The sequence below is a fragment of the Gallinula chloropus genome, assembly GCF_964237585.1.
Source record: "Gallinula chloropus genome assembly, chromosome: 8".
NCBI lineage: Eukaryota > Metazoa > Chordata > Aves > Gruiformes > Rallidae > Gallinula > Gallinula chloropus.
Window position 1 is genome coordinate 18,455,162 of NC_140093.1, and position 71,745 is coordinate 18,526,906.

At 47.4% G+C, this 71,745-nt stretch overlaps 3 protein-coding genes across 3 annotated transcripts; 1 reads left to right on the forward strand and 2 right to left on the reverse strand.

Moving 5' to 3' along the window:
• Positions 1-16,361: 16,361 nt before the first annotated feature.
• On the forward strand, positions 16,362-31,951 carry SLC7A14 (solute carrier family 7 member 14; the record flags this gene model as incomplete). Its single annotated transcript, XM_084267555.1, has 7 exons — positions 16,362-16,665; positions 22,303-22,539; positions 23,459-23,676; positions 26,189-26,335; positions 27,558-27,766; positions 28,333-29,210; positions 31,629-31,951. The coding sequence occupies 7 exons, from the start codon at positions 16,362-16,364 to the stop codon at positions 31,949-31,951; spliced, it is 2,316 nt and encodes a 771-aa protein (XP_084123681.1).
• A 7,552-nt stretch (positions 31,952-39,503) lies between these two features.
• Positions 39,504-49,024, reverse strand: CLDN11 (claudin 11; the record flags this gene model as incomplete). Its single annotated transcript, XM_084267566.1, has 3 exons — positions 39,504-39,736; positions 46,187-46,351; positions 48,799-49,024. The coding sequence occupies 3 exons, from the start codon at positions 49,022-49,024 to the stop codon at positions 39,504-39,506; spliced, it is 624 nt and encodes a 207-aa protein (XP_084123692.1).
• Positions 49,025-57,909: 8,885 nt separating this feature from the next.
• SKIL (SKI like proto-oncogene) lies at positions 57,910-71,458 on the reverse strand (the record flags this gene model as incomplete). The annotated part of the gene is made up of 6 exons (XM_084267117.1): positions 57,910-58,071; positions 61,476-61,700; positions 63,169-63,410; positions 63,637-63,875; positions 65,253-65,350; positions 70,352-71,458. 6 exons carry the CDS (start codon positions 71,456-71,458, stop codon positions 57,910-57,912), a joined length of 2,073 nt encoding a protein of 690 aa, XP_084123243.1.
• Positions 71,459-71,745: the final 287 nt, after the last annotated feature.

Sequence of the window (71,745 nt, forward strand, 5' to 3'; positions counted from 1 at the left end):
GTCGGCCAGGGCAAGAGGTCTGAGCAGCAGAGGGAGGGTGGAAGGCAGGGGTGGTATGGTGGTACCACACAACGATTTGTACAAACTCAGGTGCTACAAAGGGGACACAAAAGCCTCTCTCTGCTTATACCAATGGGCCAGATGTGCTGGTAGCACCAACCTGCAGGTCAGCCCTCGGAACATCAGCCCCAAGGAGTGACTAGGACTCGACTGACCCTGAACCCACACACAGATAAGTCCCATTAAAACTCAGCCACACTGACAACAGCTTCAGGAACACCCCAAACACCCCCTTGCCGCCTGATTTGCCCCCTGTCCCTTACTCACACGAACGGGTTGGATGTGAGTGCAAAGGGCTGGTGGTGCTGGCAGCCAGAGTCCACTGTGGCCTCAAAAGCACAGTGAAACAAGGTGTGATAGCAAATGGAGGACCTGTTCTCTTTTGCTGGGGTAAAGTCAAGGGAAGCTCCTGAGATGGGCCACCCGCAGCTGCATGTAGTGTCCATGGATGGAGAAGCAGCAGCTGGGGGAAGCCAATGAGAAGAGAAATTAAGACCAAATGGAAAGCGTGGGGACTACAGAGAGACAGGAGAGCAGCTGCAGCTCTGTGTTGCTTTCAGGCAATCAAAGAATAAAGAAGAGAATAAAAACAGGGTTTCAAAACTGCTGGTTGTGAGGAGGGTAATCAGCTGGCTGCACTTTGGCTCCAGCGAGGCTTTTTTATTGCTGTGCACTGCACGGTGTGATGTGTGCTGGCCACAGCGGCAGGAAGGGAACAGAACATCATGTCATCCTGCAATGACACCTTCTGCTGAGCAGCAGCAACCTGGGAGAGGTCTTTTCTGTTCTAGTTTTGGAAGAGAGGGGTTGCAAAGAGACTGCTGCGAGGGAGGGGAGCGAGGGAGGTTAAAGCTAAGCTGGAGAGAGGAAGGAGTCTGGTAAGAAGCTGGGAAAATGATGGCACTTGTCTGTAAAGCCTCAGAAACATACCTCAGAAACCAAGGCTGGAAAGGAAATCGGAGGTGACGTGTGCTCTGCTACCCTTCCCAGAGAGGGGCTTGTGGACATCCCAGCCAGGTTTATCTGTGCACTGGTGCTGTCGGAGGACCCCAGAAGGTCACCACCATTGATGCAGTTCCTTTCGGGGTCACTCACATTAGGCAAACATCAGTTTCCTGAGCTGAACCTGAGGGATCACACCTTCTTCATTGCTACCAGCAGGTATTTATTTCAGTGTTCAGAGAACAAATAGCTTCTCTCCACTCAGGACACAGGTCTGGGAATGGGTCTTGTTAGAAGTTACAGCGTGCAGAGGGAATGGAGAGTGAAATCCTTTCTTTGCCAGACATCGCTGGGGATAAAACCGTTCTGGAGTTGATGTCAAAATGGTAAGAACACAGAGGGAGAGGAGGAGCGCTTCTAGAAGGAACCAAGCAGCAGGAATTGAGACATGAAAACGCAATGAGGAAAATAAGGAATGATCCTGAACATAAATCCCAGCTATCTGCAAAGGCAGCTATGGATATAAAATATAAAATACATCCTGCACCTATCTAACTCCTCCCAGCCAGGCCACACGGAGGGCCGGGAGGCACGGCAAAGCTGCCATACATCAGGCATTATTTTAGTCCTAATTCTGCCTGTTCCGGGATTACAGTATTAGCACCCAAATCTCACGGCGTAGCTCAAGGAGGAAACAACGGGGGGGGTTTCCTCACCCTCTGTCCCCAGGCTGAGGAAAACTCTGGGGTCAGCCAGTAGAGTTGTTTTTCAGCTGCCAAACAATTTGGGGGAGGCTGCCCGCAGCCCTGGGGACACTTGGGCAGACAGAGAGGTTTCGATGGGTGGGGACGGGGGGACGTGGCCGCAGAGGTGGCAGCCCGGTGTAGGGAAGTCTCCCGGGACCGGCTCGGCTCGGCTCAGCTCAGCTCGGCTCGACCCGTGGGTATTGCCGGGCGGTCACATGCGGCAGGCGGGGAGAGCGCAGAGAGGGGGAAGCGCTGAATAATTGAGGAGCTGCAGCGCCCTCCTCCTTCCCTCCTCCCTCCATTCCTCCCTCCTCCCTCCGCCCTGCCTGCGCGACCGGGAGCCGGCGGTGCCCAGCGCAGCCCCCCCGCCGGCTGCAGCAGCGCAGCCGCCCCCGCCGGGGTGCGCGCCCGCGGCGGCTCCGCAGCATCGCCCGCCCGCTGCCCTCCGCGCCCGGCGGTGAGTGCCCGGGGCAAGGGACGGGAAGGGGGATGGGTGGTTGGGGAGGAAGGGGCTTCCCCAAGCTGCCACCCTCCTGCCCGGGTGGGGGGAGCGGCTCGGAGCCTCTCGGGGTGCGGAGGACACGGCGGCCCGGCTGCGAGCCCGGATAGCTCTGGCCCTGCGCCCCGCGGGGGAGGGGGAGGATGGCCGTGGTTCTCCCCCCCCACTTCCCCTCCCCGCTACCGCACACGGGGTCGGCTTCTGCCCCGCTGCCGGCCGGCGCGGCAAGAGGGGTACCCCGGCTCCTCCAGACCCCGGGGGACCGACCCCGGGGGACCCCATACCGCCTGAGCGTCCCCCTGCCCCGGCCAGGCTGCGGCCCCGTGTTTACAAAGTGCCGGGGCACTCCGCGGCGGGAAGGGAAGAGGTGGGAGCATCAAGGGCTGACGGCACGGGATTGATAGGAAACAGGGATGAAAACAGAGTGAGAGGAGAAGCACCGGGCGGCCTGACCGAAGCGACAGCTCTCGCCACAGGTTACCGCACGAAACACGTGAGGGGAAGGTTGGGACGCTGCGGGCTGGGGGGCGCAAAAGGCAGAAAAGAAATCCGAGCAGAAGAGAAACCGAGAGGGAGGAGGGCAAGGACGTGAGACCCTCCGGGGGCCGGCACGGGAGGGGGCCGGGGACCCGAGCTGGAGCCGGATCGCGCGTGGGGCCGTGCGGGACCAGGCAGCTCCGCGCGGACGCTGTCCGCGGTGCTGAAGCCCCGACGGGGCGGCCCCGGGCGCGGGCGGCCCCCGCCGAGTCCTCCCCCCAGGGAGGCGGCTGGCCCACGCACACGGACCCGAGATTGCCGGCTCCATCCTCCCGCCGGCGCCTGCAAAACTCCCTCTGACTGAGACCCTGGTGATGGAGTTGGCTTCCTTTTTACGTCACCCCGACTCGGTGCTGTTTATTGATTCCACACGGGTATTTTCCAGCTGCCTGGTACCAGCCGCCCGCCTCAGCCCCGGGTAGGTGTGCTTCAGCATCACCATGCTGAAAATCCTAATCCCTTTTCCCAGAATCGCTTTTCCAGCTCGGGTTTGGGGGCCTGTTAAACACTAGTATATACAGATCAACTTAGTGCCTTCCTGTCACAGGCTGTACCTAGAGAGCTCTAATATAGGGCTCCCTAAATCAATACAGACTCCGGGGAGGAGCAGGGACCACAATTACTCTAGTCAACCCCAGAGAAGACTTCCAGCTCAAAAGGGCCATGTCTGATTGAATCTAGCATATAAACTAACTAATCCTTCCAGTGTCCCTAAGTAATAGGCAAGTACATTTTAGCATGCCAAAGCTTTTATTTAATTGCCAAAAAAACCTGTCATGAGGCTGAAAGCCTGATTGCTAAACACATTTACATGTGTTCATTTTATTGGTAAACACATGTAAATGTGTTCATTTTACTGGTACACACTGCTAAGACATACCGTAGTTGAACAGCATACTGTAAACAAACAGAATAAAACCCCAAACAAGCCAAAAATAATACTAGAGTGAAAAGTTACCTAGAATAAACTGACTAATTATCTGTTCCTGAAACGTGCTGCTCCATGGGGAACCCTCGTTAGGTGAGAACAGAGGAGTAAGGGGTTCTTGTGTAGATCCAAGAGATGCTGAGTAAATGATGCTGACAGAGTAAATGGTGCTGACAGAGAATCATGATTCCTCTCAAAGTAAAGTGAAATGTGGAGTATGCATTTGAGAAGGCAGGACAGAGGCAATATCTGCAGTAGGACAAGGTATTGAGTAAGACCAAGGAAAAAAACCCCACAGCTTTGTTCAATTGCTGCTCAGTAAGGAGAGATGCAGGAAGGAAATTTTACCTCAGCCCTTGGAAACCAAGCCTGCTATAATACAGCAGACATCAACAAAAATGACAATAAAATTGGAAGTTAAAAATAAAAGAAGAAAGAGAAGCCAAAGCCTGTCACAAACCAAAGGCTCTTACAATGGAGGAACTGCAGCACCTGAGCAACTCACTTCATTGAAAAGAAGCAGGGTAGGAGACTCCATTCTGGAATCTAAGAGCCTCTACAGAAAAAAAAATAAATTACTAGGCACAGAGCTATTCCTCCACCTGCCAAAGAGAGGCACAACATGAACTAGTGCTGAGATGCTAAAGCCAAAACATTCTCATTTAAGTGAGGGATCACATTTTTTTTAAACAGTGGAGGGCTGATGACCTGATCAAGGAGCCATCAGAAAACCTGCTGGATTCTCCATCTGTTTATGTCAAGACTTGATATCCTCCCAAAAGATGCAGCTCCACCAAAGCAAGCCATTGGGCTCCCTGCAGGAGTAATTGCCTGGAAGCTAATGGCCTGCGATTCAGGCAAAATTAACTCGCTGGACTTAATGGTACCTTTGGTTCTTAATTCCCCGAGTTAGGCAGAGAGATTTACAACTTTGATTCCAGGTGCCCCAGCCTCCCCTCTGGACAAGAATAACATTCCCAGTAGGTGGGATCTTTGACTGCATACCACGAGCAGAGCAGATGACTGACCCAACTTATATTTTAAGCCCCCTAATTTCCTAACTTGTTTTATTAATTAACTCTCCCTTAAAGGAATCTCTTTGTGCATATTGCAGGGAAGTGAGGCAATTTAAAACAGAAATAATTTTCCTTAGCAAATCCTTAGCAAGACTCCTAAATTGAGCCTTATCTTACCCATCTCTAATTCTTTAGGATCATATGGAAACGATGAAAAATCATTCTTTATGGAACCTCAGAGGCTCAGATGGGATCCTAGCAGAATGGATCCCAGCCCAAAATATTTTAAAGGATATATTTATAGGCCAACTTGACACGGCTTCCTTTTTGAAGCACAAGACAGTCTGTTTTCTCAGTTCTGAAACCACATGCATATAGTAAGATATATCCACATGCATATAGTAAGATTTCATCCATCTTCCCTTGAAGGCAACAGGAGTTTTTCTAGAAAATTCAGTTACAACAGGAATACCTCTCAATAGTGGAATGGTTTTCCTTTGAAGCCCTGAAACATTCAAGCAAATAAGATGGCAGGAATTTACACAAACATAAATACAATCCTATCCTCTTCATTATAAATAAATAAATAAAGGGCATAAGAGTGGTCTGTAACAGAAAATACTCAATCCTTTGGGCTTTTCAGCCCCCAGGTAATTGAAAGCTTGCTTTCAGAGTAGTTGAGCTATTAAGATCACCATAATGTATATGTTTAACCAACATGTTTGGATTATTAAGACATTTAATATAAGAATGTAAAAAAGAATCAAATACTTCATCTGTGTGTGGTAGTGAGATCCCTATGTCATAGTAAAAAAAAAAAGTAGGTAGGTAGCATTTGTCTTTCACATTGATTAAAACCACTTAAAAAAATAATAATTCCCAGATTGGTGCTCCCTATAAAATATAAAGCCATGTTGGGCCAAAACTTGTTATTGTTGTGAGAGACAGTAAATTTAGGGATGCAGAAGGATCCAGAGTCAAGAAATATAGTAAGCCACTGCCTGTGGACATGTAAACCTGCCCGGAGTCTCACATGAGTCTGCTAAACTCATTAAGCCACCCACAGTACAAACAGGAGCAGATTCTAACAAGCCTCAGAGATGCCTAAACCATTTTTTGATTTACAAGTGATGAGATGTAGCAAATCTGTGGCTGTCAACTGGAAACCACTCTAGTATTGAGCAATGTCTCCTCTTGTCTATGTTTCCTTGGCTCATCGAAGAGCAGCCCCGTTTCCAAACTACGTGGTCATCAGCACAGGGCTCGGTGCTCCAGCTGGTGTTGACACTGACACCACAGCCCATCCCTTTCTGTCACCAGGCTGGAACAGCCCTAGGAGAAAACTACTTTTCCCTGTAATAAAACTGTCAGAGCAAAGCCCAGGCACGTACAAAGCAAAGCCGGCGAGGTGGAGCCACGCGGCACGTGACTCTATTGTTTCTGTTCCTCTGCACGGCGGCTGTATCAATAATTTACTGAAAACCATGATACCATAAATTAAATCTCTCTGGTGGGTGAGCGGAAGAAGAGCTTTTGTGACGCAGGTTTTCCAAGCACCACCTCCTAATTCTGCAAGAAGGGAGTTAGAGGAGCGAGTTGTCTGCTGCTTGTAGGGAAATAGGTTACACAAGTGTCCGTGGGGTGTCTGCCTGGGAGGTTTAGGTAAGCGTTTGAAAACACAAATGTGTGGCTGACCCACAAGTGAGCAGGGTCTGAGGGCAGCCACTGATCCTTGTGCTACACGTGCTGGTGTCTGTGACCTAGGTTGGTGGTTTGGTCCACCCCTCCTGCAGGTCCTCAGTCCCTGAGCACAGGCTGGGGCTCAACTACATTTTTAAAAGTGAGGATGGAGCCCCTCACACCCCCCGCCCCATGTTGCGATACCACTTGCACATTTTACCCACAGCAGCACAGTGAAAACTTAGCTTTAAGTACTTGCTTAAGAACAGCATTGAACCAGGTCTTGATGATGGACCTGTTGAGCAACATCCTTATGGTGCTCAGCAATGCCACAGTGGCCTCCATGTAGGATGTGGAATCCCTAGTCTGGTAGCAAAGGAAGCGTGTTCCTCCTGTCTGTCCTTCATCCTTGGCTGGGAACAGGCAGGAGGCATTGGCAACGGGTCTCACACCGCTCCAGCCCTGCAGCAAGACACTTGGGAAGCGTCTGGGTATGTAAGTGTCTTGTCTAAGGCACCTGGGCCACAGCAGGTGTGTTCCACTCATCAACTGGCTGTGGAAGCAACAGGGACCAGGAGATAAGCAATTAATAACTAGGGTCACCAGCTCTGCACAGAGGAAATTAAGACAGAAAGCAGGAATATGTCAAGTTCCTTTGGCTCAGAGCTCCCATGCAAGAACTAGAGCAATAATATTCTGCTTACTGTAGCTGGGAGGCAAAATGGGAAGGAATTTGGGGTTTGGGGTGCCACCAGTAAGAGGGACTAAGAACAAACACACCATTAGCTGCCAGGGCTTCAATGGCAAGCAGATTTTAAGCTAGAGGCATCGCTACTCACAGGCAGCGTGTGTGCATCAGTTACAACTATCGTAACACCCTAACTTTCCTGCTATTAGCATTTTTAATACCACAGCATCCTGCTTTGCTGGTCCCATCCTAGACACTGATTCGGCCTTAGGTGTGCGTTTGTAATGTGGGCGTCAGAAGTGTCTGAAATGTCAAGAAGGCCTCGCGCTACAGCGCCGGGTATTACTCACGCGACAGGCCGCTTCGGTGCCTTTGCCTGACTGATGGTGGTAAAAATGACTAAACACCCAAAAAAATCCATTCAAAATCGTCTTCTTTGATCAACTTGTGCTCACATTACTCATATAATCGGCTGTGTTGAAATGCAGGAAGATTACTCATGTATAAGGCAAGGGTTTGGGTTTTTTTTTTTTTTGGCCTAGTGAATAAGAAGAATAAGCAGCCAAACATGTAATAAAAGCAGCAGGAATGCCATTCACTTCCTTGGAAGCGCCTTGAATCCACCTCACACTTCTGTTGTGGCATTCAGTGACAGGGGGCTACAACCAGCCAAATTACACCAGGGCTCTAGGCTCCCTTTTTTATATGTAAATTACCCCACCCCACTGATTTGCATATACTATTGCTGCTTCTGGAGCTAAACGCTCAGGAATGAAAAAAATTGTGTCTTTCCAGCTTCTTCTGAGGAAAGCAGTTCTCTGAGAAGCTCTCCTGTGGTAATTAGCTGATAGCCAAAATCATGGAAACGGGGCAGCGAGGCATAATCAATTACACTTGTATAACTGCTGATGGAAAGCGATAACTAATTAATGAGACCGTGCACACATACAAAGGAGAAATGCATTTAAAACCCAGCAAGAACTGAACTGTGTTTGTAAGCCTGATGTGTTTACAGTGTAAAAGAGCAGTTTATTCTCCTACTACATCGTTAGAGAAAGACGCAGAGAGCGCTGTTAAGCAAGACTCAGCAACGAGAGGAAAACCCCCTATTTCTTAGTGAGGAATAAAGGAAACTCTTGTAAAACCAGCAATCTTTAAAAATAAAAGTAGAGGCTTAGAAATAGTGAATTTTCAGATCCTGTATTCAATACATGGGTCAATTCCTACCCCCACCCACCGGTTTGGATGACAAAGCCAGGGTGTTAAATCATACTTTATCAGGGAAAAAATAAATAAATCATGCTTTTGCCACTGAAATTCAACGTGCTACCCAGGAATGAAACAGGTTGTCATAATGATGCATCAGTCTGAGTCTCGCAACAGTAAAAATCCATTTTGTTTAGAGAGCCTCACACATTAATAAATAACCCAGTCAGTGAATTATGTCAAATGAAAAAAAGCTCTCCTGGCTGGCCCAGAGCAAACCATAACCACTTTCATGCTGTGGTGTAAGAGTGTGGATCTACAGAGGAAAGTAAAAGCCCAACCCAGTAATTTACGGAGGTTTCCTCCTGCATGTTGTTAGAGCAAAGGCAGTTTTTAAACAAATATAATTCTAGAAGAGGCTGTCTTGTGACCCAGGTCTAAATATTTCAGTGATACAAGGCAGCCCTTGTCCACTCTAACAGAGGGATTTGCTACAGAAACCGCGTTATTTCATCAAAACAGTAATTACCAAAAAGTACAACCCGTTACCCTGCAATAAGGAAAAACCCAGAGCTGCAAACACCAGACGAGCACCCTGCCGACGCCAGTCACACTGCTAGAACAGCGTCTGCCGACCATCGCTGGCAGACAACTCCCCGTCACGCGCAGAAGATGCTACACTAGCAAGGAGATGCCTCTTTCCCCTCCCGACAGTTCAGGGTCTGCAGCTGCTACTATCGAAACCAGAGGGAAGGTTGAGGAAGCATGTGAGACAGATCTTGGTTCCTGGGTATTTGAAATGCCTGAATTTCAGAGGTGGGGACGTTAGACCCTGGAACAGCCTGAGCTCCCAGAGCGCTGAGCACAGCTCCCTTTCAGAGTCCCATTTATTTGACCATTCTGTGGCTCCTGACTGCAGAGAGATGAGGGAGACCATAACTGATAGCTGTGAGGGTTGGGATCATGGGGGAGACTGTATCTGATAGCTGTGAGTGTTGGGATCAATATCTGCAGTTCGAGGGCAAAAAAAAAATTGCCACAAATCACAGAGTCACAAAATTGTAGGGGTTGGAAGGGACCTTGAGAGAGCACAAGCATGCGAAGGTGTAGAGCCAGAGGGTCCTTCTGCAGGTGACCATGGGCAGGTGCAAAAGTGATACTGTTTTCAACAAGGTATGGTCAGGGGAGCATTCACAGTTTTTAGCATGGGTTTCTCTTCTGCCTCCTCAGAGACCCTGAGTGAATTAACCACTTGCACACTCCTGTGAGGTCACTGCTTTATGGAGAAGCAAATTTACTAATTCCTTGTGGTTTCATCACTCTCATAGAGGGAGCCTGGTAGAGCAATTCTAAGAAGTTCTTGGTTCCCCATCTCCTGCTCAGCTCACCCAGCTATTGATTTGTCATTTCCCTGCATTAGAGGCATTATTATGTTTTTTAAGGCTTTTACTTTGCCATCTCAAGGCAACACACCAGGCCTTTTAGAAATGTGCAAATTGATTATACTTCTTTCTCCATAATGCTCTCCTCTTTTTTTTTTTTTTCCCTTTTCTCTTTTTGTTTTCCCTTCTGGTGATCAAATAGCTTTTTTGCAAACACAAATGGAGCATCTCATGCATATTGCATTATTTACAGGCTGTTGTATCTGTTGTAAGTACCCTGCACACAGTCCTATGCCATTCTACACCATGAAGAGTCACCTGTCTCTAGACAAAAAAAAACCCCAAAAACCAAAATGCCAGGCATGGGACCACTTTCTGTATGCACAAGGGAGAGGAACAGCAGAAAAGCCACATCTTGGGGTGGTGGATTTACTGTCTAAGGGGAGGGGACGCATCCTGCAAGGATACCCATGAGCAGCGTGGATAGGGTGAATGGGGCATTTGAGTTCACATCCCCTGCAAGATACAGGAGCTATAGGTGCTGCCTCCAAATGCATCCACCTCTAGGAAGGATGAAAACACAGATCCCTCCAGCCCCAGAGCTGTTTCTTACTCATCTGATGCTCCGGAGCATCCCAAGGGACCCTGGCAGGCTGGACTGACTGCTTGTGAGGCTGGCTTGTAATTAACCCCACCAATTTAGCACAACCCAATACCCAGGGATCTGCTGGCCTTTTGCCACCACCGGCTCCAGTTTCACCCCCTTGTGCATGCCACTTCAGCTCCCATTTATTCCTCAGGCAGGTGAGCACCCAGCCAGCTAAACCTCCTCATTGCTCACCCCCATGAGCATGGTACTTGAAGGACTGGCACTCAAACATAAAACCTATTTAGCTGTGGAAACAGGACCCACCAACTGGAGGTCCATCCTTATTTCCACCATTTCCGTAGTTATTCAGGCAGTCCAGTCTCTCCCCAGAGATGACAGTGGTTAAAACACCACACCATACCACCCCTCTGAAGGCTGGAGATGGGCAAGAAGAGTAATCTCTGTGTACATGCTAATTATCTTACTGGATTGCATGTCTGTGTTCTTTTGACTCCTGCACTAGAGACTGGAATACAAAGTGTGAGGACTCCTGGGGCAGGTTCTGGATGCACGAGCCCCTTGCCTTAATATATTAAAATTTCCTCTTTTATCTTGCTTATTTGTCAAAAGAGGACAACGATGTTTGGCCATCTCAGAGCAGCGCTAATGGTGGTAAAGCACTTAAACCCACACAGATGGAAGCAGCACAGAAACGTGCCATTCGACCCCTCCACTTCTGTTTTGCTCTGAAGACACAGAGGAAGAAAAAAAACCACTACCTGAACCCATTCCCTTTTAGTTGATGCAACACAGAAAGTTGGTCTCAAACCTGAAATACATCAGTAGTTTCATTTAGCAAGAATTTTAGCCTAAATTAACTCCAGCTCCACTTGAAGCGCTGAAGCAGGGGTAAAAATGGAAAGATCAAAAATAAAAGAGCCCAAAATTAACAGCAAAGGCACAAGGCCAGATCGCTGGAGCTGGACCCACGTGAGCGGCGCCGGGACCAGCAGGGACCAGCCCTCGCTCTCGGCTCCGTGCCTGGCTTTTAAATCCCTTTAAAGGAGGGCTGATGATGGGAGATGGAGCCAGCTTTTACAGTGGCAGCCCAGCTGGGGATCAACACTCTAAAAACAAGCCATAAAACTCCAAATCACATTACATTCGCTATGAAAACATTAACGTGAGGAGCAGCCCCGACAGAAGGCATCCCTCTGGTCGGCGGCCACCGAAGCTGCTGCCTGACTCCCGCCGCATCGCAGCACTGACGTCATTTCTTCGCCTGCTGTAGGAGCTGTAATGAAATTCAGCATCTTGTGCCTCTTCACACAGATCCGCCTCGCTGCTACTCAGCTAGTAATGGGGATCACTGTGGATTTGCTGCCAGGAGCTGCCTCTGGCATCCCCTGGAGCCTTTGGGGCTCTTTTTTGGCAGGGGTGATGCTGCAGCCCAGCTCAGTGTGCAGCCCTTACTCAGCGTGGGCAGGGGAACTGGGGGCTGTTGCTCCTGCACTGTAAACATCTGTGTGGCTGTTTCTGAGGTCTGCAGCAGGCACGGCCTCAGGCTTTGGTAGCAACTTGCTTCAACCCCAAATTTCTAGGGCACATCTCCCCCTAGGCAAGGAGGAAGGGGCTTTCCCCCTAAAAACCCCTGCAGCAAACTGGGCACTGCTGTCCCCAGTGGCAGGGCCATCCTGACCCAGCTGCTGCCAGGGCATCACCAAGTTTTTCCCTGTCATAATTGCTTTGGTGAGCCAGGAAAACCAGAGGAAATCCAACCTTTTCCTCTTAATGAATGCCCCTGCCTGGCTTTCCATCAGTATGCCAATGGGAGCTCTCTTTTTTGCATTTATCACCATCAGCATTCTGTTTCTTGTTGCATTCCCAGCATTTTTAAATAGAGGCGTTTCTTAAGGATACCCCTACAAACTCCTGGTCAGAGGGGAGTCATTAACAGAGGATAAAAATTCAAATTCTCCATCCCAGAGCACAGACAAAGCATGGGCAAGCTGGAGCTGTGAGGGCTGAGGAGAGTGGGCGATGCTGGGGGGCACCGCGCTGCGTCTTGGTGTCACGGGGCAGCCAGTTACACCAGGAATAACTCAGCACCGACCCAGATGCCAAGGGAGATCCATGCCTGTAAATACATAGGCCTCTCCTCCTGGCTTGATTGCTGTTTTAGTTAATTTACCCTAATGAAGAAGAGTGTTTTGGTACAAACAGGGGTTGCTAACAAGCACGCGGTGGCAGCAGCAAGCGCCAGCCAGGGAGGCAACAGCCAGGGAAAACCCACCCAGGCTGCTGGATGATGGAGAACCACACGGCTCCGAAACCCGCTGCAGCTCCCAGAGTTGAGCTTGCCCCCTCTGAGCTGCAGCTCCCTTGAGCTTCCCAGCTTTGTAATGAAGCTAACTGATAAAAAACAGAAATCCCCCCCCTGTGCTTCTGGCTAACAAAGGTTAGTGAGGCAGAGCAGAAACAAGCCATCACTGCCCCATGTATGTGGTTTCCATCCATGAGATTATTTTTTATGGCTTCCAGTGAAGTGAAAGGATGTTTTCCAAGCTACAGAGCAGCAATATGCTGATCTCACTCAAACATCTGGAATAGCTGCGAGTGATTGCCTTAATTGAACATAGAGGCAATTGTAGAGCTGTTTCATTTCAGATGTTCTGGAGGTTTCTTTCACTTGTGACTTAGGAGGGGTTGTATGGATCCCAGGGCTACGTTGAGCTGCCCCATGGCAGTGGGCAGCCATGCAAGAGGACTTGGTCCAAGCCTGGCCCTGAGCAAGTGGAACAGCTCAGCAACATAAATCTGAGCACATCACAAACCCATCAGCCAGTTTCTCCTTTAAATGTAAACCATTTATAAATATTTGAGTTAAAAAGAATATTTTAGCAGTTTAAAATTATTCCTGGACAAGGCTGCCCTGTCTTCCCTTGAGGTTCTTTGCAATGCTAGTGAGAAAGTAATTTCCATACCCTGACATGCCTCAGGAGCAAGCTGGGCTGCTGGGTCAGTCATGCTCTACTCTTCAGTTGGGGACACACACTAATTTTTCCAGGATGGATGATGGATCTTTCAGCAAGACCAGAGCACATGCCAACCTTCTCAAACCTTTCATCAGCCCCCCATGTACCCCACAGATACGAGAATGAAAAATTGCTGTTCTCAAACCACGTCAGTCCCAACTCCCTTAAAACATAGGGCAGATCTTCCCACACCACAGCACAAGGCTGAGGATGGGGCTAAGGACCAGCCTGCAGCATTGCCATCTCCATCACTTGCCACCCTATCTCTTCTGGTGGCCCAGCAGCTCCTCTGTGACAAGCACAACCTTCCCAAAACCATCCAGAAGTGGTATAAAGACATCAAGTGAGACAAACTGGGACTCCCCAGTGTTCGTCTCTTCCCATAGTCACATCACCCACTTCTATTTCTCCAGCCTCAACCTCCAGCCACCAATTCCCAGTATGCTTTTCCTTACAAGAGCCAAGAGCTAGCTCTTTAGCAGCTACTCTTTTTTTCACCTTGCAGTGGGTTGTGGGCATAAGGAAAACAAGGATGTGCTCACTTGGAAGTACGTTTCCTTACAGTACAAAGAGCATGAGAAAATCATGCAGAGATAAGAGTCCAGATTACCACAGCTAAAACACCAGACAGAATTCAGCTGAGCTTCTGGGCTAGTTTAAGTCAATTTGGTGCAAGCCTAAGAATAGCAACCTGAGTCTTTCAGACTCAATTAGGAACATCCATAAAGTCCCAGTAATGGTGGGAAGGGGTTGGGTGGAGTGCAGCAAGAGCAATTTGCCAGCCTGTGCTTCAGAAATGCTTTCTTCTGGATTAAAGGAGGCTAAATTTTGGATAGCAATCACTTTGATTAGAGAAGTTACATCCCCCCTGGCCAAAACTCAGCCCTGGTGAAGCAGAGCCACCCTGTAGGCTCTGGTACCTGGGCACGCTGCCCTGGGGGCTGTTCTGCCTCATCCCAGCTGGGGCAGACCCACTGAGCTCCAGCTCAGCTGCCCCCTTGCAAAGCAAACTTTCATTTAAAGTAAAACCTAACCTGAGACCCAGCCCACACCACAAACCAGATGACTCCATGAGCAACCCAAAAGCCAAAACAGATCACAGAATGACCAGGTTGGAAAAGACCTTTAAGATCATTGAGTCCAACCATTCCTGTCCTATGCTAAACCATATCCCTGAGCACCTCATCTACCCGTCTGTTAAACACATCTAGGGATGGGTGACTCAACCCCCTCCTTGGGCAGCCTGTTCCACATCCCAACAACTCTTTCAGTGAAGAATTTTTTCCTAACATCTGATCTGACCCCGTCCTGGCACAGTTTGAGGCCATTTCCCCTTGACCTATCTCCTGTCACCTGGCTGAAGAGACCATCACCCACCTCTCTACAGCCTCCTCCTCCTTCTCAGCCCAGAGATGCACACTTCCTCCAGAGCAGTACCAATTTTTCTTTATTATCCTCCTTAGCTGGAACAGCCAGTTTTGTGGCTCAGGGTAGGAAAAAAAACCCACCCAGCATTATTTGAACTGTGATCAACCAAAACATGGAATGAATGCTGTGCTTTATTAAATCAACTCCAGCAACACAAGGCTGCCTGGTAGACACAGTGTAATTTGTTTTGGATGTAAAGATGGAAAAATAATTGTTTTGTCTTCAAGGCAATTAAAAAAAAACCAAACCAGATTTCTGTATTAACAGGAAGGAAGCTGCCAGGCTAGAATTCACATTTAATAAACTATTTTTTCTATTCCCTTACATTAGCATTCAGAGACTGTCAATTCTTGTTATTATCCCCAAAGTCAAGAAGTCATCACGTGTCACTAGGAAGTCTGTACTACTGGTATTAGGAGCTCGCCTGAGAGCTACGTGGTTTGCTAAAAAGCAGTGGAAAGCTGCAGTGCTGAATAGTTCTTGAAAATATTACCTCAGATGAAAAAGTGCAGGGAAAGATAATTTAATTATTTTTAAGATAATCTCATGCTTTGGAATCATAAGACCATTTTAAGATGGTCTTAATGCTTCTGCTGAGCTCCTTTCTCAGCTTGCTTGAACTGCACAGAAGCTGGACCCCAAAAATCATTGCAATTACTCCAGAAAAATATCTCTTAATTCAAATACATATATATGTATACCTAAAACAGTATGTGAACAGCTACAAAAATGAAGTGATAAACTGAATGAAGAAGCCACACCAATGACTCTCTAATTGCACGATTCAGCAGGACCTGAACAAGAAGCACACAGAAAGAACAGCTACAATAGCCAGAGCACTCTAAGAGTCAACTTTATAGCCTCAAAGCCATCACCTGCCCCTGCAAGAGCCAACTCGTGGTGGCCAAGCCCCGTAGCCAGCCCGGCACAGGCAGGCAGCAGTCTCAGCACCACAGAGAGAGGAGCAGAGCTACAGTCCCAGACTTGGGGGTTTGCGGTGCAGATGGAGCACAGCAATGTCCCACAGGAGGTCCCCTGTGCATGGCCAGAGCGATGGTGGGCTGACACATGGTGCCCACAGGAGCATCCCCACACCCAGGACATTCTGTGGTGCTGCTGAGTTTGGGGCCGGGCTCGGTACCCCCAGCACCTGTAGCTAGACATGACCATCATCGCTTTTGGTAGCAACTGAGCCATGTAATGGGCACTTGGAGGGTATCAGGTTCCTGCTGCTTTAAGGGCTGTAAAACTGGGACTAAAACCATGGAGACAAACATAAAAGGGGGCAGGACGTCTCTGTTAGACAGTACAGTTGGGATGGAAAAAGGAAAGTTCTATGGAGGGGCCCTGTTGGCAAATGCAAAGCTCCTCTCGGCCCCAGGGCTCTCCCAGCACTGGAGCACAGGCTGGAGCCCAGCCAGAAGTCAGCACAGGGGCCCTCTCAATTCCTCCATGGGGAGCACATCCCTCTTTCTTTGCTATTCCACTTAAAAACCACTTTTCCTCTCTCTTGCAGCCAGGCTGCCAGCGCAGGAGAGAGCCAGGGCACGGGGATGCGGCCACAGCTCTGAGTGGGTACTGCCAAAGCTGTCCGTGACCTACCTCTGTGGAGCCCAACATCAGCCATGAGCGGCTTCTTCTCACGCCTGGACCCACGGCGGGTGCCATGGGGGGCAGCAGGCCACGCCCTGCGTACACGCGTCCTGCGCACCAAGCCCGTGGAGTCCATGCTGGAGGGCACAGGGACCACCACTGCCCAGGGTGCCAGGCTGGCCAAGGTCCTCACCACCCTTGACCTCATCTCCCTCGGCGTCGGGAGCTGCGTGGGCACCGGGATGTACGTGGTGTCTGGCCTGGTGGCCAAGGAGATGGCAGGGCCTGGCGTCATCGTTTCCTTCATCATTGCTGCTGTTGCCTCCATCCTCTCAGGTGAGTCGTGCGGGCGGGTTTTTGAGTAACATGCCATCTCCTGCATCCTCCGGTTCCACTCGGGTGGACACCTGGCAGGACCCACACTCCGCAGCACAAGCTGTGAGAGGGCAATAACTTCCCCGTAGATTAAAATACTCCTTCACCCTGACTTACCCAGCTCACAGGGTGCACCATCTCTCATTGCCCAAATATCAGACCAGACCTCAGAGCAAGAGCCAGCAGCTGAGCAGCTGGCTGAAGAGACCATTGCCCACCTCTCTACACCTTCATGTCAGGTCAGTGTAGGTAGTGATAAGGTCTCCCCTCAGCCTCCTCTTCTCCAGGCTGAACATCTCCAGCTCCCTCAGCCGCTCCTCATATGATTTGCCCTCCAGCCCCCTCCCCAGCCTGGCTTCCCTTCTCTGGACATACTCATGGACCTCAATGTCCTCCTTTTGTAGTATGGGACCCAGAACTGGACACAACACTCAAGGTGCGGCCTCACCAATGCCGAGTACAGGGGCACAATCACCTCCCCAGACCTACTGGCCGCACTATTTTTGATATAAAATCACTGTGTTTTGAAACACTGGAGAGTTTCTGCAGCACGTGTCACAGGCAGAGAGCACGGCCAAGCCGCAGCATCAGAGCAAGAGCACAGTGTGGGTTGTGGGCAGCCCCGTTTCAACAGGAAGGGTGTTGGTGGTTTGGGTAGCACCGGGGCCATCTGCTTTTGCCACAGACATTGCTAAGCTAAACAATTCCTTGATTAGTTTTAGAGGTGATTTTATCAACTCAGGATCACTCTTTGAGTTTCCAAACAAAATATCCCCAACAAACAAACACACAGAGAGGGGTGAATTACGGATTTTAGTGAGGGACTGGTGAATTCCATCTCCTCCCTAGGAACCCAGCTGAGCATATGGCTCGAGCTGCGGTTTCCACATGAAGCCAGTACTGCTGGCATTTGTCCTTTCCAGATCAGTGCTAACACGATGATGTGATGTTCCTGCTCTCCCTGCTCAGAGGACTTTGCATGCTGTGTCAGTCTGGTACTCAGCTTTTATCTGCAGGCTGGGTAAGGAGACTTGAGTAAATGGCAAAGGGCTTTGAGAGAAGGCAGGAACAGCAAACAGCAAAATGACCCGGCTCAGCTTTTCAAGTCTCTGGATTTTTGTAGGGGGAGAAGGAAGCACATCATATCCTTTCCCTGGAGGTTGCCACACTGCTCCATAGAGATCCCACCAAAGCCCACAGGGCTTTGTAGAACCCCCTACACCACTGCAGCTTAGAGGCACGACCCTGGCACAGCACAGGGACGAGCATCGCGCTCTCCCCAAAGCCATACCATGAAAAGATCCCAGTGATGCTGGCTCAGGACCGCCACACTGACAGTCCTGCCTCCCCCGCTTCCTGTCAGACCCCAGTGATGACAGCTCAGAGCGTTTACCACAGCTGAGAGCAGCAACGATGCTTATTTGAGATCCCAGCACAACAAATGAACCAAAACCACCCACTTTTTTTGCTAACCAACATGGTAGATAGCATCAGCATCTTTATCCTTTCCCACCACCCGCTTTGCTTCTCCTCTGCGAGGGTTTCACTGGCCACGATGCAAAGCGAAGAGCAAACAGAGCCTGGGTGGGTCTCATCTAAAGAAAAACAACACACTGTCCTCCAAAAGGGGCTTTTTCACCCCAGACCTGAGCCCTGCCCCGCAGCGGCTCCTCCCGCCTTCACCCACAGGAGCCCGCGCCGCTTCCTGCTCAGCTTTCATCTCTGCTTGCTTTTGTAGCCCTGGGAGAGTGTTTTGCGAAGGATGGGGTGTTTGGATAGTCTCCTTGGCCGCTTCTCCACCTCATCATCAGCGCTGCTGTTGTTTATAACAGCAACACGTTTTTGGCAAGTAAAACCCAGCACGGGTTCAGGAGCTGGACGGGCCGTTGGGCTCTCGGGGAAAGCGATTTCAGCTCTCACATCATAGTGTACCAGGCACAAACAGCTTTTGAGGAGTTTCTCAGCATTCTAAGGCTAAGGTCGACCACACCTGCTTTCCCTCGATGTACTGAAGGGCACAGTGTCAGATCCCACTGCCTGCACAGTGAGCTCAGGAGGGTTTTGCCTAGAAAAGTCCTTTCCAGAAAGCCACTCGGCTTCCCTGAGCAAGAGCTGCAGAGAAGCCCCACCAGGCAGGTCCCCCCAGAGGGAAATCCCTCAACCCCTCTGTGCCATTTAGCCTGGTTGCAGATTGGGATTTGCCCAGTTTCATCTACCTGACAGACTCCAGTTGTGCCTTCCCCAGGGTTAAAACAATGTGTGCCCTGGCTGGGTGCTTGCAGACATCATGGCATTGAATAAACATGTAACTTCAATCAATCCCTTTCATTCTGCCACTTTTATTCTGCTCTCAAGCAGAAACATTTGCCCAACTCCCCTCCACAAAGCCTCTAGCCTGGGAGACACCACAGGATCCCTCCAGCAGCCCCAACCACCAGGATTTCTATTGCTTCCTGGCAGAAATCAGCAGCTTACACCTTCCCCAGCCCCTTTACCCCCTCCACAACCTTTATCACCAGCCACTGCTTGCCCTGTTTGCAATCTCCTTTCCTGAAGTAACCCAGCAAACTCCTCACCGTGAGCCCAAGGCAGCCCACGGTGGAGATTCCCAGCACCACACCACATAATTTCAGACCACGTCACCACAGCCTTACCTGGTACCCATACAGGAGCAGGCTCAGCAACAACCAGGGTGCACAACAGAGCAGGGAAGAGCTGAGCATGTCCCTCAGGTGCTGCCTGGCTGAGGGCTGGGAGCTGGAGTGAGGGGCTGCAGCTGGTCATGAGCTGCTCAGGTGGTGCTGGGGCAATGAGGCAATGGAAGTTCTTTTGCTAAGGAAGTTTTATTTACAGAGCTGCACACAGGGGTTGTGTAACACAATGGGTGAGCTCAGGTGCTTGCTGGAAGTAGGATTTTTGCTGTATACCTGCCTTGATAAATTGGTTACTTTTGTTTAAGGAAGGGTGTTCCCTTTGGATTTCTTGCATGGTAGCATGAATTAATTGGTGGAAGCCTCTCCCTAAAGGCTTGTTTCACCTGAAACATCACTCCCACTGCGCCAGGAGGTCTTACAGTCCCTGCGTGTCCTCATGCCAGGTGGCAGTGAGGAGGTCAGCATCCACCCCATGGTCACCACCACCCCGGCACACCAAAAGCAGCCAAGAGGTTGGACTGACTGGGGCACTTTCACCAGTCCCTTGTACCACCATTTGTGCTGCCCAGTGCCTGCTGCAGTGCTGGAGTTTGAGGTTGAAGCCAGCGAGGACTTTGTGTCCTTCCTCCCACCCTGTTGAGGCACCGCTCACCAGTAAAAGACCCCACCAGGCAGGGCAGGATGCCCAGTAGGACCCTGAGCCACCGCTGACACAAAACCATCTAACACATATGCACACACTGAGTGGAAAGCTGCTGCCTGTCTCACCTCCTACCTCCAAACACGATGAACCAGAGAGTGGAGAGGTCAATGAAATCCAAAAATGGCATTCTGTAGATGTCATCTTGGAAGGGACAATGTAATGGAGCAAACCACCCAGCTGTGTTTATGTCCTTCTGAATAATGTCTGTAACTGTTTAATTACACCAGAGGAAGGACTGTCACACCAATTACACAGTGTAGCTGGTACTCAGGGAAAAGAAATGGTCTCCTGTTAAAAGACTGCTCTTCCAAACAACCACAGTGATGGTTTGTTTTTTGCAGAAACTTGCCATCACTCTTGGTTGGGGAGGGGAAAGAAATCTGTCTCCAAATTCAGAGAGTCGTGGTGCAGGAGTCTGCCTGCGCTCCCGGAGCTGGGCGGGCTGCACAGTGGCACTCAGGGGCTGCATCTTGCTGGGTGCCCAGGGATGAGGTGCCAAATAGCTGGTGCTGCTGAGGAGTAAACTGAGAAACAGCTTTACTGTGCAGTTGTGTTATAATATTAACAACAATAACAACAACAATAATATCACAACAATAACAATAGTAATATGATAGACTGATGATGCAGCAGAGATTAGTGAGGTAAAGTCTGCACCCTCATAGGCTATGATATTATTTGCACCCAGATGAACTCTGCACCCTGATAAATTATATTACCTTCCTTTCTAAGCAGAGAGGAAGGTGCTGTGAACCCTGTTTCTGATGAAGGTCCTGAAACACTGCAAAGCAAAGTGATTTTATTCATGCCATCCGACACAGCCGGTGGCAATCAGGGGATGGATGGCAGTTCTTGCATGTCATGTCCCCCAGACTGGATATTGTATGCTTTGATAAAAACCCAGTTTATTATCTTAATATATGCTGATACCTTGTGCAGATACCAAGGTGTTGCTGTATGCAATGCACAGTGAAAGATTACTCTTCTATTTTGGGATCCTAGTAATTGAAAACTCAAACATTGTATGCATCTTGTTATCTTTGCCTTGCTGTTATCATTCTGTATCAAAACCAATCCTCTTTAAACCTTCTCTTGTCATTGGCTAAAAGCAGAGCTGCCTCCAAGAAAGATTAGATGACTTTTAAGGCCATCAAAGAGAGAAACTCGATACTTGTCCCTATCAGAGCACCCGTTTCATAAATCATTCAGGCCTGTAGTTGTCTGTGGATGCCTTCCCTTTGCTGAGTGCATGCATTTTTCATCAGCTTTGAATAACAGCTGTCTGTAGGGCTGGATGATGGAGATGTCTTGTTGGGCCCACTCTACAGAAATCAAGTCCTGAAGAGTCCCACTGAAAAGCACTGCCAGTGTCACACACACAAGTTAAACAGTGAATGGAATATAAAAATCCTCCAAAAGCACCACTCAAAACCAGCACAAGGACTCAGTAATTCTGTGTGTGTACCATGCAAACACTGCACTTGAAGTAACAGCAGTGACTTTGTAACATTTTTATAAATTATTCAATGTTCTATACTGAGCCAATCACAATTTTGAAGCTATTATTATCTTCTAAGTAAAGCAGTTGATAAAGAACTCAGTAATTACTACGTGTTTACATGGTATTAATAACAACCCCAACCCCTACGAGCTGAACTGGGGTCTTCAAGGCAGGGGCTTAACCAGTGTTAAACATACAGGATAGAATCATGGACTGGTCTGGGTTGGAAGGGACCCCAAGGGTCACAGAGCTCCAACCCCCCTGCCACAGGCAGGGCCACCAACCTCCAGGCCTGGATCTACACAAGGTTGCCCAGGGCCCCATCCAACCTGGCCTGGAACACCCCCAGGGATGGGGCATCCACCACCTCTCTGGGCAGCCTGTTCCAGCCCCTCACCACTCTCTCTATAAAGAACTTCCCTCTACTATCTAATCTAAACCTTCCCTCCTTCACCTTCAATCCATTCCCCATTGTCCTGTCATTGTCTGCCCTTTTAAAAAGTTGAACTTTACAGGCTGTGAAGTTTGGGTATCCTCAAAAAACTTCCACTGCAGCTTGATTTTAATGGGGAACAGGCTGCAGATGGGGAGGGAGGCTCACTGTGGCCCCCCATGATGTCTCTGGGGTCCTCCTGATGCTGCCTACAGCCCTTCCCGGCACCTCCAGGCAGGTGGGACCAAGGCACTTTTTCCTTTTGCAAGCACATTTGTCTTACAGCGCTTTGTATTCCTCTCCACAGGCGTTTGCTACGCCGAGTTTGGCGTGCGGGTGCCCAAGACCACGGGCTCTGCCTACACCTACAGCTACGTGACGGTGGGGGAGTTTGTGGCGTTCTTCATCGGCTGGAACCTCATCCTGGAGTACCTGATCGGCACGGCCGCGGGCGCCAGCGCCCTCAGCAGCATGTTCGACTCGCTGGCCAACCACACCATCAGCCGCTGGATGATCAACAGCGTCGGGACATTGAATGGACTAGGTGTGTCGTGCTAACTGCATTAATTAGGGCCTGGAAAGTGATTGGAAGCTTGTCAGAAGCCAGACATGGGTACTGGGCTTCATCCATTATTTACCACCCGTCTTGCCTCTGGAACTTTGGCTTTGATGCCTGGTTCACTGGTGGGATTCAGGGGGGTGGGATACAGGATTCTTTGAGACCCTTTGGGATGAGCTGGCATTTAGCAGTCATAGAATCATAGACTGGTCTGGGTTGGAAGGGACCCCAACGATCACAGAGTTCCAACCTCTCTGCCACAGGCAGGGCCACCAACCTCCAGGCATGATCCAGACAAGGTTGCCCAGGGCCCCATCCAACCTGGCCTTGAACACCTCCAGGGGTGGGGCAATAAGCACCCATAAAATGTAGCTGAATGTCAGAGGCTAACAACAGCACCGGAACGCTCTCCCCAGTGCCAGCACTCTGCTGGGTCCCAGTAAGGCATGCATAGAGCCTTGTTAGTGCAAGCTGGTGTCTGCAGTCCTGCTGTGTAGAAACTCGGGTATGTGATGGTCCCGTATGACCAGCAGCTCCAGCAGCAGCCCACTGTTCCTACCAGGAAGTAAAACAGCTGTCTGGCCTGTACTTTTGTCATGAACACTTAGTGTTTGATTGATTTTTAATTAGTACTTGATGGATATGTTACTCAAAGTGGGACCTGCTCAATTGTTTGTGGCCCTCCCAAAGCTCCTAACAGTGTCTTGAGGCATCAGGATTTATCACCTTAATAAAATGGCTTTAGCTAGTGGAGGCAAGGGCATCAGGAGACCTTCTCTGCAATAAGGAGTTCTGCAAAGCCGCAGAGCCTGACAAGTATGTTTAGAAGCCCTGCTGGAGTTGCTGGGGAGATGCTGTCCACAGCTATGGACAGAGTGTTACATACCTCTTTTCTCTTACCCAGGGAAAGGAGAGGAGTCATACCCGGACCTTCTTGCTCTGGTCATTGCTGTCATTGTCACCATCATCGTGGCCATGGGGGTGAAGAACTCAGTGGGGCTGAACAACGTGCTGAATGTCATTAACCTGGCAGTCTGGATCTTCATCATGATAGCTGGTCTCTTCTATGTCAAAGGTGACAACTGGGCTGAAGGGCAATTCCTGCCATTTGGATGGCCAGGGGTAAGTCCTGGGCACAGGGAGGGACTCGGAGCACCTAAGTGGTGCCACGCACTCAGCTCTGCTCGTGTTATATGCACTCTACTTCCACTGCCCTCTCCAAATCTCAACCCCACCAAACCCACCTGCACTTTCCCAGGGACCTCCAACTTCCACCACTGCAGGTTTGGATCCAGACCTTGCTCCTCCAGACCCAAAGGGTACAGCAGTTCTTTGCACAGATCTCCTGCCAGCTCTTAGAATAAAATCAGAGCTTTCCCAAAATGTCCTCCAAACTCCAAGTAGAAAGTATAGAGCAGGAAATGTCACCAATTGCCAGGCAACGGAGCAAAATGCAGTGGCCATCCGAGACAGGGAGCTCAGGAGGAGCTGGCTCAGCCCCTGCAGAGGGGGAGATACTTGTGTTGGCTGATTTTCAACAACAATGTTCTCAAGCATTTGTTTTGAGCACTTCATAATGCCACCTGCCAGTACTTATTTTATGGATGTTCCCTCAAAGCTTACTGAGAATTTGGACATATTTGGCTTTTTTAGCTTGCTTGCACTGGTTTTTATCCAAGGATGAACAGCAACTGAAAATATCTCAGCTGGCCTAAACCCAAGATAATTTCTCAGATTTACACTGCTCGACTCCATCGGGGTTTTGTGCAGAAAAATAAGCAAGGAAGTAAAGTAAATCAAGAGTCTTGATTACTGACAGGGTCCCAAGCTGCCATGCAGTCCCTGCACCACCCTGCACTAGATCAATACCTCTCTGAGCAGCAGTGAGGAGAGGAGCACTGAGGCCCATTTATGAGCAGAGGTCTTACTTACCTTTGGATTGTGCTTGGCTTTTTTATGCCATACAACAGGAATGGAAGAGAGCAGGTAGAATATATTCAACCCACCAAATACCTCCTGGCAAAACTACCTGGTTTTAAAAGGCACATATCCAAAGCACATCAAAATCAAAGGGGCCTTCCCATCATTTCCAGCTGGTTGGTTGTCTCTCAAATTGTAAAAATAAATCTACCATAGCACAAGCATGAGACCCCCCTGGGAGCATAGAGGGTACTTTAAAAAGGTTAATCATAGACTGGTCTGGGTTGGAATGGACCCCAAGGGTCACAGAGTTCCAACCCCCCTGCCAAAGGCAGGGCCACCAACCTCCAGGCCTGGAGCTACACAAGGCTGCCCAGGGTCCCATCCAATCTGGACTTGAACACTTCCAGGGATGGGGCATCCACCACCTCTCTGGGCAGCCTGTTCCAGCCCCTCACCACTCTTTCTATAAAAAAACCTTCCCCTTAATATCTAATCTAAACCTTCCCTCCTTCAGCTTCCATCCATTCCCCCTTGTCCTGCCATTATCTACCCTTTTAGAAAGCTGATTCCCCTCCTCTTTCTCTGCTCCCTTCAGGGACTGGAAGGCTGCAATGAGGTCCCCCTGCAGCCTTCTCTTCTCCAGGCTGAACAAGCCCAGCTCCCTCAGCCTCTCTTTGTAGGGGAGGTGTTCCAGCCCCCTGATCATCTTCGTGGCTCCTCTGACCCCTCTCCAACAGTTCTACAGCTTTCTTGTATTGGGGACCCCAGCTCTGGACACAGGATTCCAGCTGGGGCCTCATGAGGGCAGAGTAGAAGGGACAATCACCTCCCTGTCCCTGCTGGCCACCCCTCTTCTGATGTATCCCAGCATACCATTGACCTTCTGTGCTGCAATTATGGGTAGTCCCCTGAAATAGGAGAATTTTACTGTCTGCTCCATCACTGGTGAGCTGAGATGACAGAGACATGGTGCACAGGTGGTACCCAGCTATCTACCTAGATGCACGGAAGGGTTTTCCAACTGCAAATCCAGTCACCCCTTACAGCCACCCAGCCTTTAGCCTGCTCCAGGATTTCTCCCTTGTGCATGTCCTTCCTAATATTGTCCATTTGAAAATAATCACATTAAAAAAAACAACTGAGGAGTACAAATAAGTCCTCATCCAAGTGCTCCAGCTTGTGCTCCTAACCTGTCTGCAGCTTCCAAGGAAAACAGAGGTTGTTTGGAAGGCGGTGCATATCTGGCTGCCTCTGCTCTCTTCTGCTTCCTCTGCTAGCTGAGAGACATCTTGCTAAGCTGGAATGTGTAAACATGCTCCAAAACTCTACTAATATAAACAGGTTTGGGGTGGAGTCTTGTGAAAGCAAACCTGAAGTTGGTTAATTGTCTCCTCTGGCACTACCAGGATCTCCTGGAGGATTCGGGCACCGCAGGTTTGTGGTGCCCTGTGAGTGAGCCACACATGCCCCCAGAGCTGCAGGCTGCACGCTGAAGTCTTTTCCCTCGACCAGGTCACTGAGCTGTGGGTGTTCCCAGGGTCAGTCCCCAGATGGGAACACCCAACTTGACGTGTGCACCCCCATGACCTACCCCAGTAATCCGTGAGCTCAGACAAGGCAGAACCAGGCTCCTTCGTTGTCGCTCGGTTCCCTCTCCTCAGCTGGGTGCCAGTCTCCCTCCTGGTGCTCAGGTTCTCGATCCTCCACACAGGTGCTCAAAGGGGCTGCAACCTGTTTCTATGCCTTCATCGGCTTCGACATCATCGCGACCACAGGAGAAGAAGCAAAGAGCCCCAACACCTCCATCCCCTATGCCATCACGGCCTCACTCGTCACGTGCTTGACAGCATATGTGTCTGTAAGTACTACCTATACATAAATCTATAGGTATGTGTATATATATATTTAATGATGAAGCACTGCAGCAACCTTTCATATCATAGAGTCATAGAATCATAGAATGGCATGGGTTGGAAGGGACCCCAAGGATCACAGAGTTCCAACCCCCCTGCCACAGGCAGGGCCACCAACCTCCAGGCCTGGATCTACACAAGGTTGCCCAGGGCCCCATCCAACCTGGCCTTGAACACTTCCAGGGACGGGGCATCCACCACCTCTCTGGGCAGCCTGTTCCAGCCCCTCACCACTCTCCCTGTAAAGAACTTCCCCCTAATATCTAATCTAAACCTTCCTTTAGTTTTAATCTATTCCCCCTTGTCCTGCCATTGTCTGTCCTTTTAAAAAGTTGATTCCCCTCCTGCTTATAAGCTCCCTTCAGGTACCGGAAGGCTGCAATGAGGTCCCCCCGTAGCCTTCTCTTCTCCAGGCTGAACAAGCCCAGCTCCCTCAGCCTCTCTTCGTAGGGCAGGTGCTCCAGCCCTCTGATCATCTTCTCCATGGTTTTTGTAAAAGCAGCACTGCCCTAGTGAAGGGGAAGGATGGGCGGGGATGACCATGCCAGGGATGTGGCAGCAGCAGTGTCCAGCCACTCTGCACCCCAATAAATGCGTGCCTGTACCCAGGGACTTTTCCCTGTAAAAGAGCAAAATTGAGCCATGAAAGAGAAAAAAATATCATCCTGATTGGTTCAAGAAAACTCACCCATGGGCTCTTGTGCAGCATGGTGGGTTTCTCCCAAAACCTATTTCTCTTTGGCTCAAGTAAGTTCAGAGCATTACCCCCTGCAATGGCATCTTGGGTTTTGCTCTGTCCCATGGGGAGTGTATGACTCCAGCAGCGCTGTCCCTGCACAGGAACATAACTGAAACAAACCCCATCAAGTCCCACCAGCATCCTGTATCACCACCACAGCAAGGTTCAAGGTGTCACCTTTCTGCCTTCAGATTGCAAAGACCAAGGCCCTGCAGTCCCCTGGGTTAGCCACCCCACAGCAAAGCACGTACAGGCCTCACCTCCAGCATTTTATGTCCCCTCCACAGGGGACACAGGAATTTGATCCCCATCAGACTTGAAATTTGTTGGCTTTCCACCCTTGAGGAGCAGCCCCTGCCCCCTGTGAATCCCCATCTGCCCCAGAGCTGCTGCTGACACCTGTGTCCTGCTCCTCTTGCCTTCCTCAGGTGAGCATCATCCTCACGCTGATGGTGCCGTATGACGCCATCGACACCGAGTCCCCGCTGATGGAAATGTTCGTGGTTCACGGCTTCTACGCAGCCAAGTTCATCGTTGCCATCGGGTCCGTGGCCGGCCTGACCGTCAGCTTGCTGGGCTCCCTCTTCCCCATGCCAAGAGTCATTTATGCCATGGCTGGTGATGGGCTGCTCTTCAGGTCAGTCATGCCCATGATGGCATTTACTTTTGCCCCCTTGGGACCCAGATAGAAAAAGTGGTGGGGAATGGGGGGGGCTAGGGACTGTCCTGCACCCCGACAGCCTGGTGCCATCACGGCAGGGAGCAGCAGAGGCTCAGTGCTTGCAGAACAGGGGTCACACAGAAGCAAAATCCTGGGGAGAAAATAAATCAGGACTGGTCCTAGCAAAAGCTTCTCACTGTGTCCTGGCACTGAGAGGTTCTGCGTGTGGGAGGATGAGCGCTGAATTCAAGAGTTCCTCGCAAAGAAGAGCTGTTTATTTGCATAAAATTCTGGCACTTACTTCCAAGTGTCCCAGTGCCCAATTCAGATTGCACAGAGCTGGTTAGACCTAGATCTAACTCCAGATCCAGCCGCAGAAGTATTTCCACTCTCCAGCTGTCTGGAGTCCAAGGTCCAAAAAGTGGTAAGAGCTGAAGAGTTCAGTGCTCTGAGCCTGGTCCCTCCGTCTGGGTAAGGTGATTGCAACAGGGAACTGCTGCAAGCTGCCATTTTAACCTTCTGCAACTGTTTCCCTTCTCCAGATTTTTGTCCCACGTCAGCTCTTACACAGAAACCCCCGTGGTGGCTTGTATCGTCTCTGGATTCCTCGCAGCACTGCTCTCCTTGCTGGTCAGCCTGCGGGACCTGATCGAAATGATGTCCATCGGCACGCTGCTCGCCTACACGCTGGTCTCCGTCTGCGTCCTGCTCCTCCGCTACCAGCCCGAGAGTGACATCGATGGCTTTGTTAAATTCCTCTCCGAGGAGCACACCAAGAAGAAGGAGGGCATCCTGGCTGACTGTGAGAAGGAAGCTTGCTCCCCAGGGAGCGAGGGAGAAGAGTTTGCTGGCCCACCAACCAACACGTGCGGGGCAAAAAACCTGCCCTCGCTGGGGGATAACGAGATGCTAATTGGGAAATCTGATAAATCCACCTACAACGTGAATCACCCCAATTATGGCACGGTTGACATGACCTCAGGGATAGAGGCAGATGAATCAGAGAACATCTACCTCATCAAGCTGAAGAAGTTGATCGGCCCTCGCTACTACACGATGCGGATCCACCTCGGACTGCCAGGAAAAATGGACCGTCCCACGGTGGCCACCGGCCACACGGTCACCACCTGCGTGCTCCTGCTTTTTGTCCTGATGTTCATCTTCTGCTCCTTCATCATTTTTGGGGCAGACTACATCTATGAGCAGAGCTGGTGGGCTGTCCTCCTTGTCGTGCTGATGATCCTGCTCATTGTCGTGCTGGTGTTTGTGATCTTGCAGCAGCCAGAAAACCCCAAGAAGCTGCCCTACATGGCACCTTGCCTGCCCTTCGTCCCTGCCTTTGCTATGCTGGTGAATATCTATCTCATGCTGAAGCTCTCCACAGTCACATGGATCCGATTTGCTGTCTGGTGTTTTGTGGGTGAGTCCAAGATTCATTTATTTTAATTTGTTAACTGACACCCTTTTGAAAGGATATTAATAACTTCCCTAATTAGAGTGCTTGGGCTGATGCTTCTTCAGCTGGGCCATACCCAGCCCTTTGCGTTTGCCCCTTGTCATCCTGAAGTTCTTAGACACCTCGGTTAACCAAGCCCCTGAACCACAGCCAGATGGAAAATCACACCTCCAGGAAATGTCATTTTGATGGAAGCAAACTGCTCCATGCAAAGGTGACGAGTCTTTTGATGCAAAGTAGGTGGGTTCTGGAAATTGCCTCGCAGGCAGGTTTCCTACAGAAATCTGCCTGGGTTTTTTTGCTGTTTCACTCACTTGAGCTCTTCAGCAGCCCACACCCAAATCTCAGTGCAGTGTTTCCAAAGCCCAGAGCTGCCCAGCTCCAACAGCCCTGGGAGAGGCAGAGATCTGTGAGGCAGAGATCTGTGATCTCCTTCTCTTGGTCTAAGTCCTTAACTTTATGGCAGGGGGATCTCAGGACTCACAGGTTCTGTTACGGATCTTTTTTAAAACCAAATTTAGGCTTCCCAGCAAATAGACAGGAGCCTAATATGTTTCCCTTGGTTGACACTGCAACCCACTTACTCCACAAACCCAAGAGAAAAGGGCAGTGCTCCTCCTGAAGGCTCCCAAGCTTTGGCTGTAGAGAATTGAAGCAACAAGACAATATCAAACTCAAGGACTCTTTACAGAGTAATACTATCCCTAATAATATGGGTAAACAGCCCACAGGAGACCCAGGTGCAAACAACAGACCCTGAGCATGGTGTCAGCACCTGAAAGGATCATTCCTGGCCAAGTATCCCACCAGCAGCCTTCCCCTCTGAGAGCAGGGTTGAGGGTCCTGGGTTGAGAGGGAGAAAGAGGTGGGGAAAGAGAATGACTATTGATGCAAAAGCCATAGCCAGGTGCCACCTCCTGTAAAGTCAGGAACCACCTTTCCTGGAGGAGGGGTAGGAAGGCACATGTCACCACACCAGGCTCACCAGACTTCATGCTTTTCTCACGTGCCTCCTGATCCTTCACCTCAGAGGGCCGAATGAGGCGATGATACAAACAGGCCTCAGATCTCCCTTTGGCATCTCAAAGAACACAGAGCAGTCTCACAGTTTCCATCCTTCAGGGGGAAGTTGCTGCCACATTTTTTTTTCTTTCCTACATTTTCCTATTCCCACTTTTGCTTCATGGTGAGGACAGCAGCTATCCTGTGTCTGTCCTGCAAGACTGAGGTTCCATAGCAAAGCTCCATCTCTGAGAGCCCCCTAACCCAAAGTCAAGCCATTGGGCAGTAATTACCACACGCACCCTTTGGACTGGCAAAGACACACTCAGGAATTTTTTGGCCCTCAAAGACAATAGGTGAAGCTGCAGACCCAGGATCTGGAAGCAAAGTGACTCCAAAGCATCCATTTAATCCCCTGTGGTTAAATACTTTCCCCTGTGGGTACATGTAGTACCTCTTCAGCTGCTATCTATGGCAGCAAGTCAATTAAGCCACTCCCGGGAGGTGTGATTGACTCCATCCACAGCTGCTCACCTGCTGGGAGAGGCACTGCCCATTTGTTTCCCTGGCAGAGGTGTGCAGCCCTGCCACACAAACCCTGGGTCTAACCTCACCAGCAGTGCACTGCAGCCAGTGCTTGGCACATGGGGAAGTCTGGGTTTGTCTGTGCACAGGCCTGGTGTAGGTCAGTCCCAGAATCCACGGGAAATTAGATCACCAGATACGTTTGCTTCTGAGGAAAACATTGGTGCAGGAAGGAAAGATCAGGTAGGGCCAGAGGGAGAAGGTGAAATAAAACTCCTGAAGAGAGGAAGATGGGTTTTCAGAGCTTTTAGTATCAAACACACTCATCCTGGAGCACACACGGCTGCAAGCACCATCTGAGGGCATAAGAAAGCCACAGAGAGAAAAGGGCATCTTGGAGGGTAAGAGGGTGGAGATGCAGGTTGTTGGCACTTGGGAGCCTCCAGACATCTGCTGGGAGCTGCTGTCCCACCGCAGAAGCTGTGGATGGCACAGCCAGCTGGCCAGCAGCCATCCCAGCTGATGTTAAAACACTGCAGCCCTCAGGTCACAGCTGGCAGCCCAAAACCACAAACTCAGTGGGCTTGGAGAGCAGGCATCAACTGCAAAGTACACTGTCTTAAAAAACAGAGGTGTATTTAGATACATTGAACCCTCACCAGCTGGCACCAGCCCAGTGCTGGATGGGAGGATGCTGGCGGTGAGCCGGACTGGATCCCCCACCCACCCCTGATACGGGTTTTGGGGTATGGGTGATATTTGGGGGCATGGCATGTTCATAGCAATGTTTTATCCAGGCTTGTGGGGCAGGTGCAGGCAGCTGGGGTCCAACCCTCTCCCTCTCACCCGCTGCAGGTCTGCTCATCTACTTTGGCTATGGGATGTGGAACAGCACGCTGGAGATCAGCGCCCGCGAGGAGGCCCTCCACCAGAGCACCTACCAGCGCTACGACGTGGACGTCGACCCCTTCTCCGTGGATGATGGCTTCTCCTACGCCACCGAGGGTGAGGGCTACCCGGGCTGGGGTCCCTCCGAGGACAAGGGCTTCTCGTACCAGCAAATGGCAGGAGCAAAGGACAGCCATCGGACGAGTAGCAGGTCGAAAAGCAAAGGCAGGCACAAACCGCCATCGGAGGCTCTCATTGCCAACGACGAGTTGGACTACTCACCTGAGTAGCGGGGCGGGCAGTGGGGCGCCACGCCGCCCAGCCGATGAGGAAGGGTCCCTGCAGCTCCCCCCGTCCTGTCCCATCCTCCCCGGGTCCTCCACCACCACCCTGCTCACCTCCGGTCCTTGGGACACGCTCTGCGATTGCCGTTGACCACAAAGCAAACACACCCGTGGTCTGTCTCAGCTCCATTGGTCAGGTCCCACTCTGGTGGATGCCGGCTGATCCCCCGGCACCAGCTGATCTCCTGGCACTTGTTGTGCTGGCAGAAGTGGTAGAGTGGGAGACGTGCCAAAGTGGTAGAAGGAGCTGCATGAGGGGATGAGACAAGCTGTCCCTGGGGAATGTCCACCCTACAGCCGCAGTGGCAAGATGCCACTCCTACATTTTTTTGGCTCTTTCTTAGCACGTGTGTTTTATTCTTTGAACCACCTTAGGAGTAAAAGCTGAGCCAGAGGGACAGATGGGCGGGTAGGTACAAAGTGCAGATGGACTAACCTCTTTAGAGGCTGTAACACAGAGGTGGATCTGGAGATGTTGGTCCCATCACGCAGCATTTCTGTGGCACAGGAGTGCCACCCCCGTGTCCATCCCCACAGTCTGAATCCAAGTGTCCCAACTACTGCGATTCAAAATTTGCCCATGTCTCAAACCTTGAAATCCCAGCACGGCTGAACATCCCAAACATCCAGGTTCAGAACCCAGTCCCATGCCGGGTCTCAGCAAGGTCTCTGACCTGCTCTTGGCTGAAATCATCTTGTGTGTAAATGGCCAACGAGGACCACATGCTGTTTCTCTGAGCATCACCAGTCTGAGGCTGGGTGCTGTTTCCACTGTGTGGTGTCTTTTACAGAAACGAGTATGTTGTAATTCTCCTGCTGTGGTGGGCCGTGGTACTTCAGGGACATGTCCATGCCCCTGCAAAATAGCAACATCCAGAGCTCAGCCATGTCTTGGCAGGACCAGGCCACACATGGCAAGCAGAGAGGACTCGGCTGCTGAAATCCCCCTCCCTGCTGCCATCTCCACCTTGTACCAACTTCTCTTGTTTCTGACCCTGGCTCAGTGGATGCTTTCTGAAAAACACTGAAATGCTGCTCGTCCTGTAAGTGTCCGTATCTCAGTCTGAAACCGACCGGAGCTGGTGGCTCGCAGGGCAGAGGTAGTCAGGAGGCAGGTGTTTCTCATGGTTATCCCCTCTGGTTTGGCTAGACCTGTAGCCGTGACCCCCAGCAGTACCATCAGGCTCCCCACAGCCAGTGTCCCTGCAGCACCACACTGTTGGCAGTGATGGGGTTCGGTCGCAGCCACTGTCTCCCGCAGCATCACGAGCGGCTGCACTGCGGGGCCGGCAATTAGCAGCAGGTTCAGTTCGGGAGCCCTTCGCCAACGGGCTTCATTTAAAACACTGCAAGGGAGGAGTATCTTTTTGAATAAATAATAACCAAGGAAGTGCCCCATCGTACAGCAACACCCATCCTTCTCCTGCTGCTGCCTAAGGTTGCGGCTGGATCCATCCCCAGGGCTCCCCCACAGCGGCACAGATCAACCCCAGTACCAGGGGCTGCTGCTGGCATCCCAGGGGACAGCTGGACATCGATGGGGCAGGATTTCCAACCCGTGATGCTGAGAACCACTAACACTGGTTCGCTGGGTGAGGCTCAGCCTCCCCCAACACACAGCGCAGAGGCAGCCTGGCACCCTTTGTGGGCAAGGGGGCTGCCAGGAGCAGAGGATGCCTGGACTCGCACCCATCCCCATCGGTCCCAGGGCTCAAGGGCTTGATGGAGAGGCTCTGGCCATGGCTGCAAGTTTCCCACCTGCAGCTCCAAACTACAGTCCTTTTCCCAGTGGAGAAGAGCATCTGAGTCTGCAAATTTTATCCCAGAGCACCCCTGGCAAGCCAAGGGAAGTTTGGCCTCCATGATGGCTTCAGGATGGGAGCAAGGGTTTGGCGAAAGGACCCGCAAGCTTCACTCTGGCATCCCCTCCTGCTGCCTGCCCCTGCCACGCTTCCACAAGTAGGCATCCCAAGTGTGACCCACTGAAAAGCTGTTTGCAGTGTGTGCACCACTCACAGGCTGGCTTGGGAAACCTTTCCAATGGTGCCAAGCGTCTCTTGCAAAGGTCACCTCTCACCTGCGCTTGGCTGCTCTCATCCTCGATGCCTTAGAAGTACCCAGGAGAGATGGCACCTCACAGGTCTGGCTTTACATTTTCAGGGAGAAAGATTGATGCTATTTTCCTACCAGCTCTTGTACTGTACCACATCCAAGGTAGTCATCTTCATCATGCTTCCGCACGGTATTTAGGCATCTGCTAAACCACAGACTCATGCCCGAGTTGAATCAAAGCCTGTTACTCCTTAAACTTGCAGCCTTAAACTCTTGCTACAGAGCAGCTACCAGTATCAGTGTCTGTTGTCATGTCCGCTCTAGTTATGCCGTATAATTTGGTGAGGGCTTCATCCCTTGCTCTTTGGCACCTGTAGGAACCTCTTCATTGGAGCCGTGCATTGAGTGAAGATCTTCAGCTGCTTTTCCTCCTGTTCACCTGTTGTCTTTCCCTGGGGAAGTGCCGGGGCAGGACAGCCATACCACGTCCCCAGGACCGCCTGGAAACAGCACTTGATGCCCCAGCACTGTCTGGTGTGGACAGGCTGCCATCAGCCCTCACCATGGCAGGGAGAGAGAGCTGTACGCTCCTCCTCAGTCCACCGCTGGAGCTTAAGGAGAAGGCAGCTGAGCCTGCCTGGGTCCCCCCACCCTGCTCTGGGGGGACATCCAGGTTCAGCCCTGGTTTGGGAGCTCAGGCGCTTTCCCTTGTAGTGGCTGTTGGGGCTTTCAGCGGGCACAAACGCAAGCTGCAAAGGCCAAAATGTTCAGGTGTGTCCATCACCACTTGGCCCAGGGGCAGTTTCGGACGCTGGGAGGAAGTGCAAGTGCTTGTTTTGCTGTCACCCCAAAAATCCAGTCTTTTCCCCCCTCAGGGAGGTTCTCACACCCCTGACCCATCAGGCAGAGCGGTACCACCGGGGAGAGGCCCACAGCCCCCCCACGCCTGACCTCCTTTCACAGAACACACACCCCCTGGGGCACCCAGTGCATGGTATGGATGGAGCATAAATACCTCAAACCTTCCAGACCGACTCTGTAGGATCTCAGTCCCTCCACAAATTCACTCCACACGGTTAACGAGCGCTGGGTGACGAGGCCCAGTGCGCCGAGGCCTAGCGTGCCAAGGCCCAGTGCGCCAGCGGCATCCTCCACGCAGCAGAGAAATTGCACCCAGAACGACATGGGATGCTGTAAATCCAGCTTCTAAATGACCTTCACTTCATTTCGTTGGGTCTTTCTGATGTGTATCTTGCTTTTTTTTTGCAGATGGTACTTTCTGGTGTAACAATTCTCTCTCTCTCTCTGCAGTTCTGGTATGAAATTGGTGTATTTGTTTAAAAAAACAGACAAACAAACAAAAAAAAGTTTGTTCTATTAATTATTTTTTATATTTATTTGGGGTTTTTTTTGTGGATTCCAAAGCCCATTGATGCATTGTACAATGGGCTCTTGTGGTGTGTCATGAGAAAGAAAAATAATATGCAGATACGTTATGGAGTGTTTTTTATTTTCAAATGATTGTGTTGTTGACAACTATACATATAACATATATATATATTATCAAGATACTAAGAAAAAAAGAAAAAAGTCTAAATTTACCAAAATCTGTATATTTTAATAAATGCATAAAGCTTTAGTGTGTGCCTTTACATTGAAAACTCAAACAAGAGCTAATGGATTTTTAAAGAAAGCCAGAGACAAATGTGTCTTGGTATCAGTTTCCATAGTAATGCAAATCTTTTTGATGAAAGCCTAAACTGAAAAATAAGACAAATTAAAAAAAAAAATCCCATGTAGATTTTGTTAAGTCAATTGATACCTGAAGGTCTGATGGAATTTCAATGCTAGAAATCCAATTTTTGAAGCTGAGAGATGAACAAATCTTGCCTTAAGTGCTTCAAGCTTTCCTCTGTAGAAGATCCATTCCAGTGAGCTGACTTTGGTGTTGACTTGTTGCACTGTTGTGAAAAACATGGTTATTGGTTTGCACAATAAAAAAAGAGAAAAAAAAAAGATAAAAAAGACGAAAAAAAAGGGGAAAAAAAAGAAACACCACACCCCTCCCCCTCTGCCCTGCCTGAAGCAAATGACTGCAGGTTGCATATTGCAGTGCAGAGTCCTGGAGGGCACCAATGTCTTCCAGTCTGCTCACAGTGCTGCCTGCACCCCCCTTTCCCAGGGTAACTGGGGTGTCATGGCACCATCGCCCCTCCTCTCTTGCATAGGGCTGCAGGGAGGCATCGCTTGTGGGGCCATGGTCACCTCTCCCTTTTGGGGTGCTCAGGGCTACCAATGTGTCCCCCCCCCCCCCCCATGGGCTCCCTCCTGATATTATTTGGAGAATAGGGGGGCTCTAGGTGCATTCCCCATGATGGGAGGCAATAGCTGGTCCTCGTGGAGCTGGGGAGGGTCCCATCACTGCCTCCTTGCCGGGACGGCCATCAGAGCTCACACTAACTCCACAGCTGGAATTAGACACAGCACGGAGCAGCCGCTCCACTCCGGAGAGCATCATTTGACTCCGTTTTGAGGCTTTGGATCAGTAAACAAGCACCAAAGGCCTCCAAGGGCCAGCAGTGTTGCAGCCAACCCGGCCCAGGAGAACCTTGCGGAGGAGTGGGGCGTTTTGCGAGGGTGCAAAGCAGGTATTTTGGGTTTAATCCTTTAAAGACTAGAAGGGATTAATGTTCTCTGTGCTTCCTCCAAACACTTCCCCTCTGTGGTGCCAGCACTAATACCCTGTCCCATTCTTGGCTCCATGTCCTCACACCCCATGGTTGCAGATGTCCGTTTCCCCCACAGCTGCTCCAGGGCTGTTTTGCTTTGTTTGGACTTTTCTTCTCTTCCCTGGACTAAAGCTCCTTCCTTCCTCTGAGCAGTTGGATCCTGAATCCAACCCAGTGCCATTCAAGGGTTGGATTCAGGATCAGCTGCCTGTGATGGTGGGCAGGGTGGGCAGAGCTCCAACCCCTGCCCAGGGCCCCAAGCCCCACATGCCTGAAGATGTTCACATTGCAGCCCAATGGTGTGGGCAGCAAAAAAGACCCTCTCAGCACTGCCTGGCAGTGTCCATCCCTCACTGGGTCACACACAGCTGCCCTGAGCCCCTCCACCAGCCCAAAACCTTACCACCACCCCCCACCAGGCATTTCAGACAGGTTTCCCCGTGCTTCTCCCTCCTGGTTTGCTCCAGGGCCGTTTGCAGGGCAGCAATCCAGCAGCTTTCTGCCCTGCAGTGTCCCACCCTGCTGTCAGCCCCGGGGTTAAACCATCCGAGCCGACGCTTTGGCAGCGGCGCACAATCCACAATCCCCGGGCAGCCTGCACAAGCTGGCACGTCTGTGCGCCGCCCCTTCGCCCGTGGCACCCGCACATCAATGGCAGCACTTATAGCGTCTCTCCAGCGCGTACAACAACTGCCTGTGCCCTGCCTGTGATGTAATGGGCACAAGTGTCCTGCCGCCAGCCCCGCGCCGCCGCCCGCCCCGGGTACATGGTATAGGATGGCAGCGATGCAAAGCCTGCACAACAGAGACGCGTTCAAGGCTGCTCGGTCTTAAAGGCAGATGCTGGGGTTGCATGTTGGAGCTGGGGGGTGATGCGCAGGGGTGACCAGCTCCTCCTGGAGCCTCTTTACTCACTCCTTCCACCTTGGTTCCCTGTGTGGAGGAGGCAAGGTGTGGGAGGTGCAGCATCCCTGCCCATGGGTGTGTTGCCCAGTTTGGATTCTCCTGAAGTAGACAAAGATGAGAGGACAGTCCCTAAGCTGCCAAGGCGTGACCAGCAGCCTTGTTTTCAAGCTACTCCCCACCATCCCAAACAATTCGGTCCTCCTCTACATGCTCAGTCCCCTCTCCTCCCACACGCAACATCACCTGGCTCTTCCCCTTGTCCATGCTGGCACAGCAGCTGCTCCTCTCTTCCCGCTCCTGAAGCCTGGCTTACACAAATGACTTGAACTGAGTTAACATCTCCAGGAACAGATGGGATTTTGTATCAGTGTAATTAAATTGCTATAGCCTCTGATAAGGACAGAGATAGATCTTGATCTTATGCGGCTTTAATCAAAGAGAGAGATAACCCCAGATGAGACTCTTAGTTTAGTTGAAAGCACTTCCAGCAACACAACTTACGAACTCCAGCACACCCAAGCAGTGCTGGGGGTACACCTCCACCACCCCAGTGGGTTTCTAAGCCTCCCCTGTGTGAAGAGAAGCACAACTCCATACCTCAGGTCCAAACTGCTATCAGGAGCATTGAAGGAATGAATGGATAGGGCAGCAGTACTGTGCAGGACGTTTACATATATTTTAAATATTCCAAAAAAAAAACCCCTCAATCCCATGGCAGAGCAGCACCTCTCATCCTGAACTGCTATTAAAAAAATAAATCATGAAAATCACTGGGAAACCCCTGTCATGGAAGAGCTAGCTATAGAAACACACAGGAAGGAAGGTAAAAAAGAAGGCAGTGGTTGCAGGTACTCTGTTATTTATTGTACAGTATTTCACTGGAAGTACAAAGGCATCATCAGTATTCACCAGAATTGTAACAGGTACATTATATTCCGGGTTATATCGTGCTGCTTTAATGCTGCAAGGCAGAACACAAACTTAGAGGGAGAAAGCAAGGAGTGTAAAAAAAAAATAAAATGTAAAAATAGATTTTTAGTGACTGATCTGTACAAAGGAAAAAGAGAAACCAAACCAGAGAGTGGGGATTAGAGCCCCCAAAGTCATTTAAAACTACATAAAAAGGCACCGTTATCTACTGTGTAATTAGGACCTTTGGGTTCTGTTTCCTTCATACTGATGACTGTGGGGCCAGGGGAAATACTGTTACTAACATGATCAAACCCATAGAAAAGTATTTACAGAGAAAGGCAGAACATTCCCTATCTCTTGTTCCAAAAGAGAAACATTTGCCCGGATGGAGAGCACAGCCTTCCTCCCAGCCTTCCTCCCTACACGCTTGCCGTGCCAGGGCAGCAGCCTTGAGCTGGGGAATGCAAGTCCTGACGTGGTGGGAGAAGCTGCCTGAGTCCTTCTAACAGTGGGAAAGTGTCTCTCTCATTTCTGTTGTATAGCTTTACACTCTCCTATAATCAGGGGAGCTAGGAAACAAAAATAAAAACCCCTAAAACCCACGTGACAACCCCAAACCATCTGAGCCACCCTGGCTGCAAGAAGGTGGTGGGGGCCAGTCAAGGCAAAACGGGAAGGACCAGGAGGTAGGGCTGGCTGGAGCTTTCATTGCTAGAGAGAGAGAGGGGTGGGGGACAGATGGGGAGAAAAACACTTCAGACTACCAGACATTTGTGCCGCTTTTCTAAATCTTCCCCTGGGAGCCCAGTGACAGCGGTATGTCAGCAGAAGCAAACCCAGGGCGCGCAAACCCACCAGCCAAAGCATCCGACAGCAGCCGTGGGGCGTCCCCGGGGCGCCTACACGTGAGCGCTCTTCGCGTGGGTCGGGGAGCTGGATCCTGAGGCGTAGTAGAAACGGTTCTCCCCGAACGTCTGGGCGTCTCCCGAGCAGCAGACGATGACGCAGCCACCGAAGAGGCAGAGGGCAGAGCCGATCCAGCCCGTGTACAGGGAGTAGCCGAAGCTCATGATGGTGGTCTCGCGGTGGGCGCACACGGGAAACCAGATCGTCGCCACGACGCCGCACATGGCTGGGGGGAGAGGGAAAGGAAAGGTCACTCCAGTGTATAACCCCTCCACAAAGCACGCTGAAGGGGAGGGAAGGCTCTGCAGGACAGGGGGCAGGGAGGAAGCCTCCCTCGTAGTTCCACAGTGGGGTCCAGGAGCATATTAACAGGAGGGGAATCAGCTTTTTAACAGGGCAGACACTGGCAGGACAAGGGGGGACGGATTGAAGCTAAAGGAGGGAAGGTTTAGATTAGATATTGGGGGCAAGTTCTTTGCAGAGAGAGTGGTGAGGTGCTGGAACAGGCTGCCCAGAGAGGTGGTGGGTGCCCCGTCCCTGGAGGTGTTCGAGGCCAGGTTGGATGGGGCCCTGGGCAACCTTGTCTAGATCTAGGCCTGGAGGTTGGTGTCCCTGCCTGTGGCAGGGGGGTTGGAACTCTGCGATCCTTGGGGTCCCTTCCAACCCAGACCGGTCTATCATTCTATGATTCTATGATCATCATCAAGGCTTTGTCTAGGAGATCTCCAAGCAGGAGAAAGCATGGGAGCCCCCCAGGGAGAGAGATCAAGAGCAAACAGCCATCTCTCTTGGGCACCAGCAAACAAAAAGAAAAAAATAACTGCTGCTTGACACAATCTGATATATTTATTACAAGGGAAACAGATTTGTTCCCTAGAAATCTCTCTAAGGGGGGAAAATTAAAGTCATCCCTAAAATTGATGCTCTGGAGAGCTGCAGAATGAGGAGTGGATTAGATACAAAGCAAGACCACAAAAGCCTCAGTGAGGCAGCAAAATTGGTGGCCCAGAGTCACTGCTTTAAATCACTGTTTCTGCATGAACCCGTGTGCAACAGCCTCAGCTTATGTCAGCCAGCATCACTGCAGTCACTCTGCTGAATGGTCACAGAAGCATCAATGAAATGCCCCAGCACTTGGCAAGCCAGAGGAGGGCTTATAAAGCACAAGCAGAAAACGGGCAGGGACAAAAGAAGCAGCAGTACAGCACTGCTGGGGGTGTTATGGAGGTAGAAATGTCTTGCAACTTGGGAAAGAAGGAGCCAATTCCCTATGGGAAATTTCTCTCTATCAAGTGATGGTGAGAAACGCAGCAAGGCTCTCCAGAAACCTATCGACCTGAATAGAGATGGGACTTGGTCTGAAGGGAAAGCAGTATTTTACCCAGAGTCTGCAGTGGGTCAAAAAATGACCAATAACTTCAAATTTTGCTGGAAATTCCATAGGTTTGGGGTTTTTTTTCTCCACAAAAGGCAGGCAGGCTGCCACGGTGGTGCTGTGAGGAGTGCTAGGCTGGTGACATGCAAAGCAGATGCCCTCAGGAGAGTGAAATGGGCTCCAATGAAGCACTTTGCAGGCAGCCAGGATCTCCAAGCAGGGAGAAAACACATGCCCTGCCTTCTTCTTGCGCTACACAAGGTCACATTCACTACCCTCACTAAGGGTCCTGTCTCCATCCTGCAAAGTCCCCACATGCACTGAGGGCAACGGGAGTTGATGGTGTTAATCACCTCACAGGAGCAGGTCCTAAAACAATACTCCTTTATGGGCTGTACATCTGAGAGGAATGAATCTGTCAATATTTACTTGCCTCGGGGACAAGCTGTGCAGGACTCCATCCTTGTGGCTATCAGAGAATCAGAGCAAAACAATAACAGGACCGTGGCTGCGGTACAGATTTCCACCGACCACATTATAAAAGGTATCTGGAGGCAGTGTCAAAAAGTTAAGGTTGCAAAGGGGGGGAAAAAAGGGGGAGGGGGGATGAGATTAAAAATAAAATTGTTTAGTTAAAGTGAAGAACAAACTGGCCAGTATAGCAGAAAACCCATCCTCAATAGCTGTAGCTATTGTGAGAGAAAATATTTTCTTATGGAAAAGAGAAGAACATTTGAAGGATGCTAATAAAGCCAGTAATAATTTTGGGCCTCCTCAAAGCAAGGACCCCGTGGCTTTGGAAGGAATTTTTGGAGAAGGCAGGGAGGGGAGAAGAGCATTTCCCCTGGATCGGCCCTGCGAATAGCTCATGACCCTCTAAACGCTTTACAACAGAAATGGATCAGTTGGGAATCCACAAAGCATTCTAATGGGCTCTGGGGGGGATAAATGCTTCTTTGTTGTCCGAAAAAAACACAATCATCTTTTCTTTTTCTGTCCACAGTAAATATATATATATATGTTTATGTCCATGAACTATAAGAGCCTTATCTATCCAGACCCTCCCCCCCCAGCACAGGACTGAAGAGAACACTTGCAGTGGGGTGAGAAGGGCTCTCCGGGATGCTAACACAATGGCATCTCTTGTGCATGTGGCTCAGCTACATGTAAAACCAGCTTATTTTACTGCTGACAATACTAGAAAGCTGTGCAACACAAGCCAAGGACTTTGCATGGGTTACTTGGAGCTCTCTGTCTTCAGAGACTACCAGCTGCCGTCAGTCACCAGTGACCCCGTTGCCCAGCATGAGGAATGCCCTGAAACAGGACTGGATTTCATCGCTCTGTGTGGATTAGATGGGGTCGTAAATCCCCTGAGAGGATGTGAAAGGGGCGGCCTGCAACGCCTCAGTGGACTCAGATTTTGGTCTAGTCATATCACAGACAGAGGGTGAAGAAACATCGATTCACCAAGATTAAATAAAGGGTTGGAAAAGGCATTTTAGGGCAATTTTCAAGTGCTAAAATAGCTGTCTACAAAGATTAACTCTTTGAACAGAAATTATTACCCCTTTTCTTTTGTGCTGACACCGAGACTCTGCCTTTCTCTAGCTAGGAATGTCTTCAGAGAGTAGAGCTGCTGCAGTCAATACAAGCCAGCAGAAAGGCAAATGAAACTCTGCAAACACAAGGAATATTTTGATCAATTGTGTTAACTGGTTGCTTTTTGGGGTGTTCCAAAAAAATCCCCAAAACAGGAGTTTTTTGGGGTGCTCACACACTGGAAAGCTTGCCTGCTTTTGGCAGCTGGAGTTGGCGGGGTTGTAAAAGCCTCTACCTGGCAAAAGTCCTCTCAGTAATGGCTGGTAGGGTTGTCCTTGTCCCACCAGGACACTGTGAGTCTGCAGGGACGTATCCCTGGCTCCCAGCATTTCTAAATCCTTTCTGACTACAGACCTGCAGTGGCTCAATCCATTGAGCTGCAGCTCTTAATACTCAATGTTACGGACATCAGATGGAAGTACACAGAGAGAAGCAGCACAGAAGGTGCTTGGGGAGGTGGGGGAGAGAGAGCAACATTACTCTAAACCCAGGGACAGCGAGTCCCTGCCAAGTTCCTTAACGGTAAGCTGGAGGCTTTCTGCAGAAAAAGAATACTTCTCTCTCACAGTTAAATTTAATCAGTCTGAGTTGCTGACTCAAAGTCACACTGATTTCTCTTTCAAAGCCCTGGGTTGAAATAACAGACACCCGTGATTGTTTTTCCTGTGTTCAAGGCAATTTCTTATCTTTGTATCAAAACTTCTACAAGCAAATCCCATGCAGTGTCCAGAAAAACTTATGAATATCCTTTCTTTAGTGTGCAAGAGCGAGTGTGGTCATTTTGCCTTAGCAATTGCCAATAACTAATGCATCTTCCATCTGTGTTTTCCAGTCTCTCCAACACCTCACCTCCACTCGGCAAATACCCGCTTGGTTACCAGCACGGGGTCCCCCAAATTAGTATCAACAACAAGGGATGGGCCAGAGGTTTTCCATCAACACAAGCTCATGAAATGTTTTTGCCCTGGCTCGGAGCAAACCTCCAGTGACGGATGTTTTCAGCCATAAATCAATTCCTGGGGACAGATGGGATCAAGCAAAGCCATAAATACATCAGCAGGCAGGGCGGGAGGGTGTGCACACAGGTCGCACTCTGCTCTTATCAGCGGACAGAAAAATCAATGGAATACCCCACCCCATTGTTTTCCTGGCAAGTTTTCAACTCGTTTTGTTTGTGGGGGGGGTTTTCTGCCCCCCCCCCCCCCCCCCCCCCCACACACACACTGTTTCAACCCCTGTTTTTCCTTTTTAATGTGTTTCAGTGACAAACTGTCCCCCCCTTCCCCGAGCAACAAGTGAAGTTTGCCGTGGGGCCAGCTCCTCTGCTCCCATCTCCACTCTATTCCTGCTGTGTTAGTGAGGGGTTTGGGGCTTGTTTTCTTTGAACTGGAGCTCTGGGAGTTGGTCTCCGCTCAGAGGAAAAGGCTGGAGCCTGTGTGGTTGGGGAAAACCACAAATGAGACTTTAGTGGCCAGTGGGCAAATAAGAACAGTCCAGGGCATATTACTTTCAGGTTATAATGAATTCCAAATCAGTATTATGTCTTTTGGGGGCCTGATTCATGCTTATTAAATGCTCTGGAATGATAACACCTCATTTTGCAAATAACAGACCATTCATCAGGTTAAATAACATCCAAGTCCCAAGCTCTGCAGGTTATTCTCCTTCCGATGGGACTGCCTTGCTCATCAGCTCAGAAAAACATGGGGTTTGTAAAAATGAATGTGGGTTCCTTTGTTGGAGGGTTTTGGTGGGGGGTTTGGGGTGGCTTTTTTAAAGTTAAGAGCAAAAGGAGCTTTTTTTATTCTTCATTCGTGGTCTGACAGAGAGAGTGTTACTGTAATTGTGACTAAAAGATTGTGCCCAAGCTGCTGTTCCCAGCCTGGCTCATTCTGGGTATCAGCAACATGAGCAAATCTCTTCACCTGTAAATGCTGCCAAACTCCCAGGGGTAAAGATCAGCAAGAAGTCCAGCTCCAAAGAGCATTTGTCTGCTGATGTTGGTGTAGATACACATCTCTGTTCCTCACAGGATCTACTTAGTGGGAAAAACACATTCTGAGGCAGAGAGAAGCCCAGCTTTTGGAGCAGCACAAGTCCTTTCCTTCATCCCCTTACATCTATCCTGTCCCTGGTGTCACAGCACAGCAAGACAAGGATGGGTGAGTGGCACCCGAGCCCCCAAACCCTGCTGCAACACTGCAAGACATGGGATTTCACTTATCCCAGCGCAGTCTTATCCAGCACCATCGCTGTGACGTGTGTGCTGGTTCTTTAAGCCCTTCAGCAAAGCAGATCTAGGGGTAAAACCCTCATCTCCAAGCCTGCAGCCATGTGAACGGGGTTCTCCTTGATAGGAACAGAAAACTCATGTCTGTTTGTGGCAAAGCGCAGTCCTGATGGGCCTCCCCCATCCCAGGAGGGAGAAACCCACCAGAGCAAACTCCTTTGGCACTAAAACATCAGTAACAGGCAGAAAACCCCCACTTTTTCTTTCCCTTTGCCAAGCCCAAACACAAGTGACGTGTTTGAGACAGGGCTGTTCCAAAAGGTCTCTCATGTGGCTGTCCATGACTGAGATGTCCTAAACAGGCCCTACATAAAGCTGGATTTAGGAGTTCCAGCTATGTCAACGTGCCCCCTTAGATGCCACAGCTCACTTGGTCTCATTCCCTTGGATTTCAGATGTATCAGCTCATACTACCTACATCTCACTGAGGCACCAGAGGAGGGACCGCAGGCAAGGAAGGAACATCCAGAGGACAGTCCCTCTGAGCAGGCAGCTATATCCAGTGCCCACTTGAAAAAAAAATAAGGAGAAGAAGGAGAAAGAAGACAGGCATGATGTCAGCACGGGCTGCCAGCACCCAGCAGAGCCACACAAAGAGGCCACTTTCCCTCACCCCTCCTCCTCTGCCACACAGACGGGTAAAAACAAGGCACCGCAGCCTGTTGTTGAGATGACGAGGCTTCAAGAACATGCAGGTGTTGCACTGGGGACAATGAGCTCCACAGTCTGCACTGCTCAAAACAATCTCCTCTGCAGGCACTGAGAACCCGAAGAAATTCCCAGGAGAACTTGGAGGTCAAGGGCAAGGATGGCCAGAGGGATTTCAGAGGCACAGGGGAAATGCCAACCCTCTTCCCAGGTCTGTGCCACCTCCTTGCTCACTCCCCACAGCACCAGCACCCTCTCAGCCACAGCCTTCCCATCTCACACACCTCAGTTTGCTTGGACCTGGCTGAATCTGTGATGCCAGGGGAAATTTGGAGGCTTTCCTTTCCCGGTAAGCAACTTAGGAGTTTAGACCCTCTTCCAAAAATAGCATTGCTTCCACAGTGAACCAGCAAAACCCTTGCCTGCAGGCAGATGGCCGTGGGCAACGGCCATCACCCTCCCATGGACCCAGGCAGTGGCTGTGCCCGAGGACCCCACAAGACAAGGTTTTCACAGCCCTCCCCTCTTTCACCCTGCTTCACTCCCTGCATTCCTGGTTTTGTCCTCCCACTCCAGTTGGTGCCTTTTGTTCCCCCCACAGTCTGCAGCAATGCTGAAGAGCTTCAATATCAGCCCAGCCTGGACAACCATACCTGAACGTGCTCACCCAGCTCACACCACACCATCTCTGAGCAGAAGACCTCCAGCCACACACACACACACACACACACACACACACACACGGCCAGCGGGCGCCTTACCCAGGAGGATGATGAGGATCCCTCCCAGCTGGGACCGCCGGTACTTGGCAGCTCCAGGCTCGTGACCCATTCGGATGCAGGGCAAGACTGTGATCAGCAAGAAGATAGCGGGAAGACCCAGGACGGAGGCAGCAATCATCAGCGCTCGGCACGCTTGGACATACCCTGTTGGCAAGGCAAAGTGAGAGGGTTTTGGTTATTCGGCACAAGAGGAGGAGACCTTTGGACAAAGGCTTCTGTTTGAATAGCTCCCAACGCTTGCACTGAGTGCAGGACACGGGTTCAATCCTTCCTGTAAACAATTAAGGCAGTGAGACTGTAGCACAGTGCATGGACATGGGATGTGCAAGCTCAAAACCCTCCAAGGAACAAGCAGGGCTGCCTGGAAAACACAAGTTCTTCCCAGCAAGACACAGAGAGACCCCAAACTGGGAAATACGGGAAAGGAAGAGAAGAGAAACAGCCAGGGAGGAGTTTCCCTATATCATCACAAAGACAGCCTTGATTAAGTAACAACACTTTAAAGTTGCAAAGAGCAGTTTGCTGTGAGCAGAGGAGGCCCAGAGTTACCCAGGGGTGGGTTGAAGAGTTGCAGACCCATTACTGAAACAGGCAGGTCCATGGAGGAGGAGGGACCCTCACCAGCCACCAATGCTGCCCCTCAGGACTCCAGCCTGCTAGCAGGGTTTCAGGGGACACACGGCTCTTCCTTGGGGAGAAGAAAAGACTGCACTTCACAGAGCTGCTTGAGCTGCCATAATCAAGGGCCATGTCACTCCTCTGGGCCCCTACAGACATCAGGGGATGCCCTGGCATCTCAGGAGCTACCACCCCTCTCCTGGCCCTGGGCAGCACCAGCCTAACAGGAGGCAGTGAGGGGACCGTGGATGTGCAGGGGAGGGCTGTGACTGTCCCACCACCCTGTGAGGGTCTGTTTAGAACAATGTAACACATCTTTAAATACTTGTGTACATGTAATTATATACATTTATATATATATATATAAAAGTTATAGGCTATATAAAACTTATATGTAAATTGCTATATAAAATTTATACGTAAATAAGAAGGTCATTTACCTACATGAAAAAGAAAAGGAGTATCAGATTTGCCCCCATGCCTGGTGAGCCCCTGGCAGAGCAAATGTCCTGGCTCTCTTGTCAGCAAAGTGAAGCTGCCACATGCTGCAATGGAGTTTCATGATGTCTCAGACAATATCAGCAAAAAAAGGGGCTTCAGTACATGTAATGCACCAGGAGTGAGGATTTTACTGTTCCTGGAAATGCAGATTCTGCATCTACTGCATATTCACTTGATTGTTTTCCAGAGGAAACTTAACAAGAAAAGTTCCCAGAGGAGTTCAGGGTAAAAACCAAGACCCCAGGCAATGCCCAGAGCAGTTTCAGTGTGATCCATCCCAATTAAACGAGAATACCAACACATTTGTTTCTAAGACTCTAAACTGCTTTGTGCTGCTGAAAGACCTATTTACCTATTTACTAAATTCCATTCGGTAATGTTTGTTCGGGGCAAGGCTCTTCTCTGTCTCCTGTGCTGGACTGTACCGAACAATAGCACCAATACTATCCTAAAATAGAGGGATACACACAGGGAGAAAGGGAGAATAGGAGCCAGCCTGAGGGACTCAATATTCCTAAGCAGGATGTGATACAGACTAGAGTCTGTCACAGAGAAAAAAAATCAGGAATAATCTTTCTAACCTCTTGCAAAATTGTTTTGTAACAGTTTAAACAAAGAAAGAAGGCAACATGAAAGCAAACTGCAGGGAATGGTTATTTCTACTCTGTGGGCTTCGGAAGAGGCATCTCTGAAATGCTGAAGGGGGTGCAATCCAAACCAGCAGAACAAAGCAGCACTGCAGAGTTAACAGTGATGGAAACTGATAAGATCATTAACTCAACTTAGAGGCACAAGACCACACAAGGCTTTGGCAGGTTTAATGATGCATTAACACCAATCAAACACCTTGCTGGATTTTATGCTTTGCAGTAAACTAGATGAAAATTACTGTATCATTAGAAATTAGCAAGGGAAGTTAAATGTAGTTCCATCTGTTTGCCATGTAGAACTCCTGTCTTGCCTTAGAGCATGTGGGAAGCACAAGACCATCAAAGACTAAGTATGATTTTCCCAAAGATTAAAAGCCATAGCAGCATTAATAATAGATGCTGAAAGACTCGTTATCCTCAGAATCATTTCAGGGACAGGAACCTTAACATTTGTAACATCTCACCATCACCTCAAAGCAAACCTCAAAGCACTCTGGTACACCTCAGCCTGCTATAAATGTCTTGCCATGCAGTCTAGATACAAGATGTGAAAGGATCTTGTGAGATCTCTCCCGTGAGAGCTTACTGAGAGCAACGATTAAACACTAACAGGGCTTTAGTAGTTGCAGATAATGTGGTACCTGGGTATGATTAAGAGATTCAATGAGAATCACTTTAGTGCACATTCTGTACCCTATTTAACAGACCGTCTCCCGTGCTGGTGAAGTCGAAGGAGCTTCACCATCACTTCATCCTGCAGCAGGGACCATCTTCCAGTCCTCACCTCCGTGTGGGAAGGGGGAGGATGGGGCACACACCTACCTGGCAGTATGAGGATGTCCACGAGGGGCTTGCAGTGATAGAGCCCTGTGGCCATGACGCAGTCAGCCCACAGCCCCTTGGATCCCAGCTCATCCATCTTCCTGCAGGTGGTTATGGTGTAGCCGCAAGTCACCACCCAGTCGTTGGTGGCCGTTGCCACCACCACCCCGATCCACCCTATAAAGCTGCAGACAAATCCAGCCAGGTGCAGGCAGGTGGCCACCATGTCGATCCCTCTGTGGGGCAGGAGAGCGCCCGCAGGGGTTCAGCAAAGCTGCGGATCCCGGGCGCTGGGACCTACTGCAAGCTGTGAGCAGGAGGGACAAGGGTTTGGTAGGTCCCTGATCAGTCTCTGCTGCAGCACTCAGCTGCCTCTGCCCAGCTCCCTCCCTGGGAGGGGTCAGAGCTGCCTCCAGCCCCATACGGCAGGGGAGGAGCGAGCTGGGAGCCCCAACTTCTGCCAGTTCATGGAGAGAGTTGGAGGAGGAGGGTGTGGAGAGGAGGAGAGGCAGAATTACACCCACCCGTGCTTGAGAAACAAATCAGGCTGCTTTATTCAGATGCAGGCAGCAACTATCCAGAACTAAGCATCAAGAGAGAAAAAGTTAAGATGGTGTGTTCAAGCTGCAGAGAAATGATTGCAGTGCCATCCCTGCACGGGAAGACAGGGCAAGACACACAGGGGACAGGGTTACTCCAGAGGTGGAACTGATCATCTCACCAAAGCCATCAGCAAGGCTGCAGGAAAAGGACAGAATCAGCCCTGGGTCTTTCCTGATGTTTTCAGTAACATCCAAGACCCAGCGCTGCGGGCTCTGCTTGTGCCCGGGCTTTCCAGAGTATTAACTAACACGCAAGGAGTCTTCAATGTGCTTTTAACAGCACTTTATTTCAGCTTGCCAACGCTAAGCTTTAGACAGAGCAGGTTTTTACTCAGACTCGGGAGGGGTGTGCGTTTTTGTCCGCCCTACAGAGTCAGAAACATCCCGCTTCAGAACGTCACAAGCAAAACCAGCGGCAGCCAACTTCCCCGCTCGGCAGGCGGGATATTTCCTGAGCTTTATCAGTGTTTTCACAAACGCATCCATGTCACCGGGTGCCAGCACATCCCCGCAGGCATCTCGTCACTGCCGATGCAGCCGGGGAAGGGCTGGGTGCCGGCAGATAAACCGTGGCTGGAGAGACCACTAGCGGGATGCTGCCCGCACTGCACGGGGAAGGGAGAGCCGGGCTGGACACCCCGCAGCACCCAACCTGGTTCGCTCCTGAGCCGTCAGGGAAACACAGACAGGGAGAGCTGCTCTCCAAGATTAAGGTGCTGGGAATTAACTATATCCTGCTCTTCATCCAACAGTATTTTTTGGCAAATAAAGGGGAAAACTTGAACGGGGGCATCCTAAGCTTCGTCACATGCTCCTTAGATTTAAAAATCGAGGGCAGGAGGCTGCAGTTTTGTTTTGTTAAAGCTTCACCTGAACACCAGAGTTACTACATAAACAGTTGAAAATTCTCTTTGAAGAGGGCTTTTGTAATAAATAGGTATTTAATAGTTGTCTTCACATGTGTTTGCTACTGTTGGCTACTCCTTGGGGTTTTTTCCATACCTGGTTTATGGCATTTTTGTGAAGCCATGCTGCCTGCCATTGACTTTCCTGAGGTGATCCCACCTTTAACGAAGCTTATCCTACTGCACCCACTTCAGGCCCAGCAAGCTGTTGCTTATATCCAACCACCGTTTTCTTGTTGCCCAGGGTTTGGTTCTAGGTGGATTTAGTCTTTCCTCAAACAACATTCCCACTTATTTCTTATTCAGGAGATAAACTTGTCCTCTCTAGAGTCAAACCAGTACTGTTCCACTTCGTGGATCACAGAGTTGCCTTGGACAGATCATGCATCACCTCTGGAATTTGGAAGGAGAAGAGCTGACAAACGGACACATTCCTGCCTCTCCCCTTTGCTGACTCAGTTTGCATTTTCTCAGTCCTCCATCTAACCTTATAAAGTTAAATACCTGATCTGTTCCTATCCAGTATAAATGCACACAACTTTGTGATTAATACGGGGCAAAAGGATACTTGACCACTTTGGGATGACCGATCCCAACCTGGATCATCTAAGGATACTCCCACCACACCATCCTTTGGAGGTTAGAACCCATACATGTTCTCTATACCACACTAATATTTAGATTTCTAATATACTTCAAAGTGCTTTATTATTTTCTTGAAAATAGAAACTTTTGCAGCATCTGCATACCCTGTTTCAGCCCAAGGCTGAGATCAGTTTTACATGGCCACGGAGCAGGGGCATCCTAACACACAAACCCTGTCTCTTTAAGATGCTGTGAGATAGGAACCCACAGGCTGTGGACACATCCTACTGTAATTCAGTCTCCTACAGCTACTGTCTCCTTAACCATGGGGCCTTCTTGCCACGTCTCCCTCCAGAAAGCCATTTGCCAAGCAGTGTACAGCAACTCAGCAGGCAAGAGGTGAAAGTTACACTCCAGTGAACAGTACTATTTAACAGTGCTCCGTCTGGTGCCCACAGGGCAGGGTTTGAATTACTTCATTAATGTGGACAGGGAGAGGAAACACTCGTTATTTTGTCACTGTTGTAAATAACAGCACCAATTTTAAGTGGCTGTAAATTAACGTGCTGCGAGGATGGTTCACGAGATCGGTAAAGTAAGAACCAACCAACGACTTCCCAGCTCTGTGCTAAACCACCTGAAACAGTGTGATCCTCTTTAAAACTGGTGATTTTTGGAGCAGGCACTACACATGGAGTGACCTCAGCGACAGCACCTTAAAACCCTGTCGCTTCACCCTGCTGCTCAAGCAGTTTTTGCTTGATCAGCACCGCTGCCTCTGACGAATGCCATGCGGGACGTGAGTCATAGTTACACAACGGCTCCCTGACTTTCTCTAGTACAAATGACTCACCTTGAGCGTTTTCTGTGCAGGGTTTTCTGCCCAACAGCTTCTCCCTTGCTTGGAAATACAGCAGTGTAAAAGCAGAAGACGGGATGCAGAAAGAAATGGGTTCCAGTGGTGAGGCTGGATGTTCACGTTCTTCCCTACGGAAGGCCGAGCTCATCAGAACATCACCAACTTCATCTTGGTCCTGGTTCTTGTCGCTCCTTTCTCCCTTCAGCTGCAGAACACAGGCAAAGCACAGGGGAGCATTAAGGGTTTGCAACAATCCCAACCACCATCAGATTTCCTGTGTGCAAGAGGGATACCTTAAAACAAGGACAAAGTGTTCTTGCTCTGATTTGGGGGGCAGGAAAAATAGATATCTAATTGTGTGTATGTAACTGCACTTGCTTATCTCTCAACCCCCCCTGAGCCTCTAGTGTGAGTAAAAACCACTTAGAAAATCTCCAAAATATTCCTTGTTGGACAAGCTGTATTTTCTTACTACAATTTAGGGGTTTTTGAAGTGACCAACAGAATATAAACTGTTGCCACAAGCAGTGGAGCTCAACCTAAGCGCCAACCCCCTTCACACACAGCTCAGAGGAGCAGCTCTCTCTCCTTGCCCCCTTCCTCTCTTATGAATTTCCTGCTATTTAAGCTTCCCAACAGTAGACAGAAATGTTAAGCAACATAATCACGTGATTTACAAAAACTAAGAACCCCTGAGTCACTGTAGGGCATATTTTCCATCAGCAAATGAAGTGCAATTCTCATTCCTGATTTTAACTTTTTTATAAATCTATCTATTTTTATAAATCTCAGCATTTTCTATGGTGATGTGTGACTACGGAGAGTTGTGAGCAACTCAAATGTCACTCCAGTAGTCAAGTAGCATCAAAAGCTGCACACCAGAGAACATACCGAATACACAAGTGGTTCTATTTACATGGATAAACCCCAAATTTATGCCAAGATTCACAGAAACCTCAGTGTCACTACCTTCACAGCGCTGTAAAAGCTTTAGAAATGGACTCATGCTGAGGGAGGGCTATCAGGTTTTGCTAAAAAACCCTTTAGAGTTGCCCTGACAAGTTTCAGTGTAACCAAACTTCAATTTACCGTCATCAAAGCAGGGAAGACTCTGTCCTCCTTAGCAAAGCATCCTTGTTAATTACTTTCCAAGGAGCCAAGTCAGCAGCAAAAAATATTACACAGGCAAGTGTGCTCTGACATTACAGTTCTTTATTTGTTTTCGAATCCACAATCTATACAGGTATTTACAGGGCATGAAAATGGAGAACAGCACAAAATACAATTGAGGTATAAGCTAAGAGCACAGTATGTCATGTTTCAATAAATATAATTCAAAATTTGTAAACTAAGTGACCAGATAGATGCATCTTGTTTACTAAAACCATATAAAATATCTGTTAAATCTCACGTGAGGTAGAGGACAGTTTTGTGTGTCATGTAATGCAACCACAGCAACTCCAACAAGAAGACTGTACATCATTGGCAAAGTGTTACAAATCGTTGAGCGCACGGACCGTTTTTCACAGGCTTTGACTATGGTTTCAGGATCATTCAACCTGTTGCCTTGAGCTAACAGAGCCTCTTGGCATTTTGCAGCTACTTTCTGTAATTGAAGATGATGATACTGGCATGTCAACCTCAATCAATACTTCGGAGAGCGAGTATGGAAACACAGAAACTGATTTTGCCAATCACAGAAAGCAACGTTAACGGCAACCAAATATTTCAGACCAGCTTTTCATGATTTCCTCGATGTAGTTTAAATACAGTACAGCTGTGCTTTCCTTTAAGTGAGGTATCTATATTTGAAGAACAAAAGAATTCAGTCGATATTGTTACATTTAATTGATTTTCAAATAGTGACATTTTACACCCTTTGTTTGCTGTGCTTGATGAAGTGCTTAAAACTCTCTTTTTTTTCCAAGCATTTTCCAACTGAACCACTAACCCTGAAGAAAGATTCATTTTTATAGGTAATGGAGACACGCTACAAAATCGCCATGCAATCTGTAAGCAGCAACTGCTTTCAGAAAAGCTGAGGAACTGATGTCTTTCTGAAACAGAAGTATGTGACAAACTGAAAATCCTGCAAGCTCTCTGGACTGGAAAACGATGAGCACTCGCGCTGCAAACGTGATGAGCAGAAAGAAAACTGAAATTTGCAGCTTTCTGCTGCACCCCAGTGCCAGCTTAAATGAAATTCCTGCAACAGCACAAGCACAGGTTAGCAGGCAGGTGTAATTACGCCTTTTGCCGACTTCACCGTGTTACAGAAACTCTGTTGTGTGGATTAATTACACGAATTAAGTGCAGAAAAAATACAAAGTCGTTATTCTTTACCGACAATCAAAATATATACTCTACAAAACAAGTGAACTCAGCAAAGCTGGCCGTGACAGCATTTCAAGGTCAACTTCATGACTAATGCTAGGGAAGTTATGAAATTTTTTTTTAAAAAACCCAACACATTCTAGCTATCCCCTCCCCCATATAAAACAAAAATGTGTGAATAAAACGCAGTGACTTCTAAAATATGGGCCAAGCCTTATTTTTTTCAGGCCACCAGTAGCTTTACGCTCCCGTTCAACTTCTTCCTACTTCACTAATTGCATTATGCCTTTACTATATACAAATGATTTTACACCTAAGCTATTAATATATTAAATATAGAATAAAATTAGTTTAAGAATGCGAAACATAACTACATTTATCTAAGTACTCAAGCTGAACGATATGCTTTACAAAAACTAAAACACAGACTTAGTCTAAGTTTGGAGATTTAGATAAAAATCTCTTTTGTCTAGGGAGACACGGCTACACTGGGAATGAGGGCACTTCCAGACTGCCAAAGTTAGTACTAGAGTTTTACTCTCTGAGCTTGTGTATTTACTTGTTCATCAGAGTACACAAAGCAGGTGGAAGCTCTCTTCTAAAGAAGTACAGGAACAAACTAGGTATTCACCTCCAATCCCACGTGCTTTGTTCCAAAAGGCGCACGAGGCCACTTCGATCTCGATGTTCAAAAATGCAACTTGCAAAGTTGTGGACAAGGGTTTTTTTTTTTTCCCCTAAAGGCTTCATGTCAGAACTATCTGGGAAAACAACGTCCTGCCTCAAAGATCAGCAAGCAAGAACTGAAGGCAAACCAAATAATTGTACACAAAATGACTAAAAGCAAGGACCTAATGCCAGAATGCATTTCTAACGTTAAGTGTGCACTTAAGCGAGGGCCCTTAAGTGTGCATTCCAAGTTCCTACCGTAGGCTGTGAAATAAACCATTCAATATAACTGGTATAAGGTAGTGAAAAAAGGTCAACATATATTTGTTCTACAACTTATACAGTATTATTTACAATTTACTAAAAAACTATCTTTCAAAGACTATGAACACACAAAATCTATGGCACATTTATGTATACATTATTACTTAAAATCAGTATAAAATTAAGTCTACACATTATGAAAATTATTTATGTTATGTCAAGAGCCTGAAAGTAATATTTAAGAATTTCAAGAGGATTACAATAATTTAAAATGCATTCTAACTTTAGATTAACTAAATGGAATATTTACAAAGCTACTTTTAAAGTCATTTGAATACACGTTCCCTTAGCTTTTATCCAGCCAGATGTGATAAAGCAATTTGGTGGCCATATCTGCAGCTGGAATTGCTACAAGGTCATAGAGCTGCTTGAGTTCTTGCACGAGTGAAAATACTAGTACAAACTATGGCCAGCAGCATTTTAATAGCCTACAGCATGAGCCAGTCAAGAGCTGGCTGAGACGGTCGCAGGGCTGGCTGAAGCAGAGGAACCTGGGCTGTACTAGTGCCCCGCTGCAATTGCCACCGGTGGCAAGAGGGGAGACTTTAGCTGAAGTCATGTAACACAGACAAGACCCAAATGAAAAACAGAACATACAGTATTCTAATATCCTCATCCCATGAGGATTCCATACATTCAATGGCTGAGCGATAAATACTGTGGTAAATTAGTTACTGCAGCTGCATTCAATGTGTCTGCACGGCCTTACCGACACTGACAGCCCAGTGAGTCTGGTTCAGGATGCTGGCTCTGAAAAGCAACTAGAAACGGGACCTTTCCATCCTTTCATAATGCCTTTCCATCCTTTTCAGCTTCCCAGGATGGTGGGTTCTGACCTGCCCATTTAGCTAATCCAACACAGCTTCTGTCAATCAAGTTGGACTACTTCAAGCTCCATTCCCTAACAACTGTATTTTTATCAACATTCTTGCCTACTCTCTCTACAGTCACAGATTCAGGGGCTGTTACAGTAAAACATTCACTGTGCTTTTAAAGCAAGTGGTGGATACACAACCAGAGTCATTCATAGTCAGCACATTTCCTTCCAAACCATGCTGCAAAGACAGGCTTTTGCCTTTCCAGTTCAGGGTTTTTTTGTTGTTCTTTTTATAAAGCAAAAATTTGGAGATGGATTTGAAGGAAAGAATGGATCCTCTTTTCTGATTGACACTGACAAAAAAATTCTTTGACATTTTTTCATCTAAGCTCCTTCAATCATCAGTGTAAGTATGACAGAGTTCATAAAAAAATACACACAGGTATAAAAGAACCATTCTATGGCTCCGTGACATTTAATTTACCACCTCATTTCTCATTCAATTTAAAGATATGTGCAATTTTATCTTTCTCTGTGATATTCAGTCCTGTTACACCAGTGAAAGAGACAAAAAGGAACTCAGAAGTTTTCAGTTTTACTAGTTCAGGGGAAAAAAATTCAACATAGGCTTTTACTAGTGGTTTCATTCAGAATTAACTGAATTATAAAGGGAATAATAAACCTAAGCATCTCAAAAAGAGAAGCTAAAACATAGGTTAAAATTATGTAGTGAAATACCAGAACTCCTAAAATATTCCTAGTCACTGCCACAATCAGCTAACAGCTGTCAGCTGCATCCAACTTTCTGGAGAGAAGTGCAAAAGAAGTATTTCTTCATCCAACTCTGTAGTCATGCGGTTAATCCACTAGGAACCAGACTTCTCAAACATCATATATACATCAAACAGTAATTCTGTACAATTACACGTTTTCAAATCTTATAGCTTAACAAACATGCTGTATTTCTTGATTCATGGTAACATCACCATGCCATTCAAATATAGAGGCTATCAAAATTATTTCCAAAGTGCCATATCTCAGAATTTTCACTTTTAAGCTCTTGTCACAATGTCAGTTAAGGCCTGTTCTATGTAACGCAGGAAACAGCCACAAGTGGGCAAGAACCTCAAAGTGTGGAGGCTTGGGGTATTAAAGAAACTAATAGATATTTTTAAATAAATAGTCATTTTCTTGAAAGCATTAGGATCTGAAAACCAGTTAAAGTCAAGCTTCCTCCGTTTCTAGAAGGAATGTTTCTTCCATACTGACTGTATGGAAGGAAACAACAGAAAACATTTTTAATCTCCAAAGATTCCTTTGTAATTGTAAATTTTTTAATTTACAAAAAGAAACTTTTTTTTCTTACTTCCATCATGGCAAGTAAATGCTGGCTCTAAAATTCTTTAGGGCTGATTAAATAGAAAAATACCACAAAGATTAGCTTGACTCCACACAATGAAATTATGGGGGAAATTCACGCAGGGACATCACTTTTGATGATCAATCCTCTATCACCGTGGCAATTTTGAGTATTACTTTACAGGTGAAGAGCTGCCTTTCCTTTCCCCAGTTGGAGAACACGTAGTTCTCACTGAAACCCAAACTGGTTTTGGCCTTGAGAAAGACCGAATTGTTTTTCATGTACTTTTATAACTGGATGTGCAATTGATAGCAAAATAAAGGTCACCACATATATATTAACAGACAATGTTAAAAGGTATAGAGTCCTCCAGACTGCATTAGAAATAGACAGAAACTGGTCACTCTAAAGGAAGAGTTTTGTACTTTTCATCGTTTGAGAAAAACACCAGTAGAAACAAATGTAGATTTTCATTGGTTAGGAAAATCTAAAAAGGTATACTTATCTATTTATTTATATATATCTTCACCTGGACTTGTCTGGGAAATAGAAATCTGTAGAGAATACATTTCCTTATCACACAGAAACTGCTCACAATTCATTAAAAACCAAAACACCCTGTTTGAAGGACGCAGGCATGCCTCCTCTTCCAATTTCTATTTTCCTTTTCCATTTTTTGAAGACTTCAAGATCTGTAGCTTCAATTCCTTTATCATCATCTCTAACTTCTCCCTTGCCTCTCGTTCTTGCCTCAGTTCATCTTGAAGCTCTTGCCTGTCTGCCTCTGCATGATCCAATCTCTGTCTCAGTTCTGCTAGCTATAAAACAGAGAGGAGACACAGAGAGGTAGGACAATTTTAGCAAACTTTTTTGTAAACATCAGCTATTCCTTTCAAGACACCACTGATGATCAGCCTCTGCATCAGATATAAATATTTAAATTCAACAGTATTTACCAGCTTATCTTCTACAGTTATCAAGAATTATGCAGTTACCCTCTACACCATTAGTAAATTACACCAACATGCAAAGTTGCATAAAATGCTACGGTTAAAAAATGGCAAAGGCTAATTTTTAACTATGTATAAATTGTAGTTACATGAACCATCACACTAGACCATTTCAATAATAGATACAAGCTGTTAGGAAGATTGTGATGATGTCTGCATCAGAGGTTTCACAACTCCCAGAAGAAAAAGCTCCTTTTCATTTCCCAGGTTCATTTTTCTTACCTGCCAAAACACTACTTGTTTATTTCAAAGCCTGATTGCTTTTCTAGAACAAACAGAACTATCAACACTGTGTTCTGATACTCTAATATAAACAAAACAGAACTACCAGAAATGAGAAAATCTTGAACATAAGTGTCTGTTCAAGTATGAGCCGACCCGAATTGTTTTGTGAGGAATTTTGTGTTTAAACATAGAAATTAAGTGCATTTCTCATATCTGGAGCACAGTACAAATCAAACACAGTAAAAATCAAACATGCTGAAGTGTCATCAAAACTTTACTGTGAGATCTGGAAATGACTGGTGAATTTTTCAAGTGTGAAAGGTTATTGCAAACTTGCTTATATGTATAGTACTGGCAGATACAACAGGGAGGAGGCTGGAAATATGTCATCTTCTCTGCCACTGATTTAAGGGGTTGTTTCTTACAGAATCATAGAATGGTCTGGGTTGGAAGGGACCCCAAGGATCAGAGAGTTCCAAACCCCTGCCATAGGCAGGGCCACCAACCTCCAGGCCTGGATCTACACAAGGGTGACCAGGGCCCCATCCAACCTGGCCTTGAACACCCCCAGGGATGGGGCACCCACCACCTCTCTGGGCAGCCTGTTCCAGCCCCTCAGCACTCTCTCTGTAAAGAGCTTCCCCTCAATATCTAATCTTCCCCCTAACACCTAATTTTCCCTCATTTAGTTTTAATCCATTCCCCCTTGTCCTGCCATTGTCTACCCTTTTAAAAAGTTGATTCCCCTCCTGTTTGTATGCTCCCTTCAGGGACAAGAAGGCTGGTATTTATAAAAAGACCTCACAACCTAAAGAAGTCCATCAGCCTTTATAAGGAGAGGTATTGATCTGAGCTAAATCATCAGTAAGCATACAGCTCTCCCAAAATGAGGCAGAGAGACGGTGAGAAGGGAGGAAGCAGAACACACAGGACTGCTGGTGTCCACTGACTGCTATAAAATGCACTGGGCAAAGAAACTGCTGCCCTGGTTTTAGAGAAACACCACATTCAGAGGGTCTTCATCTCCACTGGTATACTCAGAAATACTTAAACAGTTTCTAGCACAATCACAGGTATTTGAGCACTTAAACAGTTTCTAGCACAATCACAGGTATTTGAGCAGTTCTTAGACAGCGATGTTTTGCTTGCAAATGAAGGCAAGTCTGATGACTTCAAGTGAACTGTTGCAGTAGGACAATGCCCACTGCCTGCATGTCACAGCACGTACTGCACAAGCATGTCTTTGGGTGAGTTTTGATTTCCAGCTCTAAATAAAGGTTCCAGTACTGGTTAGACCGCCCTGTTGTGATTGACAGGGTAAAGCAACTCGACAGTTCAATAAAGAAGGCAAAAAGGGGGAGAAGACACACTGTGCATCTTCAGATAGGCCTGGAAAGAAGAACAGACATTTAACGAGTTCTGTATACCAAATTATGAATTTTGTTTAATTTACTGAAAGGGTTCCTCCCAGTCCACAGTCCTCAGAGAAAAAGGGCAGCCTGGCCAACTGCTTCAAGAAGGCACCTGGGTTAAGGCTTTTCTTAAATGCTACATACACAGCCTGGGAAAGTTACCTGTTGCCAGGACCTCTGTTTAACTTGGGTACTTCTGACAACTGCTTGGAACATAGGGTCCAAAATCTGATGTAAGATGTGGTAAACGGAGAAAAAAGGTTCTAATTATATGTTGTGAATAGCTCTGCCACACAGGTAATGACAGTGTAAACTTCCATGCAAGGAATGTGCCTAGTTTTCAAAGTCTAACTTCAAAAGAAACAGTCAACCAATCTCCTTGGGGAAGAATCTGGCTTTTACCCTCTAAAGAAAGTAAGCTACACAAGCTGTATAAAACATGCTATACATGATTATCTTCATAAATTAGAACATGTTGTTACTTGCAGTAATAGGGCTTGTACCAGATGTTTAGTAAATCAGGCCTTAGTCAGAGAGGATTATTTCTGGCAGCAAAGGCTAGGAATCTGTGGAGTGGGATGTCATGAAATTAAATTCATGAGAAGGATTTATGATGCTAGTCTCTGCCCTACTCCCCAAAAATACCAAAACCTGTCTCTCAAGTACTGCCTGTTTCTTGGTTTGAGACACTAGGAACAGGAAATAGATACAGCCATGATCAGACGACCACAAAACTTCACTGAGTTAAAGTTTCCGATTTCATTTACTTTAAAAAAACCTGTGAAGACTGGTTTTCTGTGCCATGGTTCAAAATACATCACTCTACATTTAATCAGAGCTTCAACTGATTTTGAAAAGGGACATTCCAAGGCTCTCTTGGCATTAACTTGATCTTTCCCATTGGAATGACATGAATAACCTCCAACATGAAAAAAAGTAGTAGAAGTTAAAAAGAAAGAGAAAGTATCTCCACAGGGTTTGACACATGAGCCCAAGAGGCTCATATAATAAAGAGAAATATGTTTTTCATTTCCAAGGGAACTCTTGACCAAATGCTTTGATAGATTGCAGAGGGGGGCTCATCATATAGTGCAGAAGATTCCATCACCAAGGAACACAAAAAGCAGCAAGGAAGGCTACTAAACCTGACATAAAGGTGGTTGAGAGGTTTGAATAATAGTTTTGATTTTAATGTAGAAGGAAAACAAATATTAAAAGCTTATTTCTGAAACTAAAATGAGAATGTTTAATACCCTATCATGGGCAAGTTTATACACATGAAAAAGAATATTTGTAACAGACTTTAAATTTAATAATTCATCAGTAACATCATGCAAATATCTGAAAAGAGAACCCTGTAACACTTGGCAGGTGAAGTGTTTCTCTAAGTGGCATTCTACCTCAGTTTCCATCAAGTGACAGGGAAATATTGCTGCCACTGTGACCTATTTTGGTATCAGTCTATGGTATCAGAACCCATGGAGAAGATGAAACCTTCAGACTGCTGAGCAATAGCTTCTCAGTTCCCTGATGCATTAAATATGGTTTGGTCTGAAACAAACTTTCCCCTCTCACCTGTGCTGCATATTCAGCTTCTTTGTCCTTTTCTAAATTGGAGTCACAGCTACACTTCTGCTTCATCACTTGGTCCAGTTTCTTCTCTAAGTCCCTCTGCTCAAAATAGAATTCTTCCATTCTTTGAGCATGCTCTGTTTGCAAACATTCAAGTTCTTTTTGTAAATTCTGCTGCTCTTCAGTTAATTCCTTCATAGCCTTGGAGTTGCTTAACATTTCCACTTCCTGTCAAGAAAAAAATCAGAATCACATAAACTTTTTACTTCTAAGACTAGAAAAGTGAAAAAATGAATTCAAATGTGTATCTGAAAATGATAAGGCCAAAAATCACCTATTTATCTACCAGCAAAAAAGCCTGATAATAGTATTTGTCTACTTATCAGTGGCAGGCTGGAATTCTGTAGCAAGCATTTCAATATAGAAAAAATATTTATACCTTCAAGTACACAGAGCTTCCAGAAACAGATTCACAACTTCCAGCAGTGAACCTCACAAAGCAGCAGCACTGATTTACTAAAAAGTACTTTGAAGATGAAAGATCAGGAAACAGAATAAATGTGTTTGATTTCTTTTTCCACTAGCATGTTGATTTATTTTTTTTAACTTATCTGCAAGTTTTACCTCCAACAGCAGAACAACTTAAAAGTAGGAGCTCTGGGACCCTATTTGACCTCATAGATTTTGAGCTTAATCATAGAAATCACAGGATGTGTTAGGTTGGAAGGGACCTTTAAAGGTCATCTAATCCAACACCCCTGCAGTGAGCAGGGGCATTGTCACTAGGTCAGGTTGCTCAGAGCCCCATCAAACCTGACACTGAGTATCTCCACGCATGGGGCCTTCTCTGGGCAACCTGTGCCAATAATCTACCACCCTCATAATGAAGATTTTTTTCCTAATATCCAACTTAAATCTCCCCTTTTCTAGTTTAAAACCATCACCCCTTGCCCTATTGCTACATGCCCTCAGGAACAGTTCTTCCCCAGCTTTCTCACAGGCACCTTTCAGGGATTGGAAGTCCACTATATGGTCCCTCCAGAGCCTTCTCTTCTCCAAGCTGAGCAAGCCCAATGTCAAATAAAATGAAATAAAAAATTAGGTCTGGTCTGTGAAATCAAGAATCAGCAAAGACAGCATTTTTCTTAATGCAGAAAACAGACATGAGGCAAAATCACAAATGAACACCAGCTTCTAATGTCATCCATTATTGAAATGGATGAATAAACCCCCCTAAATCCAAGGGCTTATCAAATAGGAAGGTGGTTAGTATGCATTTTTATACAGGGCAGTGATAACACCATTCCTAGAACATCGATGTCAGCATCTTTAGAATCCTGAAAACTGAGAAATTTTAGAAGACTTGAACTATATTTGCCAAAATACTTAAATGTCTGGGAAACATTCTGAAGTGAAAGAAGACATTTTCATTGGGATGAAATAAAAGAAGGAGCTGCTTGAAGACAGAAGTTGTAAACTGAAGACACCAGTTACTCAGTTATTCATGGTCTCAAACCTAATGAGCATAAAGGGGATATTAAGGATTTAGTGTCTGGGTTCAAGCTGTGGGGAAAACTTATCTGTGTGTTTTGGTGTTTCTAAATGAATGAAATCCATGATTATTCATTTAGGAACTGACAAGCTAACATCAGTTTTCAGATGAGGAAGGCGAAAAGCACTCAGGCTGACACGGTACCATTTGAAGCTGCTGTTTCCTCCGCAAAATGGTATTTAGCTTTTCCTGCTGTTTGATGTAGGTTTTCATTACTTCTTCCATGATCCTCCCCTTGTCATCTTCACAGCTGATGTCTTTCATGAGAGTGGGGGACAAGGTTCGCATCTCATTGCCCACTTCCACACGGCTGGAGTCTCTAGTGGTTTTGGAAGAAACACGTTCAGGTTTCCCACCTCTCGCAGAACGAGTTGGTACAGGCTGATCTATAGAAAAAAGAACACAGCATAATAATAATAGTCACTGAGAAATAAACTTGCAGAATGAAAAAAAAAACCCACAACAAACCCTCTCAAATAAAAGATTACTAAAATGTCAAAAGAATGTCTGGAAAACTGAAGTGACATCACAAAGTACCAGCTCGGTGTTGAGCTTTCCAACACTGTATCACAGGAATACTGAAAAAACTTTGATATGATTTTCACTACTCACCTAAAGGTTTATGCTGATCCACACCAGTTTTCAAGTCAATTTTTTCCTGTTCTTCAAGAGAAAGCTCTGGGTAGGAGGCAGCTTTTTTGTGCTTTCCACTGCTGAGCTTCTTCTCTGACTGTCCAGGTGAGGATTTAATTACTTCCGAAGCTTTGACTGCTGTTTTTGCAACGTCCTTATATTGTGATGCAAGAGATACATTTGGGGCAATCACCTTATCACACATATAAAGGTAGTAACTGAAACAGCAGAACAGCAAAAGAACGAAAGGTAAGGCATAATGATGACTGGTAGAGAGCAGAGGTTTAATTTAATCTGTTTTCAAACTGTAAAATTTCAGTGAAAAATAAGCACATCCTTTTTAAATTCTTCCTGTGCAAACGGAAATTGTAATGACCCACTTAATCTTTACTGAGTAGATTATCTAGATAAGGTTTGGAGGCTATCAAACCAGAGCATTTTTCAACCGTGGCTGATTAAAAAAAAAAATCATACAAAAAATAGCATGAAGTCTTCATTTAAAAGCAAAGAGTGAAATTAGAAAGCCACTGAATCCAAACTCTAGCATTTTCATAATCCTTCTATTAGCAACGGAGGATGAGGGAAGAGATCAGTGTTGTGGGAAGGAGCATATCACTGTTTAAATAGCAAAGCTGTGTACTGATAGCATTGGGGCATGTCTGAGAACAGTGTTGGGCCTTCTTTCCCACAGACAATGAACAATCTGTCTGGATTTTCACAGCTCCTGGACTCCTGGGACCATCTTTCTATATCACTCTAACCTAGCCACTCAGCTTTTGTCTAGTAGAAAAGTGGGAGGTGTGTTACAAGGTCAGTGCCAGGATAATCAGCGTCTCCATGCAGGAGTTAACACTCCTCCCTGCAACGTTTTCCTTTCTCCTAGTCCTGAAGGCAGGCACCAAGAGAAACAGCAAACCCAGGGGCCATCACAGCAGTTCCACTCTTCACATGTTTGCACAGGAACTAGTCTGAGATGTGCTGCTTTGCCAGCAGAGTCTGATCTCACCCGTATACAGTAAGTGCAGAACCACGTGGGGATGAGGGTTAAGAGGTACACAGAGAACAACTGTTTCCCGTCTTGATGCAGATGACAAACCTACTGCTATGTTAAAGGAAATGCACTTGGTTTCTGAAACCAGGAAACTAATTGACAGACAGACAGCCATAGCCACTGCTTGCATGTGGAAGAAAGCCTTCAAGCACCTTTTACAAGTCCTTTTTGAAAGGAAATTAAATTGCACTCATGGTACCTAAGTGCTGTGCAGCTTTACACACACATGCATTTTATATTGCCTTCTGTCATTTCTGCTCTGAAAAGGGAAATTCTACTTACATTTCAATTGTATTGCCTACTGAAGAACACTCACAGATCACAGCTCATGTCCTCTACCAAAGCCCACTCATAACATTTACACTAAGCAATGCACAAAAAGCTTGTGTGCAATGATTCCTGTGCAACCTCCTAATGTTCTCCTAACAGTTCAGGATGCAAGAACTTTTTTTTTTTTTTAGTTTGAATGATCTTTAAATAGCTGAAAGTATTTCAGAACCTGTACATACAGCACTTCCAGCTATACACAAGAAATAAGAGTTACCTGGGGTGGAAAAAGGAGGGTGGCTGCGGATCAGTTTCTGCTTCTTGCTTTATAACTGGGTACCACTGTGGTAACTCCAGGCTCTGCTGTGAATCTGCCTAAAGAGGAGAAAATAAAATGGTAATTGGAAGATGTTGCTTACATTTTCATAAACACCTCTCAGTAGAGATCTTTAGTAGATCTTTACACAATTAATACATACCAACCAGAGAAAACTGGCCGAGATGCAGGGTACCACAAGCCACAGAAGTGTCTTCTCTCTCCAATTTGCCATTATGGGCAAAGCAGTAAGAAACTGAAAGTAAAATCTCTTTACAAACCTATTATAAAAGCTCTGTTGAGTTTCCAGAACTCTGCCAGGGACATGCTGAAAATGTTTGGGAGAAACAGAAAGCAGAAACTAGGATACCCAGAAGGTTGTTGGAGCCTTTTGCAATGAACTATCCACACCATAGGAAGCACTTGCCAGACAGTTCATTACAAAATAAAATGGAACAATTACTGGTGTTCCAGAGACTGAAGCCTTCTTTAGTGGGCAAAGCTGCTGCAGCAACATGACAACTCCATTTCCTTAGCAGTAGCAAACAAAATTAATTCAGGAGCATCAGAACAGACCATCTTAAAAATCCTCTGTGCATTTTGGGTTTGGTTAGCAGTCCTTGTTCTGATTGTCTCAAAAATGTTATTAAAATTATTCTTTAGTCAAAGTTGCTGGTGATACTCAGTGCTCCACTGCAGAGGTGCTATTAATTTCAAGTGAAAGGTATCTCTTCATGTACTTAAACAAGACTTGTAGTGAAGAAATTTATTCTTAATTTCATTGTATTAGAATAGCCTTGGGAAGCAGGTTTTGGGGTAAGGTGTGGTTGGGTGACACCAGCTGGTAACCAGGTACCCACAAAGGACAGGGACAAAGCATGGAAGCTCATGGGTCCAGATAAAGACCACTCAATAGGTGAAGGAAAGAAAAATCCAAATCAAGCAAGTGAAGCAAAGGATGTGGTGGATGCCCTGCCCTGTCCCTGGGGGTGTTCCAGGCCAGGTTGGATGGGGCCCCGGGCAGCCCTGTGTAGATCCAGGCCTGGAGATTGGTGTCCCTGCCTGTGGCAGGGGGGTTGGAACTCTGTGATCCTTGGGGTCCCTTCCAACCCAGACCAGTCTGTGATTCTATGATATTGCTTACCCCCTCTCAGCCAGTCTCTGAACATCCACCTTGGATGCCAAAACCCCCTTTCTTCTTCCTCTACCCCTTTTTCTTTCCCCCCTTCTCTTTTGACCATGACCTTAGATGGTACGGAGCATCTCCATGACCAATTCATGCCAGTTGTCCTGGCTGTGTCCCCTGCCCACCCCTTACCCACCCCCAGCCTACTCGCTGCAGTGGCCAAGCACGAAACAGAGAAGTCATCAGCACTGTGGAAGGAAGCAGGGTCTGGTGGCAGCCAAAACACCGCTGCGTTGCCAACACTCTTATAGCCACAAATCCAAAGCACAGCACCACACAGGCTGTGTTAACTCCAGTAACACATTCTATGACTCCAGGCAGACCCAGGACCTTTGGAAAGTTGCTAAATTTAAAAATAATAATAATAGTAATAATAAAAGCAGCCTGAAAAGCTAAAAATGTTAGGATATTTTTAGCTTTTCAGGCTGCTTTTATTATTATTTTTAATTTTTTCTGTACTGAAAGCTTCACTGAGCCTTCCAGTATCCTCACAATTTCTCATGTACAAGATACATTATCAGGAAAGTTTATATATACACACCCTGAAATAAACTGTCACAGAGAGCACCCAATTACCCAGGTGTGGCTTGTATCAAAGTCTGCTGAATCAAATGCCACTTGATCATGAGAGGGACCAAATCTACATCGACAATATTCTGGTCAAAATTTCCAGCCCACTAAATTCATTTCTAGCAATGAAACTGAAATTCAACTCCACCCTTGCAGTTCTTCAAATCAGTTTCAACACAAACAGAAAGGAGGGAGGATACAAGGAAGCTCTAGAATAGTGAATTCACAATCAAGCCTTTAAATAGTAGAAGATGTGAAATACAGCAAATAATCTCTAGAGAAACACCCTGACACTTGTCAAGTTTTTTTTCTACTTATTCACATCATTCTAACAATTTAAATAATGCACATATATTCTTCTACTTACATTACAGCCAGTACATACTAATCCAATTTTAACTTCTCATTCACATCTTGCCCATGTTTTAGGACTGACATTTTAACATGTTTACATATTAAATTATGTATGAGGTAATCTTTATTTTCAAGTTATTAGGACAGACTCCTACATTCCCACCCATTTCAAATGGAAACCAGCTGTGCTGTCTGCCCATGAGTGTGCATTTTACAAATGAATTACATAACTTGCAATCAAGATTTTACTCAGGAAAGAAAATGAATCATAAACAAACATGAAGTCCTCTTCTAACATGATTCCTTCCTCAACATCTAGGGTAATAAAATATCCACTTCAGTATATACAAGTGTGTTTCATTACCTAACTATCTGTTTAGTTTAGATGCTCTTAAATAATTCTATAAACCAACATATTGGAGTAAACTCAAAACTGAATGAATTCTACCTAAGCTGTTTTAAAGGGCTACAAGAAAAATACAACTTATTTTTCTTCTAAAGCTAGTTGTACAAAGCTGGTGAGAGGGGAGTGGGAAGGAGGGAGAGGGGAGAGGGGAGCAGTGGTCTCAGCCGAATCATTAAGCCAGAAGTTTCAGCAGAGATGGGATTTACAAAACTCCTCAGAAGAAGCATTAACTCTCTACACCACAAGCTTTCCCCCCACGCATGGTGACCAACTCAAGGACTCAGCCTGAGAAGCAAGATAAGATTTGAGAGCGGAGCAATTATCAGAAACTGTTGCAAAGTCAAAGGGAATGAGGACCAGCAGAGGCTTAGTGACAGCTGTTCCCAGGAAGAGCAGGTGGATGTTGCACTGCAGCCTAGAACTCGATGGAAAATGAGAAACTCAGTGGCAATGAAGCATACAGCTTCCAGCTTTCTTGTTAGCACAAAGAACTGGAAGGCATTAACCTTGTGAGTACACTGTCTACTTTTGAAAGCAAAAGCTTATTAGCACTGTGAGGTGAATAAACTCTTGAGTGAAATGCTAAGGAGAAAGGCAAGGCACAGGGACCAGGATGCTCCAAGGACTATGGGATTTAATTAATAGTTTATTATTACTGGACGGACAAAGATCTAGCCAAGGGCAACTGTTCTTCCTGGGCTCTCCAAGATCACCTCAAAGATGCACTGGCACTTGCCAGGACTGACTCAGCAGAGGTGGTAAGGAGGCAACAGAACAGCAAATGGAACATCCTGCAAATAAATTTCCCTGGGAGCATAAGAAAAGGGATGCCTAGATGTACCTAGCACCTCTCTCACACCACTGCAGTGAGGGAAAGCAAAGATGACAGAAGCAGCCTAACCTTCCCCAGGAGAAGGAAATGGGAGCCTGTGCTCCAACACTCTATCAAATTCTTCTAATCTTTTGTCCTTTCCAGATGAATATCCATGAAACACACACACAAACAAAAACAAAAAGGGGAAAAAGATCCATCCCTCTCCCACCATTTTATCTCTGCTCAAGTTTTCAGCTTCTCTCTCACCCTGACTTCAAATGCTGGTTTGTAAGAAAGAGCTGTGCAGGTCTGCAATGAAACACTCCAGAAAGGTTTTTTTTTTTGCATTTCATTTGAGTCCAAATTACTGTTACTGCTAATTCCAGCTGGTTTTTTTTCATCTGTACACATGAAACTGAAAGATCTCATGGTCTGAAATGTGCTACTGTGCAAAGGGAAGCAGTACTATACATATGAATATGGTGCTGTAGTTTATTACTTGCAGTGGTATTGCAAGGATAGAGATTGACATGTCTTTATCACATGAAAAGCAAAGTCTCCTTGATATGAACTTCCCTGCATCTTTAACTAAGGCAGCACGTGGAAGCACACAGACTTTGGGGGATATCTTCTGCTAAAATCCCTTACTGCAGGCTGGCACAACTGCAAAATTACCTGGTCCTGCAGTGAGCCTTTCTGCAATGCTAACTTTTTGGAAGTTTATGCTGAAAGGTGTCAACTTACAGCACACCTTGTGCTCAAACCATCTGGACTGCTCTGGCTCCTATTCTGAAATCTACCACAAAACTTCCAATGGGCTAAACGGATGGAGCCATCAAACAGACATAAAGATGCCCAACGTGCTGGAAAGAAACATAGAGGTGGGGCAGGAACCATTTAAAAATAGCTTAAGTTTAAATTACACCCCCAAAATTGCACATTGTACAAACAGAAACCTCTATGATGTTCAATATTTATCTGTTGCTCATCTTATTATTTAAAGTAGAAGCTTTCTGAGGGAAAAATAAGCTCTGTATTTTTGAACCACAGTGCAGACGTGCAGAAGTATTTTAGGAAAAAATACACTGTCTATTATTAACCATTGTCAAGATACCAGCCTACAGCTTATTACTTGGGTTGCTTGAAACCTCCTCTTTTTGGCATATTTCTCTATACAACCAGTTCAAACAGAAAGCTTTCGCTGCAAAAAGGGCTTCTAAACAGTGATGTATCAATGCACCACTGCCCATCGTGAGATGGCTGGCTAGCAAGCCAGGTGGCCATCCATGGCCCATGTGTGTGTGTGTGCTGGAGTAACCATAATAACTGAAGAATTAATTTGTTAATACTTGATTTTCAAGTTCCTTTCTGCTTTGCTCAGCTGCTGCAGCGCACGCCACATAAAACGCACTCAAAGGTCAAACAGGAGAATGAACATTCCCACAATAGCTCTGACTTTTTTTCCAGAGACTGCAGACTACTTCAGAACAGAACAAGAACCAACAGAGCCAAACCAGCTCCAGTGAGGTTCCTTGTAGCCCAAAGAAGGCAGAAATTACTGCACCTTGTCATGAGAAATGTCTTTCCATGGTGAAGCGCTCTCAAAAAACTTAACACAGGCCTGATTTGACAAGCACTCCTGCTTACAAAAGCAAGCAGCTTGCTTCTGAAACGAGTACTCACGTGTGAGCAGAGAGCTGGGAGTTTTAGAAGAGTAGAGGTGCACTTACTTTGGACCGAGTTCTTTTCTGATTTTTCTCGCTGAATTTCTCCTTCATCTCCTCCAAGAGATGCTTCAGTTCCCGCTCCTCCGACGTCCCCAAGTATTTTTGGTTAATATGCAGGTAGCAGTGCCACTTGGCCGATTCAAATCCCCAGTGGCAGGTCCTCTTGTCCGGGGATCTGTGTGAATGCATGACGAACGTCTGGGGCGAGAACATCCCGTAGCACTCTAAGCACTGGATACAGGGGTCATCCGGCGCCAGGTAGAACTGAGGTGCAAACAAGCCCTGGCACTTGCCCAGGCATTCGTGCTCCACCTCAAAGGCACTGCCAGTCTCTTTCAGTTGGGCCAAGGTATTCTTCCCAGGGAGGAAACCCCCGTTTTGTGGGAAAGTGCGAGGACGCAGTAAAGCGTTGCATAGTCTCTGAGCATCAGTCAGTGTGATCAGCCCGCAGGACGGAGCGTTAAACGGAAGAATTCCCAAAACCTTCAGAATGTGAAGCTGGTCGGAAGTGCACCTTGAGCAGTAAATGTAGAGCTCGTCACACACCGTATTGATCTGCTGCAAGGAAAAGTCTCGGAGAACCGAATTCAACACTTGAGGAAGGCAAAGTCTTTTCTCTCCTCCGACTTTAAAACAAGAGATGGATTCCCCCTCCAGTATAGTCTGGGTGAGTTCGGTGGAGCTGTCTGGAGGAATAAGCAGCGGACCAGAAAGTATCTGCGGCGACGGAAGAGGCAAGAAGACAGTGGGTGACATACTTTCCTGGGAATAACGAGCCGAAAAAGCTGCTGGTCCACCCAGCGAACTCTGGCTGCTCAAGTGGAACTGTGCCAACGTGTGCTTCAGACCCGGATTTAAACTCAAAGGCTCAGATAGTGAAGTACTGTTTGGCTTGGCGGTTTCCCCATCAGCCTCCACAGGCGTTTCATCATATTCATCCAGGTTCTCCTTCTTTATAGTTGGCAATTTATTTATTACAACTCGTACTTTGCTATTTACATGCATTTCTGTCATTGCTTTTTTTAACGGGGGACTTCCATCCTCTTGGATCCCGCTCCTTTTCTGGTCTGAAACCAGACCTAGAGGGAAGTTTATTTGTGGGTTTTCCATCGCTAAACACCAGAACTTTAATTAACTAAGTCTTGGATGTGCATTTCCCTGCTTGCTCATAAAAAAAAAAGAATAAAAGTCAAGTGATCCTGAGTACCTCAGGTGCACCAAGTTTTCAGCAAAACGTTACTTCTGCCTCCAGCAGTATACACTGTAACCCATTTTGCATGTAGTAACATAAAATTAATAATGGAGAGGCTACAATTTAATTTCTTTTTTTAGTTTTATAGCTATTTGTTCAATTTTCTCATATAAAAACACCACTGCAGTGTGTATAGAAAAGGCTT